Here is a 72,089-nt window from a genome sequence, read left to right as displayed (position 1 = left end):
TGAGCCTCAATTCTATCCTCAACTTCTTCCATAAAGTCCTCTAGAAATACCCCCCAAATTTAGTATCTCTATTGAAAACAATACCTAGTTTTGTCTACAATAATAGGTTCTTTGTAAGCCTTCCATGCTTTAGCAAAATCAGGATCCTTAGGGTACATATTCTTGAATTCATCAAACCCGACCACTTCAACTTGCATTTCTGTAAGCAACAACTATCTCATACTCAATGCATCTACAACCCTATTAGACCTTCCACTTCTATGTTTCAATACAAATGTATAGCTCTGTAAGAACTCTACCCACTTCATATGTCTTTGGTTCAATTTACCTTGGCTATTTAGGTACTACAATGCCGGATGATTCATATACAAGAAAAATTCTTTTGGTAATAAATAATGCCTCCATTTCTTTAAGGCCTGAACTATTGCATAGAACTCCTGATCATAAACATAATACTTCTTCTTTGCATCATTCAAATTTTCACTAAAATATGCAATAGGCTTACCTTCTTGGCTCAATATAGCCCCAATAGCACTGCCGCTAGCATCACAATCTACTTGGAACACTTTATTGAAATCAAGAAGTGCCAACACTAGTTGTTCTATCACCTTCTTCTTTAACAATTCAAAACTCCTTTCAGCTACTTCGGTCCACTTGAATTCTTTCCTATCCCTCTTTATTATTTCTGTTAGAGGTGCACATATGCCACTAAAATTCTTAATGAAATTTTTGTAAAAACCAACCAGACCATGAAATGATCTCACCTCAGTAGTAGACCTTGGAGTAGGCCATTCCAAGATGGCTTTTACCTTCTTTGGATTCATTTTGAGACCCTTAGATGATACAACAAACCCAAGTAGACTAACTCCTTTTTTTAAAAAGCTACACTTCTTCAAACTAATCAACATTTCCTCTTCCCTCAACCTTTCAAGGACTCTACGAGTGTGCAATAAATGTTCATCCAAAGTCTTGCTGAAAATTAAAATATCATCCAAATAGATAATTAAATTTTTTTCCAAGAACTTCTTTAGTACCTCATTCATAAGCTGCATGAAGGTGCTTGGTGCATTGGTTAGTCCAAAAGGCATGACTAACCACTCATATAGACCCTCCTTGGTCTTGAATGTAGTCTTCTACTCATCTCCCTCTCGTATTCATATTTGGTGATAGCCACTCTTGAGATCTATCTTTGTGAAGTATTGAGCTCCACTCAAGCAGTCCATAAGATCATCCATTCTTGGCAAAGGAAATTGATACTTGATGGTTATCCAGTTTATAACGTAGGAGTCTATGCACATTCTCCACTCTCCATCCTTCTTTGGTGCCAGTACTATAGGTACTACACATGGACTTAGGCTCTCTCAAATCAAACAGATCCTCAATAGCTCCTGAACTTGTCTATTTAGTTCCTTAGTTTTAGTGGGAGTCATCCTATGAGCAGGCTTGTTAGGAAAACTAGCTCTAGGGATTTAATCTATTTGATGACTGATCTACATTACTAGTGGAAACCCTTCTGGAACATTATCAGAGATGACATCTCCATACTCACTTAATAGGCCTGAAACTTTAGGTGGAATTTCACTACTACCTTCCTTATCTCTTCTAGGAATCAAAGCATAACACATACGCTAATGTTTCGTACCATCCAAAAATTTTCTTCCATCAACAAGACATATCCTAGCACTACTGCATACCTTTTCACCTTCCTTTATCATGGGTTTTAGTTTTTGGTGAACTCCATCCTTTTTCGGAGAGTATGTATTTGCATGACCATCATGCACAACATATCTATCAAATTGCCACGGTCTTCCCAACAATAAATGGTAGACATCCATTGGAATAATGTCACAGAGAACTTCATCATGGGAACTCTCGATCTTGAACTTCACCAAACACTGTTCACTAACTAGGACCTTATGATCATCCTTCACCCAAGCAATTTGATAGGGTTGGGGGTGTTTCTCCCCTTTGAGCTTTAGCTTAGAGACCATCTCCTTAGACACCAGGTTGTTAGTGGTGCCACCATCAATAATCACATCACAACACTTATCCTCACACTTGCACCTGGTACGAAACAAACTCCTCCTTTGTTAGGTTTAGTCTCACCACTTAGGAAGACACTTTCATTTACAAGAACCTCTCCTCTTTCTACATCCTCAGAATGTGATGACTATGCATCTTCGTCCACATGAGAAACCCTTACTTGACCATTAGCTCTCCTATCTATCCTTGTCATTGAGGGCATTCAAAGGTAGATGACCTTCTTCATTATAATGAAAATAGGTACCACAGAAGCCTCCTCTTCCTAATCCTTGTTCATGTCCTCTACCTCTTCCTCTCTGATCTCCAAAGTTTTGATCATGGGAGTGGTTGAAAAGCTCATTTCTTTGGTTTTTGCTAGTACCCACATCTTCATTTTTCTTTTGGGTCTCATTTTGGCCTCCAAATGACCTATTGCTGCACCTTCCTCCTGGACCATGCCCTCTTTTCCTTACTTCAAACCTTTTATTTAGCTTCTCTTTGAATCATAGGGAAAATTGGTATGCCTCTTCAATGCTAGTCATTGTAACCAGACTTAACTCCTCTCGAATGCTAGGTCGTAACCCACTGAGGTAACGGGAAAACTTCTCCTTATTTGCTTCTAGGTGCCCTACCCTAATAAGAAGTTGATAAAATTCCTCAGTATATTCCTGGACATATTTCCTTACTTTCTTTAACCCTTGCATTTTCTTGAACAAATTAAGCTCGTAATCAATAGGAATGAATTGCTTCTTTAGTTTGTCCACCATGCAATCCCATCTTGTCATTTTCTCCTTTCCTCTTCTATTTCTTTCTAGCTGAATCTCTTGCCACCAAATTTTGGCATGGCCTTTCATTTTGGCTTTCACAAACTTAACCCTATCTGGATCCCTAATATCCTCATACTCAAAATACTCCTTTAGTTCATTGATCTAGTTGATCAACTCATCTGGGTTTAGATTTCTTGAAAACATATCCACATCAATTTTAGGTCTTTTTCCAAGCTTAGAAATGGCCCTTAAAAGCCTCTCTTCTACCTAATTAAGGACTTCCCCTTCACCTTCCCCTTCTTGTCCAATTTCTTCTTCTTCATTTTCTTCCTCACTTTTGTCGCCTATGGCAACATTCAGTCCTCTATGGATCTCCTCCTGCAATGCTTGAACCTTCCTCTGGAGGGCTCTAACCTCCTTAGGATTAACAACTCTAGCCCTTCCACCATGCTCTCTTTGTGGAGGCATCTTCTTGACTCAAACCCACAACCACATAGTCTTGGTGCAAACTGCCTGACGTTCGATGATCTATCCACATGTTTGGGAGCTCCCGCTCTAATACCACTTGATGGAGACACAACCAAAGACTAGAATGAATACATAGGAAAAGGGAAATATTATTATCAATGAAAAATGCCCTCTGGGCTTACAATAGTATGATTCTAGAGAAAGAAATCCTGCACATAGTACCTTCTCTCTAACTCCACTAAGAACTACTTTACAATGCCAAAAATATTCTTAAATAAGCCCCAAATGGTTTAGGGTTAAGAATACATTCTAGAATATTCAAGTTGGCATCCACTACCAAAATAGAAGGTTCTAGAAATCATGTTAGAAGTCAGTGTAAAATTAGAAGAATCCAAAAATGGTAGTCCAAATTTTGGGAGGGATAACTTTTGAACCGTAACTCTGATTGGCAAACCGTTTATATTTCCAAAAAGCTCTCAAAGAGCTCTATAACCCAATGGAATAGCTTAACTTGTTCCACATTTTTTAGCCCTATAAAAGGCTGTTTAGTGCCCCATATCTAGCTTTGAAGCACTCTTAGGAGGTCTCCAGGAACCAAAAAATTACAATAACTTTCTAACCGTGAAGCCTTTTGACCCGATTCTTTTTCTAGAGTGTTTTAAATTACAAATATAACCATCCCTCCAATTTAGACCCTCTAAATCATGATAATTATTGCTCAATTACATATCCTACTTTTTTGACATTTACACATATCCCAAGGTGCTTAAAAACTCTAACCCAAAACACTAATAATGGAACTGTGAGAGTTGGAACCTTTATTTGACCCAAATGGGTATCTAAAACTGAAAATAGAAACTATCTCTAAGAATATTTTGGGTGATACACAATTGCCCTTACACCACTAGATGCTCCTACATCAAAAGCAAAAGTCCAAGTAGCTTTGCTTGGGGTCAATCTGGCATAAAGTTTGCATGCTGAAAATTTGGGTCTACAAGGGGCTTACCAAACCCTTGTGAACACCACACAAATTGGAAAAATGTACACGTGGAGAATAAAAAAAGTGGTGGATATCAAAAGGAGAAAACTAAGTGAATTTCAAGATTTCGCACATATACAACTAGGGGAATAGAATTGTTGACTCATTATCCAAGTTGGTAGCCAATGTGGAAGTGATATAATGGGAGGAGCATAGTGACATCATGGTGAATATTGTGTGGAGACTTGATGCGAGGTGATGAGTTGGTCAACACATCAATAGGCTATGAAGGACAAAATGAGTAATAAATATTTTGGGAAGGTGACACAACCAAATTCACTTGCACTACACTGCATATTCTCCTGTCCCCCGTAAACCCTTCCTTTGGCATATTGATGGGATTTATGTGGGCACAAGCTATCCTCCTCACAAAACACACCTAAAAATTAAAATTTTCAATTTTTTATTTTCTTTTCAGATCGACAAAAATGAAGCAATTTTATTTTATTTGTAGATTTTTTTTATTTTCTTCTATTTACTATTGACATCAAGCTGAATTGACACTAATTTTTTTAATATAAAAAAGTCATATTTTTATAATTTTGAAAAAAATCAAAATTACAATTTGTCAAGAGGATAGCCATGTCCATTTATGTAGTGATGAAATGATGAAGTATGGTGAAGCTGAGTTGTACGAAGAAAGAGGCAAACTTTTCTTTTGGTGCTGTGAAGTAACATACGACCTTTAAAGGGCTTGTGAGTGGATAATAGTTGATGAATATCTCCACCTTGACACATGTTTTTTTTCAATATCATTTAAGCTTTATTAGAATTTCAATATGTTGTTTCTGATTTCAAATGGTGGATAATTGCTAATATTGCCTCCATCTTCTATGGTTGGGGTCCTCATTTTGGCTCCAAGGAACATGTGAAGCATGTTATAGAGAGGTGTGCAAACTCAAAATAACATGTTTTTCTTGATGACATTCTTTATTTCTTGGTGGTGACCATTTTGAGGTTGTAAAAGCCTCTAGAGCTTCTCCTATTTGAGAAGAGCCATGGGTGATGGCTTTGAGAGTGATGAGTGATTAGGTGGCAATGGTGCTGGTACATTGGGTGGTTCATCACCTACTACTTTGAGAAATCTTCTTCCATGAAAATTGTATAGCATTTATCTAATCTTTGTGTAGCTATTGTAAGTGGCTAGGTGGTGGATTTTTTGATACGATTGACAATTCTATTTTTTTGATGCTAGCCAAGGGGTTTTTGATGGGATGAATCCATACCAATTTGGGTAGTTGGTCAGTGTGTTACATTTGAATTTTATATTTGGTATTACTATGATGTAAAGGTGAAACTCTTGGAAGATGGTCATGATATGCTCGATAATTTAAAGTCTTCTTATATTTGATAAATAATATCTTATACTAATAAAAAATATGTAGTCATTTAAATTAACATGTAAGTAATAAATTGAATTGAATGTAAAAAAAAAACTTTCATAGATGGACATTTATATTTTATTAAATGTTATTAATTATAAATAATTGTTCATTTCTAAATGATTGGTTCTGAGTTTTGGGTTATTGTAAGGATGAAAATTGCATGAATTGCAAGTTTCATGCTTACTTTGTACTCACATTGGTGTCTACTCTCCTAGAATTTTTTTGGATGCATCAAGCCCTTAACATTGACATTCTCTTCTTCTAGATTGTCATTTTTAGTATCACATGTTGATTATCTTGTTGGCTTTGAAGCCACTTGTCAAATTTTGATATTTTTCTCTATAAAACTAGTTTGATACACTAGAATCATGTGGGTTTTAAAATTTTGATCGGTTGTGTTTATTACACAATCATTACTTTTGTTTATTATAATGCTTTTATGCTCAAAGAAAATAATATCTTTACACTTGAATTTGATCCTTCAAATTCCCTAGAAATCTTTGAAAACTATATTTTATTCCCTCTCCAACAATAAGTCTTTATATGCCATCCTTATTGATTGCACACTATTGGAAATTACCCCATTTTTGAAGCTTATTCAAAGGTTGATATTCTTGATCAATTATTTATCTCACCAAAATATTATTGAACATTCTTGATCAATTATTGATCTCACCAAAATATTATTTCATTTATCACCATTTAGCTAATAATATTATTGTAGCAAATTTTGTTCTTGTTTTCATAGTGTTACAACCATATTCTTTATTGTTTGACAATTCTCTTGGTAAATATCCCATTCTCTCTTATTAGTCAAATTCATACACTAAGGTCTTATTTTCCATAGACTAGGGATCTAGTACATGTAGATTTTATTTTAGCATTGTTGTTCTTAGATCTACATGTACAATTAAGTGTACAGATACCTCAATCTATTTTTATATCTCGTAATTTATAGAAGACAAAAGAAAAACTAGGGGATTGAACATTCTTTGTGATCGAGCTCCTAGGTAGCCATCAACATTTTTCTTCTCACTAGGTATAGGTTTGGTATAGTCTTCTTCATCTTTGTCATTTTTATGCCTAACTTTAAATCAAATAAATTAATATTGATTGACGTATTTTTATATATGCAAGTATATGCTTTGTCTCCAATCCTTTTTGTTCTTGCTTCTTAACATGTAGGAAAAATATGTTTTTGTGATATTTTTGTTTCACAGTTTATCTAGATGAAAATATGACAAAGGGTTGACAACAAGACTTATTAGATTTATTTGATAGTGAGCTCCTCATCTTAGCACAAAGTTTTCCATTTTTTTTTCCTACTTCTAAACTATATTGTAAGATAAAATCTAACTGATAGCTTTAGCTTTGAGAAATATTATTTGTTAAGTTAAGACATGTCTAGTTAGTTATTGTTTCTTTTTTCTATAGAGAAGAAAAAATATACTTCATTTCAAAAATTGTTGTATTCTAGCATGAAAAAATGAAACTTCTCAATACTACAATTTTGTGAACATATAATGTTGGAATTCCTTGCTCAAATGTTTAATGACTTTGACATATTGATAAGAAATTAGTGGATCTTACTCTCGTTCTTCTTCAATCTCTTAAAATTTTTTAAACAACATCTTCTAGTTCTAAAAGTTCTAATGCTTCCTTCTATATGTCTCCAATTTTTTTCATGTTGCTAGTATTTCAAGATCAACTTCTCATGATGCATCTATGAATATTCCTTCATCTAATGATGATATATATGGAGAGTATGTCCTTTATGCATTTCATTATAGATTTATTTATGATTCTTTCTAATTGTACCTCTTTTTCTTTATATTTCTTCAATGACATTATTGACATGGATACACATGTTTCATATTCATGAACTGTTGCTGCCCATTGTCCTCTACATTTTAGCCCTTTGATGATATGCTCAATAATGAGAATACCGATAGTTATTTATTTTTTTCATAATGAGGTTGATGACTCTTTGATCTTCAAGATGAATAAATTTACAATGCACATTCTTTTAATATACTTATTATACAATCATTTAGTGGTAGTGAAGATGCATGTTTAAATATTAAATCCTTATTTCCATCTTATTCTACTTATATGTGTAGAATTGTGCTATTGATATGAGATTGTTTTGAAGTGAAGAAATTGTAATAGAACAATCATTGTTTTGTTATTGATGTCAAACTTGCTACTTGCTGGTAAGACAACTGCTTAGTTTATTTGAGTATTATCATTTGTTTTATTGATGAAGAGGTTTGATCAAATAAGATAGCAAGAGGAACTAGAGGAAAGGTTGAGTTATGGTATGAAAAACAAGTACAAAGACTAGTTAAAATAGTGATGATATAGTGTATTATTTATCTACTTAAGGTTGCAAAGGTTGGATACACTAATTAAGTCTAGAAGAATAGGTAAGAAGAATTGTGTCTATCAAGCTTGATCGAGTGCACATTAGGTGCCAAGAAAATTAGTGCAAGCTAAGCAAAAAATTAGTTGGAGCCAAGAAAAGTGAAGATTCAGTGTATGCTACTTGAATATAGTATAAGCCGAGTAAATTTTAGTTGATGCCAAACATTAGTAAACTTTAGTGTTTTCCAAGTTAACTAGTGTTGGCTAAGTGACAACATATTGATGTTGAGTGCCAATATTCATGTTAAATAATAGATTTGACAAATTTGAGCTGACTATTTTATTTTTTTGAATTGTGTGAAGCATGTGGAAGATAACTATGATGAGCTGGTGGGATTAAATTTTAGTTGATGCCAAGCATTAGTAAACTTTAGTTTTTTTCGAGTTAATTAGTGTTGGTGAGTGACAACATATTGATGTTGAGTGCCAATATTCATGCTAAATAATAGATTTGACAAATATGAGCTAACTATTTTATTTTCTTGAATTGTGTGAAGCATGTGGAAGATAACTATGATGAGCTGGTGGTACAAAATTCAAGGTAAACCATTTTGAGAGAAATTCAAGGAATATTGTAGAAGAAGTTTCAAGAGGAACCAAATGGAAAAGTGGGTAGATTCATTGTATTCTACCTAATCCTACCTAACCCTAAAATGGACGATTGTGGTTAAGTGGCAAAATATCTTAAATCTCTACTTATAGAGAAAGCTGGTAAGAAGCAATCAGTGTATGCTGCTTGAATATAGTATAAGCTGAGTAAATTTTAGTTGATGCTAAGCATTAGTAAACTTTAGTGTTTTTCGAGTTAACTAGTGTTGGCTAAGTGACAACATATTGATGTTGAGTGCCAATATTCATGTTAAATAATAGATTTGACAAATTTGAGCTGACTATTTTATTTTCTTGAATTGTGTGAAGCATGTGGAAGATAACTATGATGAGCTGGTGGTACAAAATTCAAGGTAAACCATTTTGAGAGAAATTCAAGGAATATTGTAGAAGAAGTTTCAAGAGGAACCAAATGAAAAAGCGGGTAGATTCATTGTATTCTACCTAATCCTACCTAACCCTAAAATGTACGATTGTGGTTAAGTGGCAAAATATCTTAAATCTCTACTTATAGAGAAAGCTGGTAAGAAGCAAAGGTTTTCATGTGCAAGAACTTAAGGAAGACACGAAGTCTAGGGTATTGCTTCATTCAGTGGCTGAACAGAAGAGACTGCTATTGGAAAGAAAAGCAAGAAGTTTTATGAGTATGAATGCTTGAAGGGTGACCAAGTTATCAGAGCTGAAGTATGCAAAAGGAAAGTAGAATGGAGGACTAAAACAAAGATCTATAATTTGCAAGTGAGTTGTAATTTTTTATTAGATCTTGAGCCTTATTGTTACTTTATAATCATTGTATCAGTCTAGGGTAAATCCTTTGGATTAAGGTTGACCTAACAACCAATTGTAAATCATTTAATCAGGTGACATTCCAAGTGAATGATCTAAAGTCCTCTAACAAGGCTCACTCCTAATAGGGTGATTGAAATCCTTTAACTAGGTCATATTTAATAGTGTGTATTGTAACTTTTAATAGGGTTGACCTTTCATAGGGCATCACTTCAAAAGAGTGAGAATTAGTAGCATGTTACTCGTGGTTTTTCCCAAATTGGGTTTCCACATAAAATCCTTGTGTCAAATGTGTTATTAATATGTTATGTTTCATGTTACATTTTTGAAAACTTGTTTTGACCTAGGACAATAACCTACAAAGTTTAAGTGTTGCATAATCTAATGGATGCATGCATAATAAAGTTCTATGGTTATGGGTTCACCAAGTTGTGAAAAGTTTTATTTTTACATCCAAACTTTGGATAATTGATTCACCACCCTTCTCTATTATTCTAAATAATTCTAACAATTGGTATTAGAGCCATAGTGCTTAAGAGGACTAGTTTAAAGGTACTAGAAGAAAAAGATCAAGATGTCAAAAAGAGAGGTACCCAAGCTTAATAAGGAGAACTTCCTTGCATGGAAATGTATGATGAAGCTACACCTAGGAAGTCTTGGATACCATGCACAATCTACTATCATCACTGAGCATGTCAATCTTGCTGGAGCCCTAATTGTCGATGATCTAAAAAATAAGAAAGAGCACAATAAGGCAATGTTGGAGATTGCCTCTGCCCTAAGTTATGCTAAGATTGATGACATCAAGGGTTGTGATTCTGCAAAGAAGATTTGAGATGCTCTTCACACCATTTATGGAGGAGATACAAATGTTTTGAGATCCAAATATGAAAGTCTTAGAGGTAAGTAAGTTCTATAATGCTCTGTTTGGAGATCTTTGGAACCAAGATAAATAGAAGCCAAGATAATTTAAAAAAAAAAACTATGGATGCACATAAAATACAACATACAAGGATAAAAAATATCATAATAGAAGACTAAACAAACATCCAAACACCAATAGATTTATGAACACCACTTTTGACCAAAAGGACTAACCACGAAAGGACACAAATGATTTCGAATCCAAAATATTCTGAAATCAAAATTAAATTCCAAGATATTCAAGAACACCAAGAGGGTAGCCAGAATACCTCCTAAAGACTTCTGGTCCAACTAAAAAGTGCCCTTGTCTGCTTGGATAGGTTTTTCCAAAGACCTAGGTGATACTTTATTTCAGTATTGTGCGATACTTTCCAGTATTGTATGACCTTTCAAAAGAAGGCGTGTGATACTTTTAGGGTCTAGGCAACACTTCTCTTGAAGCTGTGTGATACTTCATAAGTATTGTATGACCTTTCTTCAATGGGCATGCAATACTTTAAAGTATCACACGATATTTTTCCTACAAGTGTGTGATACTTTCCAGTATCACATGATTCTTCTTCTGTGGGCGTATGATACTTTAAAGTATCACCCAATGCTGACACATTGTTACCTAAGAAAGGAAAGAAACTCTCCAAGGACAAAAAAATGGATAAAAAAGAAGTCAAAACCTCCACACTAGGGAGTACAAGATCCATAGTCGAGGCATAGACACTCAAACAATAACTATGAGATGGAAACCACATCTAACCATCTAACACAGTAGTAAAGGGAAAGAACTAAAAGAAACATCACAATATACTAAAATAACAAGGTAAGTATGTGGTTCCTTCCAATTTTAATAACATCATGACCTCGAAGGCCCTAGCCATCCCTGCATGTAACATCCAAAACTGCCTCATAGATAGTTAGAGTTATTTTATGAGGATGTCACTACTAAAGCATAATAACATCATAAGAATAAGAAATCTAACATGCTAAACCAATAAGAAATAGATACTCCAACTAAATAGATAACATCATCAAATCATATGCTAAACATCATAATAAGGAAATGCGTCAATACCAACATCATCTAAATATGATATAAAAGCATTCCAATGAAAGCATAAATCACAAGAAAGAAAACTCTAGAACCCAAAGTATTAAGTGAAAACATCAAGCAATGGTCATACTAGAATAATAGACTATCTCTGTACACCAGTCCCCAGTAGCGGTGTAGGTAGCTACAGCTCCTAACTATGTGAAACCCATAGGTCCACTCTCACTGTGTTGATGGAGATAATGATCCAACCACAAACACACATAAAACAAATGTCCATGGCTAACACTCACCGTATCTAGTAATGATGAATAAAACAAAGATCATGAGACAATGCAAGTACTATAGGTCTTGGTCATACACTCAATGAGAAACTATGTAAGAGCTCACTGCATGGAGAGTCACTTAGCATTGGAAAGACCAAGCTCAGATAATGCAAATTCACTCCCTAATGGAAGGTTTTAACACTCACATTTTATTATCTTAAGTTTTATTACCACCTAGTGTTTTATTTAATTATCACTTAAAACTTCTGTGCACCAACTCTCAGGAATGGTCACTGGGCTGTGAAAAAAGAAGCCCCCTCCATGAAAAGCTACCCTACCCTACTCATGCTCATCTAATAATGAGTTTCCATAGGCATGCATATTCCCAACCCAACCCCAAATGATTATACTTCCAAAAAACCAAGGAAGATTTGGCCTTGCAAGTCACTCGACAAATGTACATGCACGTACTTGTGTGTGGTGCACCACCATCACATAGATCATAACATAAGGATTGAATGAAAACACAAGAAAAATATCACTCAATCAAAAACAAGCTTAGGAGGATGGATGTGGTACATATCCCAATGTAACATAAAAGAGAAATAATGGTTTGACTGACATCCAAATGGATGATCTAGGTCCATGACCAACATCATGCCAAGAAAACCTAAAAAAATAGGGCAACACGTAAAATGAGGTAAAAACCCAAAACTAGAAAACTTTGAAATAAAAACCCATTTGGTCTTTGGGCACAAAAGTCACAAAAATCTAATAAAATTTGGATTTAGACACTGTATGCAAAAATGATCAGCATAATGGTGCAAAACTCCAAACCCTCATCCCAAAAATTGGAAAAATGTTCATACTCAACCAACCGAGTAGAACCAACAAATAGAAATAGAGGGGAATGCTAGTTCTCAGCCTTTAAAGAAATAATTACTAGAAACAAAACTAGAAACGAAGCTGAAACATGAAAATGAGAGAGCCTTACCTGACAACCAAAAGGTCTAAAATGGAAAAAAACTAGGTAAAATAAATAATTTGCAGCTACAACTGAAAATGATGGCAAAGTAAGGTCTCCCCAAGTTGAATCAAACAAGTCCATCCTCGCAAAGATTTGATACCCATAGCTCTCACAACGAATAGAAAACCAATCCTTGAGAAAAGGATTTTAGATAAAGTTCTCAAATTTTCAAATTAAAAAAGTGAGAAATGAGGAATTAAATTCCTCTTTCAATACTTATTCACTTTTTGAGTGAATGATTGATTAGGGTAAATAGCCAGTTAGACTAGCTAGACTTAGAATCAACCCAAACAAAAATAGGCGATTCCTAGTAATAAGAATTCATCTATGAAAAAGCTACCATAAATTAAAAATCAATTAAATAAAGCTTGAAAACCCTAAAACCAAAATCAAAAAAGGACTTAACAACATTGTGACAACTAGAAACTCTAAATCCATAAACACGCTCATTGGTCTAATCACATAATGCAAATGGGTCCAGATTTAACAAATCACCAGAGGGTTTTAATTTAACATTAAAAAGATATGTCGACCATATAGGGATGACATTGGTAAATATGTATAGCTAAATTTCTAACTCCATGTGACACTACTAGGAATATAAATCCTACACACTAAAATGCATGATGAAGTTCATTCACATATAATATAATAGCCAAAGCAATAAATGCCTTAAATACCTAATTTAACCATTTACTCAATTTTACTAATATAATCCACTTACATCACTCAGGTTCACATAAAAAATAATGAAGCAAAAATGAAGTAAATATCCATAGCATAAAATCCATCACATAACAGAATTAGAGATATGTCCAAATACTAGATAACTAGATATCATCATAGACCTACTATCATCTCAAAATGGCATCAACATGCAAATATGATAAACTAAACAACATAACAATATAAAATCTATGATACTAAAATCAAAGTATAACATACGACACTTAGGTCATCTTAGATGAAACATAACAAGAGTATCAAGTATCTCTGAAATCAAAATATTGTTGGCATTAAGTTATTATTTCCATTAGTGACAAGACTTACTCAATTCTAAATGATTACCGAGTGCATCACTCAGTCTATAATGTATACCGAATATTCAGTGGTTACCTTGAAGGTTCATCACTTAAGTAGTTCATATCAAGCATTCATGAAGCTACCAAGTGGGTGTGTAGCCCAACAGTATCCTGAGCTTCACACTTTACATCGAGCATCTCAGTATCTACTGAGTAGTCTGACTATGTCATGGGAAACTAGTGTTTACCGAGTGATGGAAGTGTAACATTTACCGAGTGATGGAAGTGTAACATTTATCGAGTGATGGAAGTGTAACATTTATTGAGTGATGGAAGTGTAACATTTACCGAGTGATGGAAGTGTAACATTTATTGAGTGATGGAAGTGTAACATTTACCGAGTGATGGAAGTGTAGTGTTTACCAAGTAATGAAAGTTTAGTGTTTACCAAGTAAAAGAAAGGTAAACAAAGGATTTAGTTTTTACCGAGTGACACTACATCTACCGAGTCACCTGTGGTTATCGAGTTCAGAACTACATCGAGTGATTAGTATGGACCGAGCCTTCACTTCTACTGAGTGCAGATGATGTTGAGTAATGTGGTGGATACCGGGTATCAAAAGGTCACTGAGTTAGTTCAGTGAATCCAAGTTATTTACTATTGGGTTGACTCAGTAATGTTTTGTTTACTTGTGTTATGGTTGACCTTGCAATTGTAATTATTGGAATGGTATATATGTAATGTATTATATCATTTGCAAGTTGTATGGTATATGTAAGAGAGTATCAAGAGAGACATGTAATGTTTTGAGAAGTGTAAATGTGAATCAACAGAAGAGCAGAATATTCAACAAGGTCTACAAGGAGCAGTAAAGTTTCATCAGTCATAAGAGGTGATCTATACTTCAAGGATCTAATCAAAAAATAAAGTTTTTAAGTAGATCCACTGATTCATCCTAATAGGTGAATCAATTTTGTAAATCTTTTAATAGGGTAGACTTAACAGTCTTTGTATAAATCTCCTAATAGAGTGCATACTTTAGTGTATGTTAGTAAATCCTCTAACAAGGTGGATCTAGTAGTCCTTTGTGCCTTAACAGGCCAACTTCATACTGAAATAATAAATTTTTGTGGGTATCATCCCCACCCCAGCTTTACTTTCTATTTGGAAGGTTTTTGGGTCACCAAATCACTGTGTACACGTGTTATAAATGTTTGTTCTCTCATATATGCAGTAGATTAAATGAATGAATTGAGAATAGTATATCTGGTTAAAGTGCTGATTTTTTAAAAAAGTTTTGATGTTACTGATTGACCCCTCCCCTCTCAGTAACATATCATATCTTGAATATTTCCAAAAATTGGTATCAAAGCATTTTGGTTCTCAAGACAAAGCTTGACAACTTGAGCAAAGATCAAGGACAATGGAGATATTCAGACTTGACAAAGCTATTGAAAATGAAAAGCTAAATATGGAAATGGCCATGGCTCAACTCAAAGAAGAAAAGGAGAATCTTTCTCAATCCTTGGAGAGAAAGAAGGAACTTGCAAGACAAATGAATGATCATCAGTATGTTGAAGAAAAGATAGAAGACCTTTTACCATCAAGTAGTTCAGATGAAGCTAATGAGGCTATCAAGGAACTCCTAGCAAAGAATGGTTCTCTGCAGGAAGAAGAAAGAAAGCTTAAAAGAGAACAAGAAATCCAATCAATCAGGCTATGTGAAGTTTTGGAACAGAGAGACAAGGAAAATGAAGACTTAGAGGAAAGAAATAATCAATCCCGTCAGCATGAAGATCCTGTAGATCAACTATCTAATACAAATGAAAAAAATATGAATCTAAGATCTAAGAATGAAAGCTTGAGGAATGATTTAATCACTAAAAGAAAAATCAATGAAAGCTTAAAAAGAGACTTGAGATCTAAAAGACAAGTCAATGAAAGTTTGGAAAATGACTTGATCACTAAAAAGCAAAGCAATGAGAGAATGATGAAATCTCAAATAGACATGACTCAATTAAATCAACAAAGTGGGCAGAATCTTCATAGACAAAAAGGTAAAGCTAGACTTGGTTACAAGGAAGAAGGTGAAACCTCCAAACAACATGCCCAAAGGAATCAAAGACCTACTTGCAATCACTATGGTAAGCTAGGTCACACATCAAACAAGTGTTGGAGCAATGGAACAGGTAAACTCAATGGTAAATGTTACAATTGCAGTCAGCATGGTCATAAAGCTAATGAATGCAAGGATAAACCAAAATTTGAAGGCAATTGTCACAAATGCAAGAAGCATGGTCACAAGGCATTCTAATGTAGATCCAAATCATTCAATCCAGTTGAACAACTTGTTAAGGAAATCTTTGGATGGGACTATAATACTTGGTGTAGATGTCATTATTGTGGAGAATATGGACACATTGGAAAAGATTGCTCAAGGCATCACTTGAGAAAAAGAGATACAATAGTAAGATGTTATACATGTACAAAACTCGGTCATATAGCTAAAAACTGCATAAATATAGGAAGAGTTGAAGATAAAAAGAAAGCTAAAGCTGAAAACATTCAGAAGCAAATGAGGCAACAATAGATTCCAAAATCTACCAAGAAAGATAGTTCAAATGATGGCAATGTCACTCAAGAAGTAGGTGACTCCATCAATTCCAATTAGATTCATAAAGGAGGATATGGAACTACATCTTCTAGTGATATCTCAAGCAGTTCCAAAATAAAAGAAAGAAAAATAATCAAATTAGTATTCCAGATACATAAAGATCAAAGAAAGTGTATCTTTTACCGAGTTGCATCTACTGAGGAAAGTCAGTTGAAGACCTTACTGAGCTAGGTCGGGAATAACTAAAAGTTTTGTTCAATCACCAAGTTGTAAGCTTCTACCGAGCAAGTCAATGATAGCCTATCAAACACTATGTCATCTCATCTACCTTCATACCAAGTATTAATGAAAAAATTTTCATCAAAAGGGTAGAATTTGATTTCATTCTTCATCATGATTTCAGAGCTAAGAAATTTTTAGATGCAATTCAAGCAATTCTGAGCGATTCCAAGTAATTTTCTAGCGACAAATTTGTTTGAAAAATTTCTATCTTTTATCGAGCATCAATGGCATCTAGGAGCAGCAGTGGGACCAAGGCAAAATGAGGTTCAGAGATGCTGGTAAAGGATACAGAATGGAAAGTGCCCAACTTCAAAATTGTTCCAGCTGTTGCAGAATCACTTGACCCTAATGGTGCTCAATCTCAAATTCTACCAAAGGTACTCCTTATAAATGATATTTGCACACATTTTAAATGTTTTTTTTAAGAGATTGGAAACCTAGAGATGGATAATGCCCTAGGAGAAATGAGTGTTGATGGCTCTCTGAAACTCGAGCATAAGCATCTTGAAACCAAAGGCTTGAATCATATCTCGCATATGCCAAGAAGCTTCCAAACCAAGTGGATTAGGTATATTTTAAGTCTAGTGCACAATGGGAAACTATGGTTAGAATAGCCAGTGTTAATCATAAAGAAGATGATTCACAAAATCATGGGTCTCCCTATGCTCAACAAAGTGAAGGTTACCAAAACCTTAGGATGGGATGAGTTGCAGAAGATAACCCTAGTTGAGTGGGATGGTAGAGGTTTGAAGGTTAGCATTTTATCTGATGTCAAATTAAGATTTGGCACTCATGTCATTGCCCATAAAATCTATAGCTTTAGTCGACTAAATAGTGTACCTTATGAGGCTGTGGTTTTGGCCTTCAAAATTGTAAAGAAGAACCTTGAATTTGACCTGTCAAAATTACTATTGAAATAATTAAACAAGAACATGGATGGTATAAGGACTTCCAAGAACAATCCTTGTAAATTTGGTTCTTTGTTCAATTGTTTATTCTTCTATATTCAAAAATTCTTTCCATCTAAAGGAATTGTAGTATGGAGAAAAGATATTCCCATTCTTTATCAGATAAATGAGTTTGTAGAAGAAATGGGTGAAAATTTTGATAGCATCATGGATAATTATTTTGAAGATTTCAAGGAAAGGATGAATAATAGGTTCTAAATTCCACCAAAATTGGTTGAAGACTACAAAGATGATGTATGCTTTATGGTTGATTGTGATAAAGTATACATTTAGGTAGTCAGACCCCGAGTTGCATGGGTGAAACCTCTTCCTTATGAGGTTAATATTGATGAGGCCAGGGACATTATTGAAGCACTAGTGAATGAGCTAGTAGACCCAAAGCAACCAATCTTTGGAACATATGATGAGGCAAAGGCCATAATTGAGCTTGAAATCAAGCTACCCCAGGCCATAAGTAAAGGCAAGAGGAAGATAGCTAAATTGAAAACTGCTACCAGCCCTCTTATGCTTACAGAAGGAAAATTTGAGGATGAAGAAGATAATGAAGAAGAAGAAGGAGAATAAGAAAAAGAAGAACATGAATATGAAGAGGAACTGCCAAAGAAGAAAGGTAAGGCAATTATTAGCAAACCTAAGAAGAAGCCTATTGCAGTATTCTCTAGAAGAACCAGAAAAGGAAAGCAAGAACCTAGACTGGTTAGGCCTCCACTCACATTCAAGGAAAGGCTTGAACAATTGGAAGAGGGAGCTAGCATCACAAATTTCAAGGCATTGAAATTTGAAACAAGAACTGATGCTGAGAAAATGCAAATTGAGGAACTGGTACTCAATAAGATGGGTAAATGGAAATACTCCCTGGACCAGCTCGCCTCTCAAATATCCAAAGAACTATTGGAGAGATTGCAACCGAGATGGGAGTCATTCACCCAAATGGCTAAAGACATATATGAGAAATCTCTAAGGAATCTTCTACTGAGTCTCACTGGACCAAACATTAAGGCAGCTATGAAGAAACAAGAAGGTAAAATGATGATTAGATTTCACACATGTTTGATTTTAATTAAAGACATTGAGCATGTTGTAAAAGATGCAACAAACATGTGGAAGAATATCTATCATCTGCAAAAGCCCAGTGAAGATATAGTTGAAATCAAGGATGATGATAGCAGTGATAGTGGTGATTTTGATAGCACTCCATCCATCACAGTTAATCCAAGAGAGTTGCATGAACTAATGGAAGAAAAAGAGGAAGAAGACAAGGAGGAAGAAGCACACGAGGAAGGAAAAGATGAAGAGGATCTAGTTAAAATTGTAGTAGAAGTGATTGCATCCCTTCCTCATTCTCCACCAAATATTGTTACATCCACTATGGAGATAGCTTTTGCAAGCAAGATTGTGAGCACAATAGTTACATCAATTGCTCAATCTTTACCAACCTCCTCCCAGCTCTAGGTATCCTAAATAGAGGTGCCAAGCACTTCATCTACTAAGCTGTCTATCACTTCTTCAGCCATCGAGTCAACCTCCTCCGCTCCTTCATCATCAGTAAGTGTAACAGTGAGTTCCATAATTTTGTTTTCATCAGTTCTAGCAAGTTCTATAGTTTTGTTTCCATTAGCATCATCTGTATCCACTTCCACTCTGATTAGTTCAGATACTACTATGGGTACTCTACCGAGTATGATACCATTTTTGGGAAGTGTTTTTGATCCGATTAATACCTCTATTGGCATTCAATCCTCAAGTCCTATCCTAGTTTTCATTGCTACTATCTCCACTATTGTGTCTATTCCTAAGGTCAAACTAGTCATCACAGAAGTAAAAAAAGCATCCATTAAAACTTCTGATCACTGGAAAGGAAATTGCAGAAGATATTGACTTAGACATAGAGATAGTGATTCCAAAGATTGACTATGACAATGCTACCATTGAAGAGATGAGGTTAGCTAGTCAACTAATAGAGATGAAAGCTATGCAAAAATAGTTAAGATCAGAAAGGGATAAGGAATATAGAAAATGCCAAGAATATAATTATAGATGCCATAGGTGTTGAAGTAGATTCTACTCAACACATTTTGATTCAGTTAGAAGAGGCTGTACAGAAATTTAATGAGGATTCTTCTCGACAAGAGAAACTTATTGAGAAAGCTGAAAAGAAATTTGATAATAAGGTGCTAGAGCATATTGCTCAAAAGATAGCAATAAAGCAAGTTGAATTGTCAACATTTTTGGGAAATTTTGAAAATTCTTTCAATAATACAACATCACTTTTTGCTAAACTTTGTGATGTTTCTAGTTTTACCAAAGAAATAAAGGATAATTTAAATAAGATTGACATTGATATGCAATCAAGTGCATCCAAGCTAAAGATGGACTCCTCCTCCACAACCTCCCATCACACCAAGATTAGATGTTTGGCAGATGTATAGGCAAAACTATTGAGAGAGGAAGCTAGGATCCGGTCTACACTCATAGACATCTAGAACATGATCCTTCCTATCATGGACATAATGTAGAAACATCTTGCTCATTGCAAAACATTGGTCCAAGATTAGAATTTCTCAGTGGCTGATCACTTGATCCAATTATCAGCAGAAGTTCAAATTGCTCTCTCCACCTATCAAATTTTGTAGTAGATTTGGGATAGTACTTTTGTAACCATCCTTAAAGTACATCAAGAATTTATATCTCACTTTGGTGTAGCCATATAAATTGTATATATGTAGTCCTTTGGCATTATTGTCAAAAAGGGGCAGAGATTCAGAGATTCAACATAATAAATGAGGAGAGTTATCACTATAAGTGGTAGGGGGAGTATCTAAGTACATAAATATCTTTGTATATAGAAATGTATATGCAGTAGTTCTACAAAGATCAATTTTGAAAAACCAAATTCAGTGAAGTCAGGTTATGTACATATATTTTGGCTCGTAAGTGTTTTGTCACTAATGCCAAAGGGGAAATTGTTGTCATTAAGTTATTATTTCCATTAGTGACAACACTTACTCAATTTTAAATGATTACCAAGTGCATCACTTAGTCTACAGTGTATACCAAGCATTCAATGGTTACCTTGAAGGTTCATCACTTAAGTAGTTCATACCGAGCATTCATGAAGCTACCGAGTGGGTGTACAACCTAGTAGTATCTATCGAGCTTCACAATTTACACTGAGCATATCAGTATCTACCGAGCAGTCTGACTATGTCATGGGAAACTAGTGTTTACCAAGTTATGGAAGTGTAACGTTTATTGAGTGATGGAAGTGTAACATTTACCAAGTGATGGAAGTGTAACATTTATCGAGTGATGGAAGTGTAATATTTACTGAGTGATGGAAGTGTAACATTTATCGAGTGATGGAAGTGTAGTGTTTATCGAGTAATGAAAGTGTAGTGTTTATCAAATGAAAGAAAGGTAAACAAAGGATTCAATTTTTATTGAGTGACACTACATCTACTGAGTCACCTGTGGTTACCGAGTTCAAAACTATGTCGAGTGATTAGTATGGACCGAGCCTTCACTTCTACCGAGTGCATGATGATGCCGAGTAATGCAGTGGATGCCAAGTATCAAAAGGTCACTGAGTCAATTCAGTAAACTTGAGTTATTTACTATTGGGCTAACTTAGTAATGTTTTGTTCACTTGTGTTATGGCTAACCTTGCAATTGTAATTATTGGAATGGTATATATGTAATGTATTATATCATTTGCAAGTTGTATGGTATATGGAAGAGAGTATCAAGAGAGACATGTAATGTTTTGAGAAGTGTAAATGCAAATCAGCAGAAGAGCATAATATTCAGCAAGGTCTACAAGGAGTAGTAAAGTTTCATCAGTCACAAGAGGTGATCTATACTTCAAGGATCTAATCAGAAAATCAAGTTTGTAAGTAGATCCACTATTTCATCCTAATAGGTGAATCAGTTTTGTAAATCTTTTAACAGGGTAGACTTAACAGTCTTTGTATAAATCTCCTAATAGAGTGCATACTTCAGTGTGTGTTTGTAAATCCTCTAACAAGGTGGACCTAGCAGTCCTTTGTGCTCCTAATAGGGAAAATCGCCAGAAGTGGTCAATGTAAGCCTTAACAGGCCAACTTCATACTGCAGTAATAAAGTTTTGTGGGTATCATCCCCACCCCAATTTTACTTTCTATTTGGAAGGCTTTTGGGTCACCAAATCACTTTGTACATGTGTTATAAGTGTTTGTTCTCTCATATATGTAGTAGATTAAATGAATTAATTGAGAATAGTATATATGGTTAAAGTGCTAAATTGTTTTAAAAGTTTTGATGTTACTGATTCACCCCTCCCCTCTCAGTAACATATCATATTTTGAATATTTCCAACAAATATAGCAAGGTTTAAACTGCAAACACAAGAGGCACTACACATTTGAGGATATGAGAATGAAAGAAGGTGAGAATGTTGCTCAATATTTCTCTAGAATAAAAGATGTTGTTAATGCTATAAAGGGAGCTACTGGTAAGATAGATGATGATTCTGTAGTAAGAAAAGTACTAAGAACATTGTTGCCCATCTATGCTATTAGAGTTTTTTCCATACAAGAATTAAGATGTATACCAGGTTCTAATTTAACTCTAGAAGGTTTGGTAGGTAGACTTACTTCCTTTGAGCTCTCTAATTTTGATAACTTCAAATCTTTCAATGTTGAATTTTCTTTCAAAGCTAAGTTGTCACTAAAAAAACCTAAAGAGAAGAAGAAAAAGGTAAAATATGTTTTTATTAATAGTGACACAGATGAGGAGGTTGTAGAACAACTTGAAGCACTACTAGGAAGGAGATTTCAGATAGGCAAAGACAAATTCAATGACAAGTTACCTATCATGTGACTTAATTGCAATGAGGTTGTTCATATTGCTACTAGATGTCTAGAAAAGAAGAACTATAAAAGTGGAGACAAATACATAAGTAAAAGAGATGAGGACAATAAAGATTACAAAGAAAAAGGAAATAAGTCTTGCTACATTACAAAAGATGAAACCAAATATGGGTCTGATGACCATGATGATGAAGTGGTGTATGCTGCAATGAAGGATTATTCTGATGAGGATGAAGCAACTGTATTTGTGTCTTATGTGAACATGAGTGACAAATGGATCATTGATAGTGGGTGTTCACATCACATGACTTGAGATAAAAGTAAGTTCATTACCCTAAATTATTATGATGGAAATAATGTAAGTTTTGGTAATGATGCACCCTGTCTGATAAAAGGAAAAGGATATATCAAACTAACATAAAATATTTTGTGTGATAATGCTTATTATGTTGAAGGATTTAACTATAATTTTTTGAGTGTCTCACAACTGAATAGTCCAAGTTGAAAATTTGAGTTTGAGAACAAGATATCTAAGTTCTATGATACTAACAAGAAACTAATTGGGAAAGGTGATCAAACTAGATGTAATTTGTTTTATCTTGATATGAATGATGCTACTTGTCTTGTTGTAGAAATTGATGATGTTTAGTTATGGAGAAGAGGTTATGTCATGCTAACTTTGATAATTTAGTGAGAATCTATAACATGAAAAGAGTTAGAGGTTTTCCTATGTTAAAGAAACTTGACAATATGGTTTACAAATAATGTCAGTTAGGCAAGATGACAAAATCTAGTTTTAAAAGTGAGACACACCTTTAAAGAAATTATAGAGATTGTTCATACTGAATTCTGTGGACTAATTAATGTCAAAAGCTACAAGGGTGATAAGTGAATTATACTATTTGTTGATGATTATTCTAGGATGATGACATTTATGTTTCTAAAACATAAATATGATGCTTTTCAAATGTTTAAGTGGTACTTAGCAAGAGTTGAGAAGGAGATAGGAAAAAGGCTAAGATATCTGAGATCTAACAAAGGAGGATAATTTACATCAAATGAGTTTGAGATGTTATATAATACTAGAGGAATCAAAAGAAAATAATTTGCACCTAGGACCCATCCACAAAATGGAATTGCTGAAAGGAGGAACAAATCTATAATGGACTTTGCTAGGAAACTCGTTATGGAGAAGAATGTTGCTTTTAAATACTAGAGAGAGGCTATAAGTATAACTATCCATACCTTGAACTGTGTGCAAGTTAAGAAAGGTACTCATTCAATACCTTTTGAATTATGATTTGGATACTCACCCAATGTAAAATATTTTAAGGTATTTGGAAGCAAGTGATACGTTCTTAAGGATTTTAGGAATGGTAAATTAGATGCTAAAAGTGAAGAAAGTATATTCCTTGGGTATTTTGCAAGAAGTTAAGCATATAAGTGTTTAAATATTAACAATAAAAAAGTTGTGGAAACTACAAATGTTAAATTTGATGAATATACAGAGGTACATGAGGCTGAACCTATGAAAGAACTAGAGGAATACAAATATTTTTTATAATTTTATGAAGGTATTCCTATTGATGAAGATGTTGTAAACTAAGTTACAAATCAATGTCAAGTTTCATTGATTGCTAAGTCACATACAATGCATGACAAGTTACATTTAGAAACTAAGCTACAATCAGGAACAATGTTGCACATTAAAGTTGAGGCACATTATAATTCTAAGATTAGTGTACATGAAAGAGGTGTTGAATTACCTAAAAGAGAAGTGCACAGTGATTCAGAAGTTGACAAACCTAATGAGAAGGTAGAGAAAAACTAAGATTGTCAAAGTATGTCAAAAGATATCACCCGCTGAACAAATTATTGGAGACAAAGATGCTAAACCAATGAAAGGAATAAGATGAGAAGTGATACATGTTTTATAAGCATGAATGTACCTAAGATAGTGAAAGATGCCTTAAAAAATGAGGACTAGAGTAAAGACATGAAAGAAGAGATTGAAAAGATTGAGAAGAATAAGACACAGACTCTAGTTCCTAGACCAAAGGATAAGAATGTGATTGGAATAAGGTGGGGGTATAGAAACAAGTTAGATGAAAATGGTGAAGTCACAAGGAATAAGGAAAGATTAGTTTGCAAGGGGTATGCACAAGAAGAAGGGATAGACTATGGAGAAACATTTTCCCCTATTGCAAGATTGGAAGGAGTAAGAACATTTCTTTTTTACTCTACATACAAAGGTTCAAAAGTTTATCAAATGGATGTGAAGTCAACATTTTTGAATGGTATATTACAAGAAGAGGTCTATGTAGAACAAACATAAGGATTTTTTGATGCTAAAAAAAAGAACATGGTATGTAGACTACACAAAGCTTTAATTGGTTTAAAGCAAGCCCCAAGAGCATGGTATGAGAGACTTCATACTTATCTTGTGAAGATTGGATTTGAGAGGATTGATGATAACAACAGTCTATAATTGAAGATAAAAGGAGGTAAAAGTATTTTACAAGATGAAATTTTTGTTGATGATATCATAGTTGGAGGTCAAGATGGATTAAGTAAGGCATTTGCAAATGAGATGAATAAAAAATTTGAGATGTATATGCTTGAAGAGATCATGCCATTTTTTGGTTTGCAAGTATATCAGATGAAATATGGTATATACATCACTCAATCTAAGTATGTAAGGAAATATTGAAAACTTTTGGATTAGAAGATTTAAAAATAGTTAGCACACCTATGATGATAGGACACAAGTTGTCAAAGAATGATGATTCCACCAATGTGAAACAAACATTATATAGGTCCATGATTGGAAAATTGCAATATGTAGTGCATAATAGACCTGCCATTGCATTATCCATTGGGATAGTTGCAAGATTCCCTGCTAACCCTAAGGAAAATTATTTAATGTCTATTAAGAGAATTATGAGATATCCAAAAGGAATAGAAGACTATGGTCTATGCTAAAAGAAAAATGAAAAAAATTGAGTTGAGAGCCTAAACTGATGTTGATTGGGCTAGAAACATTGATGACAAAAAGAGCATTAGTGGAGGAGCATTTTTCTTAGGAAAGAGGTTGGTCACCTCGACCAAAAAGAAACAAAATTGCATATTTCAATCTATTGCTGAAGCTGAATGTGTTGCTATTGTAGTAAATTGTACAAACATTGTATGAATCAAATAACTACTCAAAGGTATGAAGGAGGAAATCACTAAACCTATGGTACTTGATTGTGATAATACAAGTGCTATAAATATATCTAAGAACCCTATGATGCACACAAAGACTAAGCACATTTCATTCAAGTATCATTACTTGAGACAATTAGTTCAAGACAAAGAAGTGAGGCTAGAATATGTGAATACAAAAGAAAAGATAGTTGATATTTTCACAAAATCTTTACCTAAGGATGATCATGAGTATCTAAGAGATAAACTAGGGGTGATACCCCTATCCAAAACTACTTAAGAAGCATGAGTAATACCCTGCATCAACTAAAGATGAATGTTGTATCTTACAACTTGATGCAATGGATATTACATTAGGAGCTACCTAAAGTAATGAAGGAATTGAATTAGAAGATTTATAGTCACATGCAAGGTGACAGAGGGAGAAACTAAATTGTTAACATCTACATGTTGACAAGATAATTCTTTGACATTGTTGTTAAAAAGGGAGAAATAGTAAAGAGGGAGAAATTAAGAATACCAAACACAGTGAGAAAGAATACTTTAGAAGGAGAAAGAAATATATATGAAATATCTACTCAGAGGGAGATAGTGTACTTGATGTTTGCTACTAAGGGAGAAATGAATAAATGAAATACATCTACCTAGTAAGAGGAGAAAGTATCATGGGAGATATAAGTGAGAAGGAGAAGCCCTACAAGATGACAGATGAAGAGAGTCATAAGAAAGAGTTGATTTTCTATTGATCAAAATAGAATTTTGTAGCCTATACAAAAGATGAAAGTTGTTTATAGAGGGAGAGATTTAAACACAAGGAAATATTTTGTTTTTTGTATTATTTTTGGTATTAGTTTGCCATCAATGCCAAAGAGGGAGATTGTTGACATGAGATTGTTTTGAAGTGAATAAATTGTAATGGAACAATCATTGTTTTGTCACTAATGTCAAACCTGCTACTTGCTAGTAAGACAACTACTTAGTTTATTTGAGTACTATCATTTTTTTGGTTGATGAAGAGGATTTGATCAAATAAGATAACAAGAGAACCTAGAGGAAAGGTTGAGTTATGGTATAAAAAAGGAGTACAAATATTTGTTAAGGCAATTATGATATAATGTATTGTTTGTCTACTTAAGGCTACAAAGGTTGGATACACTGATTAAGTCTAGAAGAATAGGTAAGAAGAATTGTGTCTATCAAGCTTGACTGAGTGCATAGTAGGTGTTGAGAAATTTTAGTCCAAACCAATTAGAGCCAAGCAAAGTGAAGATTTAGTGTATGCCGAGTGAACATAGTGTAAGCTAAGTAAAGTTTAGTTGATTCCAAGAATTAATAAGCTTTAGTATTTTCTGAGTTAACTAGTGTTGGCTGAGTGAAAGAATAGTATGGAAGCTGAGTGACATCATATTGATGTCGAGTGCTAGTATTCATGTTAAATCACAGATTTGACAAATCTGAGCTGATTATTTTGTTTTCTTGAATTGTGTGAAGTGTGTGGAAGATAACTATGATGAGATGGTGGTACATAATTCAAGGTAAATTATTCTGAGGTGAATTCAAGGAAAATTGTAGAAGAATTTTCAAGAGGAATCAAATGGAAAAGTGGGTAGTTTCACTGTATCCTACCCAATCCTACCTAAACCTAAAATGGATGATTGTGGTTAAATGAAAAATATCTTAAATCTCTATTTATAGAGAGAGCTAGTCATAAGCAAAGGTTTTCATGTGTGAGAACCTAAGGAAGATAAGGAGTCTAGGGTATTGCCTCATTTAGTGTCTGAACAAAAGAGGCTGCTATTGGAAATCAAAGAAAGAAGGCTTAAGAGTATGAATGCTTGAAGGGTGAACAATCTATCAGAGTTGAAGTGTGTGAAAGGAAAGTAGAGTGGAAGGCTGAAACATAGATTTTTAATCTACAAGTGAGTTGTAATTTGTTATTAGATCAAACCTTACTATTAATTTCTAATCATTATATCATTCTAGGGTAAATCCTTTGGATTAAGGTTGACCTAGTAGTCATTTGTAATCATTTAACTAGGTGACATTCCAAGTGGATGATCTAAAGTCCTTTAACAAGGCTCACTCCTAACAAGGTGATTGAAATCCTCTAACAAGGTTACATTTAATAGTGTGTATTGTAACCTTTAATAGGGTTTGCCTTTCACACGACATCACTACAAAAGAGCGAGAATTAGTAGCATGTTACTGGAGGTTTTTCCCAATTTGGGTTTCCATGTAATATCCTTGTGTCAAATGTGTTATTGAATCTATTACGTTTCATGTTTATATTTCTACAAAGTTGTTTTAACCTAGGACAATAACCTACAAAGTTTAAATGTTGCACGATCTAATGGATGCATTTATAATAATTTTTTATGGACATGGGTTCACTAAGTTCTAAATTTTTTTATTTGTACATCTGGACCTTGGAAAACTAATTCACCCCCCTCTCAGTTATTCTAAATAATTCCAATGGGTTCTATATTGTTGAATGCATTTAATAATACCTTGGTTGATAGAACTAAATAATGTTTTAATCCATGCCACTTTTTACGCATCCTTCCAAATGATTGAACTCATATTTTTATTGAATGCTTCACTTTTCATTCTAAAAATTGTGTTAAGATTTTGTCTTCCCCTTTTGGTGATCATTTATGGTTCTCACAAGCTTTAATGTGCATCTTAATTTTTTCCCACTTTTGGATGACTATGAAGATTCACATTTAGGTCTTTTGAATGTGCTATATAATTTAATGTATATATGAGTTGTGATAGAGTACTCTCTCACCTTTTATTAACCAAAGACATAAGTTAGACATCCATGATGATAAATAATATGAGAATCTTTAAAAATTTGTAGTATGAGATTAAAGCATAACTAGTGGATGATATACATTTCCTATCCTCTTCCACTATTACACATGAAGTATATATAAATATAGATAAGGGAAATGTTAAAGATTCCATTCCACCTTAATCTAGATCCCATATTTTGAACTCTTTATGCCTTCTCATGATGTATCTTTAATTATTTGTGGACTACATTATATACATATTTGTTAACTATTCATATAACTTGGGCATGTTTAAGGATGAAGAAGGTAAGGGTATTCTAAAATTTCTACTTGGAATATGTGAGGACAATATATATTTTCCATCTTCCTTTACTAATACACATGTCATGCATGTACATAAAGATAGGGGATAGGTTGAGAATGCTATTTCACCTTATCTTATTTCATCATTAATAATATTACTAATTGATACAATTATCTTTGATGTTAATGAGAAAATATTTAAGAATAAGGATGATCTTGGCAAGGTATTACATTATTTTATGGCATATGAAATTATGACTTTGTTTTGACCAAATAGGTATGTAGTGCCTTATTTAAAAAATTATGATATTGATAGTGGTCCAAAATTTCATCTAAGAAATTTGAAAACTACGCACTTCACTTAAATTCATGATGATACGTTGCTAAATTATTTTTCAGCAAGTTTGAGTGGTTAGGCATTTACTCGATTCTATTCATTACCTCTCACTTCTATCACTTTCTTCAAGGATTTGGGATACTTTCAAGTAACACTTTCATTATAGTATTAATCCTAATACATCTATGGGTAAAATCATGAACACAAGCCAATTATTGATCATATTTTAGATTAGAATTTTTATTACTAATATGCATTTTACATAATAGAACGACAATTTTCAAAATATATTAAACTCACTAACAATTTACTTACATTACTAAAAGGATGACTATCACACAATCTTTATCATGTATTTTTATATTTATGCACTATTATATTTAAATACGAGTATGATATATTATATATATTTTTTCTATAAATTTCCCTTATTTTTCACACAATACACCATTCTTATATTTCAAAATGGGAAAATTGAAGATATACTTGATATAAATTAGGGACATGAATGAGGAGTCTGCAAAGAACTACCTAATATTTTCCCTCTTTTTTTTGTGTGTAGGTTTGTTGGAAGGAGAGGTGGAGAACATTATTGGTTTCCTCAATTGGCCTTATTGTGAACACATTCTTTTTCATGATCTCTTATTTTTTATTGTTTCTATAGTATAAATCATATTTATTGTTATCCATTTTACACATTACTTTACTTATTATCAATTTAATTTTTTCTACTTTTTGCTTCATCCTCTATACTTTCATTATTTTTCTTGATTTACACGTCTTGGATAGTGAGCTATCAAATCTTGGATTTCAAAGGATTTTCTTAGCTATTTTGTTTTTAGTAATTAATTTTTTTGTTAGTTAATATAACTAGTTTATATTAGTTATTTCATCTTTGCATTTCATATTATCTTAGAATCTCTTCTTCATCACTTAAGTTTTCATGATCCCCTTACTTAGTAGAGTGTAAGTTGAAGTGAGGTGGCATAAGGGTTGGTTTATCACTTGATATTTTAACTTGTTTCAAGGTCATTAAATTTCTCCTTCTCTACATTTTGGAAAACCTAATGTGAACTAGTGTCCTATTTATCATTTCCTTCATTAAGTCATAGTCCTTTTGTTAACATGGTAATGATCACTCCCATATCACTACCTATTTAGAGGGTTTGATACTTGAATATAATAACCACCCCTCTCGATGAACCATATAGTGGAGAGACTTACCCTCTTTATATCCAAACACTAGTCAATATGGCTTCTTCTATAGGTGTTATGAATGACCCTACATGTCATATAGATATCATAATTTAAGAGGTGCTCTTTGTTAATAGGCTTAACCATGTTTGGCATGATAGTGCTAAAAAACCATCCAAATACATGACAATATATCGATTCCCCCTTATGGGATGACTACCTTGATGATCCAAGTAGGACCAAGGCAATTTTCACAACTTCATTTGTTGTTTTAGAATTGAACAACTTCATATTCAACTAGGACATTCCTTGGCTAGTCTCTATAGGAATTGTCCCTTTTTCCATTCATAAGTTTCTTGAGTTCATGCTTGAAGCATGCTAAAAAAGTTGTCAAATGTTTCCTAATAGCTACCAATTCAAATTTTAAAAATTTATAATATACATAATCATCATAGGTTATTTTGAGTAGGGGATCTTTCTAATCAATAGGGGCCAATAATAATTAACATAAGAATATCCTTTTAGAAGTTGTATTTGTTGACATGGACATGCCACCTATTCTCAAATGAGATTAAAAATAAGAGATTTTACTTTGGGATTGAGAAAGGTTAGTAAATTTACCATATTTTCACTATTCCCCACTGTAACTTTCAATGTGTGTGTGTGTGTGAGAGAGAGAGAGAGAGAGAGAGAGAGAGAGAGAGAGAGAGAGAGAGAGAGAGAGAGAGAGAGAGAGAGAGAGAGAGAGAGAGAGAGAGAGAGAGAGAGATGATTGTTAATAATATGGTAAGTGTAATATTCAAAATATGTAAAAAAGAAGAAGGTGACATCATGATTTTTAATAGGTACATAATAGTCATATTCTATCCTCTCCACAATGATGATGAGGTTCATGGCATCATTGACAAGTGAATACATAAATAAGTGATAGGGACCTATAGAGAAAGATACGTTGCAATTAGGTTGAAATGATCAATGTAAATGTTCAATGTACATCACTGATACTTTGATCCATTTGTACATAAATAATTGTTTTATAATAGAAAAGTAAACATAAACACATAAACGAAAAATAATAGACTTAATATGTGGTAGTTTTTGTTTTAATAAAAAACAAATTGCAAATCGTGACTTGTGAAATACACCCAAATGGATAAGTTTTCCATAATGATGGAAACATGTTAGATATATGGTTTGAGGAAATAAAAATACAAGGAATGATCAAGCACATATAAATTATTCTAACTTCTAAGAGAAACCTCAAATTATATGATATAGGAGAAAGAAAAATAAAAATGTCAACAATTAACAATCATGAAGCTTGAACAAATAATCTTATATGCCTTATGTTTTGAAATTGAGTTTGCTCAAGTTTTAGAGAGTAGAAACAAAAAATAATTACATACTTGAAAATATTAGCCACATAGATGAAGAAATGTTAAAAACAATTGTAAAACGATTTATGTTGGAAGATTAATTATTATTTTAGAATATTCTAAAAGGATTTAGCCTCATAGTTGAAAAAATGTTAAAAATAACTATGAACCCAATGTGAACTACAAGACATAAAAGGGGTAAACTACTTGTGATACAAATAAACACTCAACCGTAAAACTTGTCAATGTGGCATTGTTACTTGTACCATGTATTTTTCAAGTACACAAAAAATTATGGTTGATCATTAAAGAAATCCAAGAAAGAACACAATTAGTCAATGCTGCTCCTTTCCTCTATCTCCATCATGATCATCTATAACTAAAAAGCTAAATCCATAGTTCTTTCCTTTGTCACATACTTGTAAAATTTCTTGAGCCATGCCTAACACACATGAGAAATAGAAAAAAAGATACAACATTTAAAAAAATCCCAGGTATGTAATCGATGATGAGTTTCAAACATCTTAGCAAAACATCAAACACAAATGAACACATCATATAAATTATTTTGAAAATTTAAAACTATTGAAACATGTGTGTACCATAAGGATTTTGATATTTTCACTAGAATTTTCAATCATAAATGCATTGATCAACCAATTAGACCTTGGAACATTCCCTCATCTATGAGACTTGACCAACCACACTTGGATTTCCTCAATCTTATTTTGAGATATCACAATCCGTGTTATGAGAACTGTAAGGAAACTCAGGTGCAAAAACAGCTTCCTACACTAATCTCATAAGGAAAGTATGATGCAAATCCTATTAAAATCTTCTACACTTACAGATTCAATATCATGTAAACAACAATATTGCAGCCAACCACGTATAGAGAAAATAGACAGAGAAAGGAACACATAACACAAGGATTTTTTGGTGGGGAAAAACCTTTCGGTAAAACAACCCCACCCCTTCTGAACCTGCACAATGAATTATCTTCAACACAAGGTTACAATACACTTGCAATGCAAGTTTAACATCGACAACAAAAGACTCCAGTAGCTACTCGTAGTACCAACAATACACATTTTTTGCATCGCATCTCTTCGTAACCCTAAAAATGCTTATAACATGTGCTTCACTTTAGGGTTACTCCCAAAAGGTAAACCATATTAGGGTTTTACCATTCTCCGAGAAAATAGGAACCCCAAAAAATTTTTCGGGGTGATGCCCCAAACCCCACTATTGGGGTAGAGTGTACAGTACTCAAATATCTTAATTGCCACATGTCTTCACCTATCATTGAATCTTCCTAACATAGCTCTTACGTGTCATAGGAATCTGTCATAACCATTTTAGTCATGATCTCCTTACACACAATTCAAGATGTCGACACATCAACATTATTTGCAAGAAATACATTTTACAAAACAAATAATAAGAATAGGAATTATACAAGGTTGAGACACCTTATTCCTAACAAGAACCTCCAACTACTACATATCCAAAAATAGTGAGTTCAATATAAACCAAAATAATTTAACAATGACAACAAACATTTACATGAGCACATATTAGAAGCATGCTAAAAAAGTTGCAAAATATTTCCTGATAGCTACCAATTCAATTTTTTATTATAAAAGTTCAAAAAACCTATATTCAATATTTCCATTTACTACATTTCCCACAATCATGGATTTCCATGACATGAAATCTCTTTAAAGTAACATGTATAAGAATAGTTAAAACTTGCAGAGCTATAGAGAAAGAAAGACAATGTCATGATTATTTAATTAATAGTCTATAGAGAAAGGAGCACAACCTATTAGTGAGATGTTTCTATATTTGTAATCAAAATCATATATCAATTATCTTAGTGGGAAAGCCTTCATCATGGAGAGGGAGACATCTAACATTAACCATTACCCAGGGAGGATGTTGACCCAAACAATCTCATGTTTCAAAGAAAACTAAATCAATGTTGACACCTAAATAAAAAATGGCTATTAATCTAATGTAACATTGTTAAGATTGATCTCCCATTCTTCCTTCAGTAAGAAAATAAACCCTTGATAAAAAAATTGAAATCATTTGAGGAATTCACTCACCTCAATTCACATCATATTTATACTTGTAATTGAATAATTTCAATATTATAACATTATTTGTGGAATTCATGGTCTACCCTCACTTGCATTTTATGCATGACCTCATGTATAACCAAAAAATAAATCATTGATACACTCAAGAATAGGAATGGTTAAAATAAAATCGTAATAATATTCGAAGAAGAAGAATGACCTTCTGCTAAAAGAGTTTGTGAAATGCTCATTGTAGGTCTTAGAGAAAGTTGGAATCCAAATTTGAGATGTAAGATGTATGTCTCATGCATTATTTTTTGGGTAATGAAATTATTTTTAACATTTTATTGCAACATACATTAGTGTTAGACAACTCATTTGCAATGCTAAAGAGAAAAATAGAATAATTGAAGAGTCCATTCAATCTTTACATAATATCCTTGTTCCTAATTGTTGTCACTAAAATTCAAAATCTAAGGCGATTTTAGGAATATAACTTGGCTATTTTATTTCTCTTAGTTTTTGAGCTTACAAGTAATGAAAATCCACCAGGGACACACAAGTTGACTGGTTTGGTCTTGAAAAATTAATTGGATGCAAAAAGAAGCTATCAAAAAGGAAGAACTAATTTAGTGTTTAGTTTCCCTTAACCCCATTGTGAAAGCTTAAATAAATAATGCACTCTTGTAGATAATATTATATTAAGAAATATAAAGAAATCTAAAATAAGAAGTGGCCACATATAATACATCTTAGCTTGGGAAATATGAATAGACCATTAGGGAAAAAACAAGCCACATTAAAGTAAAAAACACTTGAAATTCTTGGGCATATTTTTTAAGAGATATCATTTGATGTACTTGTACAAGATCAAGTGAACTCAATTCTTATAGTTGTTGTCTAGGGAATGAATATAACTTATGGAAATAATGATATATGCCTTGAAGCAATAAAAGATTTCTATACTACCCTTTATTCACACACAACAATTATGAGAATAAAATGGAGAGGAGCTATATTATGCATGTTGTTTGTGATACAACATTGTTAGAAAATGTTCGCATACGACATGTTGCGTTGAATGTCTTGTTTTAATTTATTTGATATACTATGAGAGCCTTTCCCCTTACATGTAAGAAACCATTAGAATCAAAACTAAATAAGTTAAAAGTTATGAAGAGCCTTTTTCTCTTCTAGCTATAGATTTTTGGAGTTCAACTTGTGATGAAGAGATTAAAATCTAGAGGAAAATGGAGGGAAATTTACTAGAGATTTTAATACTTCTCATTTCTATTTCATAATACAAGAATTTCCTACCCTTGTGTATTTTTTTTGCAAACTTTAACAAAAGAAGGAAGAAGACTAGGACCTAGAAGAAGGTTCATGGAATCTAACTATGGCAAGAAGAACTTACTTAGGTTTAGTTGCTAGGATTTAAGAGGTTTTCATGGACATACAGTCCAAGAACCAATTATTACAACAATTAATCTTCAACCTATTATTGGAATATCTCTAGAAAGTATTAAAGATTCACTAAATATTGCAGAAAAGGCTAGTGGTGCTCTATATTTTTTGGTTGAGGGATATGAGCAGGCTAGTTCAAGCTCTCCTATTTCTCCCTTTCTTTCTTAGTTGATTGGTTCTCTTCTTGCAATGAAAGAAATAAACTATTCTTCTAACTCTTGTCTCAGGACTTATGCATATGAGACCTTGAATGAAATTATGAGGTGTTCTACCCTAGAAACTGCTAACAATATAATACAATTGCTAACATTTTAGGTACATTTATGACCCTAGATAATGAACATCCTTACTGAGCTTCATTTTTTTAGAGAATTGTTTAATATTCTCTACTAAAAAGGGCCAACCACGTGAAGGTGGAAGCTCATTTTCCCCCTCTCCCCAATCCCCATTCTCAATTCCCTGTTAATATCTAACATTCATCTATTCTCTTATCTATTAATAAAATGTAACATTCATTAATTGTTACATGATAAAATTTAGTAACACATAATATTCATTAACACACAACTGTCATAAATATTCATTAACACATTATATCATTCATGAACATTTATTACTACATTATTAAATTGATTGAGACATAAAAAAAATCTTATCAATTAAGTCACATAAATGACAATCATTTTTTTCCCTTCCTTTTCTTGAATTTAAGAAATATTTGATGAACATCCACATCATAATGATCATTTCCCCCCTCAATAGTTCTTCTTCCTCTTCTCATGATCTCAATGACACATGCCTAGTCCTTTTCTCATGATGCATAGGGGGGTCCTTTGCAATAACTAATAAAAGGATTAAACTAAAAACATTTTATTATAGTTGTTACAAGTATTTTAGTACTTTAAAGAGCATAACTGTACTGCTCTTTACCTGATCTAGACACATCATCTTCTTGATCATCATTGTTTTTAGAGGTCTCAACCTCAATGTGCTCATCATGAACATTGACCTCTACATCCTCTGCAATTGCAATACAAAATGTTACATCAATCCAAAAACCTGTTGCAATTAAATCTGTATTACTACACAAATTTTAATTTAAGATGTTTAATTGTATTAATAATTACATATAAAAATTTGACTAATAATGTATATCGTTAGAATATGTAGTCCACCAATATAATTAAGATGGAGGGGGGGTGAATCAGCTATACAAATAATATTACAATTATCAACCTTATTAAACTCTAACTATATGAGAAATATAATCAAAAACCATAAAAAGATACTCATACACAACAACACTAGATATGTTAACTAGGGAAACCCTTGACCAGAGGGAAAAACTCCAATGGGGATGGTACCCACAAGATGATGTACTAATATAAATATTACTTGTTAGAAGATGGACCTTGTTAGTGTTGGAAGCATGAATGCTAATGATATTCCTATGGGGGAGTATTGTAGAAACATGATTAGATCATTTTTGTGATGATATGTTACATTCATGACTATGTTTATCATTGATGTCAACATAACAGTTTTCTGTGGTATTTGATAGAAGAACAACGGTAAAGATCAAGTTGGTATAGAGAAATCATTGAATATTTTCACTAGCAAAGTTAAAGGGAGATAATACAAAGTGTCTAGTATATGCAACTAACCTCGGGTGCATAAGATATTAAGTGTGGAAGAAGTTATGCAAGTTTTGGTGAAGATTATTTAGAGATAGAGTTTACAGAAGCATGTTCTAGTAAACTTGTTAGATCTCTTACAAAAGTTGTTATTCTGAGAAGCACGGTTAAAGGCATGTAGAAGACATGTTGGAGATGGCATGGCTAGGCTCACTCATCATAACATTACACATGTATAAAGTTAGTCAAGTTACAAGGTGACAGATGGATGTTATCGCTAAGTAAAACATGTTCTTAATGATGTCCTATAATAATTAATTGAGAAGGTGTAATAGATGACTCAAGGGAATTATTTTATGGACATAGTATAAAGGAAGGACATTTTCCTTTTTTATGTGGGGAAGAATGTAGTAAGCAAGAAGAGCAAAAAGGAGAAGAAAAATATATAATTGTGAAGATAAGTAGAGAAAAGTGAAGTTGGAGAAAACTTCATTGCCGAGGTTTTATTTTGAGATCCAAGGTTTGATATTTGGATTTGAGGTTCATGACCTAGTCTACAAGGTCTGATAGTGATTGGTCTGGTTGATAGGATAGAGGAAAGAGGATAAATCATAGTATGATCAATTATTTTGCAAGGAATAGTTGAGATATTAGTTGACAATGAAGTTCAGTGGTCTTGCCCCAAAAGCTATTTGGATAGTGGGTCCTTCTTCCTTCTACAACTCCTAATATGGTTGGAATCTCCTAACAAGGATTCAAAGTCTCCCAATAGGGACTCTTATGTACTGAATGTGTTTATAGACTCCTAATAGGGTTCATCCTCTAACAAGGAATATATATTAGTATATCTTTGTGGGCATCATACGCACAGGGGTTTCCCTAGTTAACAAATCTTGTCTAATTGTGTATGTGTATCTTGTTATGGTTATTGTTTACTTTGGTTACATGGTCAAGATTAATCAAGGTTGATAAATGTTTTAATTAGATAATTGATTCACCCCCCCTCTTAGTTATCTTGGTCGACTATTATTTCTAACAATTGGTATCAAAGCATCAGGTCCTTGAAGATAGATTTAAACAACTTTGGGAGAAACCATGTCGAACATATTCAGAAAGGATAATCTAAAGTTTGATGGAAACAATTATGATAGCTAGAAGGAAAAGATGAAGACACATATACTATGTATGGGTCTAGGATATTAGATCTTGACAAAATTAGAAAAGACAATTATTGTTGAAAGTGATCTAGAAACTTGTACTGAGGATGAGAGAGAACTTTTTATGTACAACATGAGAGCTAGAGAAGCACTATTGTCTACACTTCCTAAAGAAGACTACAACTAGGTAAAAACAGTTGATGCTTCTCATAAGATTTTGAAAGCTTTGGAAACTAATGTTGAAGGTGATGACCATTCTAAGAATATGAGGCTACAAAATTGGATTTGTGCATTTCAAGATGCTAACATGATGGAAGATTAATCGATAAGAACATATTTCAGTAGAATATTATAAATTGTTGTAGGTGTCATATCTAAAGGAGGAACCATGGAAGATGATGAAGTGATCTAGAAGATATTGAAGAGTTTGACACCACCATTTAAGTAGGGAACTCAAATGATACAATTTTTGATCCCTTGTGACAAAGATTTCACCAAGAAAACATTACTTGGTAGACTTGAAGTAGTTGAGAATGAGCTTAGATAGTCCAAAGAATTGTCTAGAATAGAGACAACTTTTAGTGCCCTAAACATTTGATCTAATCTGTCAAGAAGCATAAGTGCTAGAGGATATTTTGTTAGCAGTAGTCGATCTGATGAGGACATGAAGATAAGAGAAGGAGTAGCCCTTCTTGTAAGAAGAGAGAAAGATTGTAAGAAAATCTTTATATGTTGGACTTGTAATGAGTTTGGTCATTATTCATCTAAGTGTCCTAAAAGAGAGAAAAAGTATAAAGGAAAGTTTAAACCTAAAAGAGATAGAGATTGTTTGTATGCCAATGAAGAAGCTGATTATGATGAACAAGTTGTAAGTGCAAGTAATGATAAAATATGATTTGTGGCTACTAAAGAAGAAAGTCTAGAGAAAATGGATTTGATATCATAAATTGAAAAGAAATCTAATTGGATAATTGATAGTTTTTGTTCCCATTATATGACTGGTGATATGAACAAGTTTGTTGATTTCAAAAGTTATGATGGAGGCATTGTCAAAGTTGGAAATAATGCAACTTTCCATGTTATAGGTACTGGATCTATAACTCTTGATGGTAAGACTAACATTGAGGATGTATACTTTGTTGATGGTTTGAAACAAAATCTTTTGAGTGTTGGACAACTAGTGGATAAAGGTTATCAGTTGCAGTTCATAGAAAAGACATGCATGATCAAAGAAAAAGATGGAAAGGTAATTGGAATAGGAATTAGATCTAGAGGTAATGTATTTTAGTTGAATCCCACTGAAATGACATTTTTTTGCAAAGATAGATGATAGTTGGTTATGGAATAATAGATTTTGTTATACCAACTTTGATGGCATTGTGAAAACCAACAGTATGTTTGCAGTTAGAGATTTCCCTAAGATTATAAAGCCTACTAACATAATTTTCAAGGAGTGTGTATTGGTAAAACATAACAGAGCTTCTTTTCTTAACAAGAAGTTTACTACTATAGAAAACTTGGAGATTGTACACATAGATCTTAGTGTTCCTCCAAAGACTAAAGGATTCTATGGTAAAAGGTACTTTATTATTATTGTTGATGAATTTTTAGAATGATGTGGGTTGCATTTCTTAAACAAAAATCTTAGGAATTTGAAAAGTTCAAGAAATTCAAGAATAAAGTTTAGAACAAATTAGGTATGAAGATTAAATTTTTAAGATAGGATAGAGGAGGAGAATTTACTTCAAATGAGTTTAACATAATTTTTGAATCTAATGGAATCAAAAGATAACTTTCAACTCCTAGAACCCCTGAACAAAATGGCATTGTAGAGAGAAGAAATAGGTTAGTAATTAAAGCAACAAGAGCTATGTTAGCTGAGAATGATGTATCCAAGATATTTTGGAGAGAAGCTATGAATACAATAGTTTACACTATAAATAGAGTGTAGATTAGGAAAGAGACAAACAAGGCCCCTTGTGAACTATGGTTTGGTCACTCACCTACAATTCAATATTTTAGAATTTTTGGCAGCAAATTTTATATCAAAAGAGATGATGATGTTGGTAAATTTGATGCTATAAGTGATGAAGGTATGTTTCTTGGTTATTCATTGAAAAGTAGAGCTTATAGACATTATAATTTGAGAACTGAGACTATTGTTGAAAGTGCAAGTGTAAGAGTTGATGAGAAATTCAAGATACAAGGAAGAATAGTTGACTACAATTTTTATGATGAGAATGTTGTTAGTAAAAGGAATGATGTACTATTCTTTGATACTAACAATGATTTTTAGAATGTAGGAGAGCTAAGGTAGGAACAAAGTTCTAAACCTAGAAAAGAGCTAAGAGTTGAGATAATAACTCCTACTTCTGGTAAGAATATGACAAAGAATCATCCACTAGAGTAGATCATAAGCAATAGAGATAAAAATTTGATGACAAGAAGAAGAATCAATGAAGAACTATGTTTGATATCTAAAGTAGAACCAAAGACTGTAGATGAGGTATGCAAAGATGACTATTATAAGCAAGCTATGAAAGAATAATTGAATCAAATAGTGAAGAATGAGACATGGGAATTGGTCCCCAAACTAGCAAACAAAAACATGATAGGAACAAAATGAGTATTCAGGAACAATATGAATGAACAAGGTGAAGTTGTAAGAAAAAAAGCAAGATTGGTATGTAAAGGTTACTCATAGTAAGAATGAATAGACTATGATGAAACCTATGCTCTTGTGGAAAGAATTGAAGCAGTAAGGTTATTCTTAGCCTATGCAACACATTAAAAATTCAAAGTATATCAAATGGATGTCAAGTCAACATTTGTGAATGGAGAACTTGAAGAAGAGGTATACATATAATAGCCTGAAGGTTTTCCTTTAACTAATGACAAGGACATAGTATGAAAATTGAAGAAAACATTGTATGAATTAAAACAAGCACTTGGAACCTAGTATACAAGGTTGGACAAGCATTTGAGAAAACTTTGGATTTAGCAAAGGTATGGCAGAAAATAATCTATACTTGAAAAAAATAGATGATGGATTGATGATTTTGGTAATATCTATTGATGATATCATATTTAGAGGAGATGATAGTGAAAGTGAAAAATTTGTAGAAGAAATGTAAAATGAATTTGAAATAAGCATGGTAGGGGAAATAAAATATTTCCTAGGATTACAAATTGTACAGGGTAAAGAAGGAATGTTTATTTCTTGGACTAAGTATTTGAAAGATCTATTGAAAATTTTTGGTTTGGAAATATGTAATCTAGTTGGAACACCTTAATAACTAGACACAAGTCATCTACAAAGGATGAGACACCTATTTTTGAGAAAAATAAGTATAGATATATGATTAGAGAATTGCAATATCATACTCAAACAAGGCCAAATATAGCAAATGCTTATACTGATGCTGATTGTGTAGGTACTGTGGATGATAGAAAGAGCACTAGTGGTAGAGCATTCTTTCTGGGAGGAAGATTGGTTTCTTGGTTAAGCAAGAAGCATGCTTATTTCTCATAGAGTACAACAAAGGTAGAATATGTTGCAACAATAAACAATTGTAATCAAGTTATTTGGATGAAGTAGATGCTAAAGGATATAAGGATAGAATCTAGTGAACCTGTTGTCATATATTGTGATAAAATAAGCACAATAAATATATCTAAGAATCCTATGTTATATTCTAAGACTAAACATATTTGTATCAAATATCACATGTTGAGAGAGAAAGTTATAGAAAAGGAAATCAGATTAGAGTATGTAAGCACCAAAGAGAAGATTGAAAATATTTTTACTAAGCCTCTTCCCAAATAGACTTTTGAGTATTTGTGAGGTATTCTAGGGGTTATGCCCCTACCTAAATTAGAGTAGATGATGCAAGAGTGCATCAATCAAGTTGTATAGGGCACTATTGTTTGCTTGGACTTAATGTTGATGCTTCCTATATGGGGGAGTATCTGTGATGGATAAAGTCATCTAGGAATCTTGATAGATATTGTTTTAAATAGTTTCTTTGGACACTTGAGCAAGTCAGAGATAGTTGTTGCAGAGATTTATAGGATACAATGATAGATGGTGGCTAAAACCTTTGACATTGATGTTAATGGGGGAGAGATTACAACATAAAAAATATTTTTATATAGAACACATTGAGGTATATCAATGGGGGAGAAGAGTGTGAACATAGAAGCTAGTATGATTGATGAAGAGGATTTCAAAAGAAAAGATAACAATCTTTAACAATTACTATTTTTGAAACTAGATGTTTTTCATCTATGTTTCCATCAATGCCAACGGTTGAGATTGTTGGAAGTATAAATGCTAATGATATTCCTATGGGGGATTATTGTAAAAATATGATTAGATCATTATTGTGATGATACATTACATTCATGACTATGCTTGTCATTGATGTCAACATAGACATTTTTTGTGGTATCTAACAGAAGAACATCAGTAAAGATCAAGTTAGTATGGATAGATCGTTGAGTATTTTCACTAGAAAGGTTAAAGGGAGATACTACTAAGTGTTTAGTATATGTAGCTCATATTGGGTGTATAAGATATTAAGTCTAGAAGAAGTTATGTGAGTTTTGGTGAAGATTGTTCATAGATAGAGTTTACAAAAGCATGTTGTGGTAAACTTGTTATATCTCTTAGTAGAGTTGTTATTATAAGAAGAAAGGTTGAAGGCATGTTGAAGAAATGTTGGAGATGGAATGGATAATATCACTCATCAAAACATTACACTTGTGGAAATTTATTCAAGTTACAAGGCGATATATTGATGTTATCACTAAGTAAAACATGTTCTTAATGAGGTCCTATAATAATTAATTGAGAAGGTGTAATAGCCAAATCAAGGGAATTATTTTATGGAATTGGTATAAAAGAAGGATATTTTCATTTGTTATGTGGGGAAGAATGTAGTAAGCAAGAAGAGTGAAAAGGAGAAGAAAAGATATAATTGTGAAGATAAGAAGATCAGAGTGAAGTTGGAGAAAATTTTGTTGTTGAGGTTTTATTTTGAGATTCAAGGTTTGATATTTGGATCCAAGGTTTGTGACCTAGTCTACAAGGTCTAATAGTGATTGGTCTAATTGACAAGATAGAGGAAAGAGGATAAAGCAGAGTACAATCAATTATTCTACAAGGAATAGTTGAGAGATTAGTTGACAATAAAGTTCAATGATCTTAATTCCCTAGAAGCTATTTGGACAGTGGATCCTTCTTTCGTCTACAACTCCTAATAGGGCTAGCACAACTCCTAATAGGGCTAGCACAACTCCTAATAGGGTTAGAATCTCCTAATATGGATTCAAAGTCTCTTAATAGGGACTCTTATGTACTAAATGTGTTTATAGACTCCTAACAAGGTCTATCCTCTAACAAGGAATATATATATCAGTATATCTTTGTGGGCTTCATTCCAAAAGGGGTTTTCCCTCTGGTCAAGGGTTTTCCTAGTTAACATATTTGGTGTAATTGTGTATGTGCATCTTGTTATGGTGGTTGTTTACTATGGTTACATGGTTAAGATTAATTCAAGTTGATAAATGTTTTAGTTGGATAATTGATTCACCCTCCCTCTTAGTTATCTTGAGGGACTATTATTTCTAATAGTTAGGAATCTATAAAAAACATTCAATACATATTAGTCCTTTTTAGGAGACTTTGAATCCCTTTTAGGAGATTCCAACCTTGCTAGGAGTTGTGCCAACCTTGTTAGGAGTTGTAGAAGATCGATGGACCCATTGTCCAAATAGCTTTAGGGAAAGACCAATGAAACCACTATCCAAATAGCTTCAGGGCAAGACCAATGAACTCACTATCCAAATGATCTCTATATTATTCTATGCAGAATAATAGAAATGAATAGTATTGCTCCTTCATCTTTCTCTATCTTGTCAACCAGAATTTTTCTCCTTATGATCTTATAACTAGATCACAAATCTCACATCCAATAATCCCTTTTATCACTTACTTGAATTCACCAAACACTCTTCTCCTTTTCACACTTCTCACTCAATACAATGATCACAACACATTTCTTACAAACAAGCAAAAAATCTTTCCTTTATATCGTATCTCCAAAATAATCACATGAGTCTTCCTTGTAGCTTTCAAAATTAATTATAATAAGATAATAATTAATTCATAATTACAATAGCACCATCAACTCATAGTCTATGCAACTTCTCACATGTGCGACACTAGAGCTTACACATTCTTTAACATCATCACTAGACTACCTTATGTCACTAGTAGAGCACACATCTCTAGATAATATCTCTGTTAAATGATATAATGCAAACATCATATAAAACTTCTTAGATACTCTATCTCTGTACTACTCTTTGCAAATCAGACATATCTTTGATACATCTTTGACTTAGGTACTATACATTGAACCTTAACATTAGGACACAGTATCAAAAGTGTCCATGAACATGCATCATCATTCAATCAAAACATCATCCATACAACTAAGATCTCTATCTGCTACTTTTCTAGTCTTCAAAAACTTACTACTATGTTGACATCAATGATAAACATAGTAATGAATGTAACATGTGAATACTCTCCAATGCTTAGGATACTCCCCCAATGTAGTATCATTAGAATTCATGCTAACAATCTCCCCCTTTGGTATTGATGGAAACATAGATGAAAAATATCTAAGTTACAAGAATATCAAAATAGTATTCTGTTGCTGTTGCTACTATTCTCATCTTTTCAAATCCTCTTCATCAATCAAATCTAAAAACCTCTAGAACACTACTCTATTCTTTATCTTCTTAGGATTAGAAATAGTTGTTCACATTAAACAACTCACCATACATAAGAAATCATCATGCTACATACCTCCCCCATAGAGATATTCCTGATTTTCTACATGAATCTTTCTAAATCTCCCTAATAAAGTAGAGATTTTCATGCACTCTTCTCCCCATACATACTTAGGAGATGTTATGTTTTTCATGCACTCTTCACCCCAATTGACATCAATTACAACAACCTCATTATGTCAATTTTCTACTCCAAGTCTTCAACTAGCTCAAGTGTCCAAAGACACTATTCGAGACCAAATACCAAGAGTCCTCAATCACTCAGCTCATCGCAAAAACTCCCCCATATAGGAAGCATCAACAAGTAGTTCAGTCTAATAGTAGTGCTCTATACCACTAGATTGATGCAATCCCTACATCATCTACTCAAAAGTAGGCATGGGCATAACCCCAATCATACCTCTCAAGTACTCAAATGTATCTTTAGGTAAGGGCTTCATAAATATATCTGCAATATGATCTTTAGTACTCACATATTCCAATCTAATCTCTTTTCCTGCTGCCTTCTCTCTTAAGACATGATAATTAATAGATATATTCTTAGTCTTAGAATGCAACATAGGATTCTTAGACATAATTACTATACTTATGTTATCGTAGTATATGATAACAAGTTCTATAAACTCAATCCTGATATCCTTCAACATGAATTGCATCAACAAACTTGATTACAATTGTTTGCTGCTACAACATAGAGGCCTCATCCATACTTTGTGAAATACAATCTTGTTTCTTTCTTAGCCAAGAAACCAATCTTCCTTCAAGAAAGAATGCTATACCACTAGTGCTCTTTCTATCATCCATACTACCTACCCAATCCATATTAGTATATGAAGATAAAGTGAAATCAATCGATCTACCATACCATATTCCATAATTAGATGTTCCTTTCAAATGTTTGATTATCCTCTTTACTGATATATAATGATACTACTTAGGATCAGCTTGAAATATAGCTACAATACCAACTTTATTTTCTATATCTAGTCTGGTGTGAGTCAAATATTGCAAACCTCCAACCATAGATTTGTACTTCTTCTACTTAACTGTAGTTGTTTCATCTTTGCCAGATAACTTGTGACTAGTTATCATAGGTGTACCAAAAGGCTTACAACTTTCCAATCCAAACCTTTCCAAAAAATCCTTCAATTACTTAGCTTGTGAAATAAAAATACCATCACTATTCTACACAATCTACAATCCTAGGAAAAACTTCAATTCTCCTATCATGCTCATCTCAAACTCATTCTTCATTTCTTCACCAAACTCATCACTTGCTTCATCATTATCTCCAAATATTATGTCATCAACAAATATTATTATTATGAAAAAACAATTCTCAATTTATTTCAAATACAAGTTGCCATTTTCCATACCTTTAGTAAATCCAAGTATTTCCAAATAGCTGTCCAACCTTGCATACCGGGTTCTAGTTGCTTGCTTTAGTCCACATAGAGATTTCTTTAGTTTGCATACCATATTCATGTCTTCTATCAAAGGGAAATGATCAAGCTACTCAATGTAAACCTCCTTTTTAAGTTCTCCATCTAGGAAGGCTGATTTAACATCCACCTAATATACTTTGAACTTCTCATTCGCTAAATAAGTGAAGAACATTCTTATTGCTTCCATTTTTGCTATAAGGGCATATGTCTCCTCATAATCTATTCCTTTTTTCTATGAATATCCTTTGCACACAAGTCTAGCCTTGTCTCTTACCACTTCACCTTGCTCATTCATCTTGTTTCTAAATACCCATTTGGTTCCTATAACATTCTTATCTTTAGGTCTAGGAACTAATTCCCATGTTTCATTCTTCACAATCTAATCTAGTTCTTCCTTCATTGCTTGAACTGAATGATCATCTCTACATGATTCATCTACACTCTTAGGTTCAACTTGAGAAATAAGATATAATTCCTCATTAACTCTATTTCTTGTCATCACACCCTTGTCTTTGCTTCCAATTAACTACTTTGGAGGCTAATTCTTTGTCATGTTTATGTTAGAGTTAGGAGTTTCCAACTCAACTCTTATGTCATCTCTTGGTTCAATTCTATGTTCTTCTCTTTGCTCAATAGTTTGTACATTATTCTACAGATCATTTAAGTCTCAAAGAAAATTTCTAGATTCTTTCTAACAACTTTAGTATTATCTTCATCAATAATATTTACTAGAGCTAGCCCTTCTTTTACTTCCTCTTCCTTTATCATTTTAGGTTCATTATCTTCATCAGAAAGTGAAACCTTTCTAGATATTCTTGCTCTCATAGGACATCTTGATGAAAAGTGATCAAGCTCTTTACATGTCCAACAAATGAAAATTTTCATACCTTCTAGCTCTCTTTTCCTAAGTAGATTAATTCCTTCTTGGATCTTCATGTCTTCTTTGAATAAGGATTTTCTTGCACTTTTATTCTTTTGTATGCAACAAAAGGATTTTGGATTAGGAAACTCGATGCTCAAATATTTTTACATAAATGACAAATCACCAAGAAGTTCTATCTTCTATGAGACAAAATTTCCTCTATCTAACTTTGGACTATCTCTTCTTGCCATGATCTCCCAAACTATTAAACTTTTCCTTCAAGGATTTGATGCTCTAATAGAAATTGTTAAAATATATAGTCCACCAATATAACTGAGGGTAGGGGGGTGTGAATTAGTTATCCAGCTAATATCACAATTGTCAATCTTATTAAACTTTAAACATATGAAAAATATAATTAAAAACCACAACAAGATACTCATACACAATAATACTAGATATGTTAACTAGGGAAACCATTGATCAGAGGGAAAAACCATTGTGGGGATGGTACCCACAAGGTGATGTACTAATATAAATATTCCTTGTTAGAGGATGGACCATGTTAGGAGTCTATAACAAATTCAATACATATTAGTCCCAATTAGGTGACTTTGAATCCCTATTAGGAGATTCCAACCCTATTAGGAGTTGTAGAATACAGATAGACCTACTATCTAAATAGCTTCAGGGAAAGACCAATGAACACACTGTCCAAATGATCTTTGTATTATTCCTTGTGGAATAATAGAAATGGATAGTACTACTCCTTCCTCTTTCTTTGTCCTGTCAATCAGAATCTTGCTGCTTACGATCTTGTAACTAGATCACAAGTCTCACTTCTAATAATCCCTTGGATTGCTTACTCCCATTCACCAAACACTCTACTCCTTTTCACACTTCTCACTCAATGCAATGATCATAACAAAGTTCTTACAAATAAGGAAAACATCTTTCCTTTATAATGTATCTTCAAAATAATTCCTTGACTTAGCCATGAGGCTTTCCCAGTTAATTATAATAAGATAATTAATTAATTTATAATTATAATAGCATTTCCAACTCATAGTCTATGAAATTTATTAGATGTGTGATATTAGGGCTTTCCCACTCAATGAAATCATCATTAGACTATCTTATGTTGCTAGCTAATCATGCATCTCTAGATTATATCTCTGTCAAATGATATAATACAAACATTAGAAACTGCTTCTTAGTTTCTCTATCTCTCTACTTCTCTCTACAAATCAAGTATATCTTTCATACATCTTTGACTCAGGTACTATAAATTGAACCTTAGCATCAAGACATAGTATCAAACATATCCATGAATGCACATCACTAGAAAATCAAAACATTATTCGTACAACTAAGATCTCTATCTACTACTTTGCTAGTCTTCATAGACTTACTACTATGTTGACATCAATGAGGAAAATAGTCATGATGCAACATGTCAATTCTCTCTAATGCTTAGGATACTCCCCCAATGTAGTATCATCAAAATTCATGCTAACATATACCTTGATAGTTGTGATGCACATTTGAACCAACAAATTCATCATGCTTGGTTGGTGTATGAAGATTGGCAGGAGGCATTCCAATGTCATGCAAATTGTTATCATTGTTTTCTTACTTAAAAAAAATATACTCACTTTATTTTGGGAGTTAACATCAAATACACTAATTGATAAAGTATTTAATTTGAAGTAAAAATCATTTTTCTTATTTACCACAATAGATCCATCAGTATAATCTTGCACACTCATTCTTGTAACCATTTAACCACGGCTTGATATTCTTGCTTGAAGGCCATTTTCTTGTCCTCTTTTGAGAGTTTTCTTTTGAAATTGGAGCCTTTTTTCTTGGTGTCATGAAGTTTTGTTGCAATGTTTCATAAAACTAAATTGATGACAATTTATAAATATTTTTATATGGTTTTTTATTTACTAATACTTACAACTTGTGCAACAAGTCTCAAATAACTACTAGAGTTGAGCTTGTGTTTCTCGTTCTTTTGAAGTCTTGCTGTTATTGCATTTGATGTGTCAAGAAATTAATAATTTTTTAAAAATATGTTAGTTCATATATATTTGAAGAGTAATTACTATACAATTACATTCTTAATAGTATCAGTTACCTTCTTTGGTCATCTTGTGTATCTGATTTATGTCTTTGGCTTCTCTCCTTAACATCCAACATAATATTCTCCTACTCTAAAGTAGGAATACTAGGGGTTGCTCATATTTATGGTTATTTTCTAATGTATACTTGTAGTCATCCCTAATACACCTTAAACATAACCCTTCTTTCTAAAGGATCCCAATTTTCCAAAATGCACGAGGTCCAAAATAAATTTTCATACTCTTAATGAAAGCATCCTTTGAATTTTATACTTGTAGATCCCATATTTTAAGAAAAAATATTGTTAGATTCATAAATGAAGTGAAGCTACCTTTAATATAAATGAAGAAATGGGTCAAAGGAAAACTATTTTAGCAATAATATGGAATAAAAATAGTGGGTTTTAATTTAGGTATATTTTTTCACCTTGCATGCATGGTGGGCCCAAATATATGCAATCACTCATCACTAAGTTTTTAATAAGAAAACATTGTTCATATTGATCTCTAAGCCTTGTTTCCTATTAGTGTCAAACACTTAGTCATTTTCTAGGCAACACTATTCAGTCATCACTGCAATCAAGCCATCTAAAGAAGGCCAAGCTACATGGAATTGTTTATATTTCACTAAATGCCAAGAAAGTCAAAGGTTGCCAAGAACCCCAATAGATACTAAAGTACAATACATGCTGAGAAAATATTATGAAGAACAAGTGATGAACATATAACTTATGCTTTCCAACCCTATAGAATCTAAGAGACAACATGAATGTTAATTACAAACAAGTGTCAAAATATTCAATTATTGGGTAAACTAGTTTTTGCATATGTGTTTGTAATGACACAAACACTTATGTAATTCATTTTAGCCGACTTATATGTGACATTTATGGATTTTAGAGACAACTAAGGATAAAATTACACACTTTTTAAGATGACATTAATCCATAGGAAGGTAGATTAACCAATTATAAAATTAGAAGGGTAAAACAACAACAGAATGCATTGTGGATCATTGATTATGATCTAGAACCTTCTACGATTATCTATTTAAGAAGGGATCTAAACCTAAATCATTATGGGAGTGTAATGGAAGCATGAAGGAGCATGATGACTATTGAAGAAAGATTGTGAATGTGTGAACAAGCTAAGGACAAAGCAAGGAAGGCTAAGTTTGATAAGGAGATCAAATAGAGAAACCTACTAGTAAAGGGTAGAATAGAACAAATCAGATAATGAGATAAGATTTAGACACTAAAGAGAGAAGATCCATAGTTGATATTTGAGAGAGGAAACCAAAGGATCAGGTACTGAGACATTCTAATTAGTGAATTAGGGAAAATCTCTTAACAAAGTGGTTTTAACAGACCTTGTTAAATCTCCTAACATAGTACTTAATTCATTTTAAGTTTAAATCCTTTAATCAGGGTAGACTTAATAGTTTTGTAATGATTTTAACTAAGGAGACCCCTCATAGGGTAGATCAGAAGAAGTGATCAAATAATAACCCTAATAGGTGAAATTTGTGTTGGAAATATAAGAGGAGTAATTAAGACGGGAGGGGTGAACAGTTACCACTAAAAGAATTCCAAATCCCTTAGATGTCAACACAAACTTCTTATTAACTCAAATCCTTGCAAAACTTAGTTAGAACTAGATATTCATTGTAACTTGGTCAACAAAGAAATATTGAGATTTAATGTGTATTAACCTTTAGTAACTTAGCTGTAGAAAGATAAGTCAATAAGAAAATAACATGAACACATGAGACACCAAGATTTAAAGTAGAAACCCAATTTGGGAAAAAAACACCAATTTAACTAGTTACAAGTTTTCACTCTTCTGAAGTGAGCCCTATTAGGAGTCAACCCTATTAAAGGTTACAAAGCACACTATTAGGTGTGACTCTATTAAAGGATTTGATTCACCCTATTAGAAGTGGCCTAGTTATAGGTCTTGAGACACTTCAATCTAGAAATGACACCTTGTTAGAGGATTTACAAAATGAGTGTTAAGTCAACTCTATTAAGAGATTTCTTCGCTACTACAATTGTTATAGAGTGACAATGATTGACTTGATTAATGAAGCAACTAATTTGTAGATTTAGATCATTGTTCTAGTTTATCCTCTTGATCCTCCCCGATAAGAATATTCTTTATAGCTCTTTGGATGTTTTGCACTTAATTAGATATCCTTCTTTATTCACATCTTATCTTCTTCCACTACATCCTTTATTTCAATCCACAACTTGAACTTCATATATATGAAACCCAATGTCAATTCAGCTTGAACACCTTTACAAATAAATGATTAACACCCACTAAGCTAGATTACACAAAAATAATAATAAATAAAACTATTCTATTTTAGGTTAGATGATACTAAAACTAGATCACTCGGTTACCACTGAGTTCCTTGGTAATGGACTTGAATTGGTTTACATTGAACCCCTTTGGTAATGTACTCGACTTGGTTAACACTTGAATCCCTAAATGACCAAGCTAGCTCAATTTTCACTTGATCATTGATATTGCCTTCTTCTAAACTTTTGCTCAGCTGACACTAGAGTCTTCTGAGCTTGATTACTACTAGCAGTGCTTGGTTAGAGTGTAAAATTTGTGTAACATCAATGAATATATACAATTGAATTGTTTTTTTCAACAATCTCCCTCTTTGGTATTGATGGAAACACAAAATTTCATAAGAAAATGAAACTTAGAGAAATAAAAATAACTTATAAGATTTTATAATATCCTTAGTTTCATTCTGATTATTCATCCATGAGAGCTACCTCTAAGATTCTCCCTATGACATCTTAACTTCAGATTCCATCTAATCAAGTTCTCCCTCTTTTCTTTTGATATGGACATGATATATTCAATATCTCCCTCTTTGAAATCAAATGCCAAAGACTTGAAATGATGAGTTTATAATGTACCTTATTTATTGATTCATATACAATGAGTTCTAACTTCTTTGCATCAACTTGATAGATCTTCAATGTAGTTTGGTTGATGCATCAGTAATCTATACTCTAGTGAGAATTTGATAGGGGAATAACCCCTAGCTTTCCTCTAAGATCTAAAGATGCATCCTTAGGTAATATTTTTGTAAATATATCAAAAACCTACTTCTTTGTGTTCACATATTCCAATCTAACTTCTTTATCTTGAAATAATCCTCTCAAAAAATGAAACTTGATTGCCACATGTTTTGTCTTAGAGTGCATCACTAGATCTTTGGATATGTTTATTACACTTGTGTAATCATAATAGATAACAACTCAGTCCTTGATTTCTTCCTTTATTCCTGATAATAGTTGCTTGATCTAGACTATGTTGGAACAATTAACTGTTGTAACATCATATTCTTCCTTTGTTGTAGACCAAGAGATGCAATTCTGCTTCTTACTGGTCCATGAAACTAGCATCTTTCTAAGAAATAATACTCCTCCACTAGTTCTTTTTCTATCATCAATACTTCTAGCACAATCTACATCAATAAAGACTTTCAACTCAAGGTTTCCTCCTTTCTTGTACTATAAACCATAGTCTATACCTTCTTTAGGATATCCTTTGTACACTAGCCTTGCCTTATTCCTTGATACTTCACCATTTTCATTCAATTTTTTTCTAAATACCCACTTTGTTCCAATTACATTTTTGTCCTTGGATCTAGGATCAAGAGTCCAAGTATTTTTTCTTTCAATTTTCTCAATCTCTTCATTCATTGCCTCTATCCAAATTTCAGTCTTCAATGCATCTTTAATAGTTCTAGGCTCAAATTCAGTAAGTAGACATGCACCTTTTAGTTTGTTCCTTGTCATTGTACCTTCTATCTATTCTCCAATTATTTATTGAGGTGCATGATGCCTTTTGACATATCCACCAAGTACAGGTCTTTTGTGAACAATATACTAAAGTTTTCCAATCATAGATATGTAGGTAGTCTGATTTACCTCTTTTGAATAATCATTCTTGGATAGTTTTTGTCAAGTAGACATAGGTGTTCAAACTAGTTTGGAATCTTCCATTTTGAAGGTCTTTAGCATCTCCTTTTTCTACAAATTGACTTTCTCTATCTGAGACTTGATTCCCATAGTTTTTGACTTAGGTTCCTCTGTCTGAGACTCAGTTATAACTGTCTCCAACTCAAGTTGCACTAGCTGCAACTCAGGTTGAACTACATTCTCAATTTCCTCTATCTGAGATAGAAAACATGTAGATTTAGTGAAGTCTAGGTAAAAAATTTCTTTTGTCTGATTGCTAGTTCTAGATCTTGGCCTTCCCATTCATGAATTCTACCTTGTATCCAATGTTTTTCATCTATGCCTTACTTAGAAGATTGTGCCTTAGTCCTTCAACCCAGTAAGAATTATGACATTTGAGTCTTCTGAGCTTAGTTACTACTGGGAGTTCTTGATTAGAGTGTAACATTAATGCCAATATACAATTGAATAATTTTTTCAACACTTTATTGTTTCAATAGTATATATTTGTGGGCGCCATCCCCATTTCAATTTTACCTTTACCTTGGAGGGTTTTTGGGTTACCAAAATCTTTGTGTTATGAGTTTACATTTTCATGTTGATGGATGTTATGCTTAGATATATTTCATTTCAGCTTTATAGTTTATGAGTATATGATGTCTGATAAAATATATAAGATGGATTAGGAGTGAATGAAGTTGAACTATTATTTTGTTCAAAGAGTTAAAAGTTTTATAGATCCTAATTCACCTCCTATCTCAGTATCTTGTTTCCCAATAAGACTTGAAAAAATTTGTATAAAAGCTTAGTTCTCTTAAAAGAAGTCTAATAACTTGAGAATTCATATCATGGAGATGTAGGCTTACAAATTGGGAAGCTTACAAATTGGGAAATATTATTGATAATCAAATGATTGAGATCTAGATCATATGCAACAACTTGAAGCAACAAAAGAATGGTTAAGGAAATCCTTAAAAGAAAAGGAAAGACATAGCCATTCAAAAGAATGATACACTATACAAGGAAGTTTATACCAAAGGATTTTCTAGTAATGGGATTCTAGTGAAATGGATGCAACTATAGAAGACCTATTGGAGAAGAGCAATATTTTGAATGAAGAAGTCAGAAGATTGAAGAGAGAACATGGAATCCAATAAGTAGGCTATGTAAAGTGATTGATCAAAAGAAGAAAGTTGAAGAAGACAAAATTAATGAATAAACCAAGTGAATCTATTAGATACTTTGAAGAACTCATGAGATTACTAAGGTCATTTGGTGATACTTCTGATCTAGGACATATCAAGAATGCTTCATCTACTGAGGAAGGAGAGTCATCCAAGAGTGGAGAAAAAAGAAATGAAAAACCAAAAGGTAAACCTATATATCATCATTATGGAAAAGTAGGAGACATAAAAAATATTTTTAGAAGCAAGAATGATATGCAAAATCCTAAATCCAAGTTTATTGGGAATCATTTTAATTTCAAGAAACAAGGACATCAAGCACACGAATGCATGTCAAAGGAAAGTGATACACCTACTACACCTATATTTGAATTTCATTTCTATATCTATTAGAAATATAAACATAAAGCCCAAGAATGAAAATCCAAAGAAAAATCCAAGTGGACATATAAAAAGAAAGCACATGCACCTAAGCAAGGTAACTCTTATGATTGGGACTATAACACATGGTATAGTTTCCATTATTGTGGAGAGTACGAAAACATTCCATAAAATTGCATTAAGACACATTTCAAAGGAAATTATAAGAAATAGTTGAATGGAAGCCTAGTTTTCTTAAGGTTGGACATGTTAGTAAGAACTACAGGACCTGAGCACTAGCACAAAGCAATGAACACATCAAAGGAAATGAAAAAATTGACATGGAGAAAGAAAAGGAGACAAATTTATCTTGGAAAAAGTGAGTAGAAGATAGAGGTAATTGATCAATCAAAGGTGAGATCACCCAATCCAATGGACCAGGTGATCACACCACATTTAACAAAGTAGAGGAGGTATGTATGGAACTATACACTTGAATGATATATATTATAGACTAATTCCTAACAAGAAATGTGATTAAAATTCTATATCAACATGAATAAAGATGCAGTAGGATAGATCTAAGAGAAGAATTAGGAAATAAAATCAATTACATTATCAAGTGCTAAGTATCGTAATATAAACAAAAAGTTTACAATGACCAAAATGATGTATTGGCCAAACAAGATGATATTGACCAAGCCAAGTAATAGCAATTGAGTATTTGAAAGGATAAAAGTGTGAACACAACATGTGAAGGATGAGATAGATGTTATGCACCTACTTTAGTATAACACATTTATTGCATACCTAAAATGACAAATTGAGGGTATATATAAAAATTTGATGTTCATTTTCACTTACCTAGTGATTTTAGTGCACATAGGTGATTCAAAGGAGATTAAGGTGATTTTAGAAAAGTAATAAGAGAATCACAATGTGCCATTGACAAGATTTGAAGAATTGAGTAAGTAAGGTTTACAGTTTTGAGTTAAATTAATTTTGAAATCTTTTAAGTAGAGTTGTTTAAACCCTAGTTTTGAAAATGGCATCCACCGCATTTGTATCTAGGAAGGAAATGTTGATGGAGAGTAATGCACAAATTGTGAGGAATGATCAATGTTCTCCACCCAAATTCATAGTGAACCCTAATGTTGGAATGATTGGAGATGTATCTAGCACTACATCATCGATTCCATGAAGAGTATTAATGGTTCATGATGTTTGATCATGTTATATGTGTAAAATTAAAAAAATTAGAGATTACAAATTATGAGTAGCTTATGAAAAGCTATGCGATAATAGATTTATGAAGGATGAGAATAATATTATTGCTGAGAAAGGGCTTACTCATGCCCTAGAATTTCCAATGGTATTCAAAGTTGAGTGGATCAAGATTATACTTATCCAAGTACATGACATAAAAATATGGTTGGAAGGTGGACCGCTAAAGATAAATAAGGAAATTATTCACCAGCTATTGGTTATCCCACCCTAGATAGAGAAAAAAAATGAGATGTGCCAAGAAGAATGTTGTTGAAGAACAAATGAAGTCCAAGTAGAATGGCCAATGAATGTCCATAGATGAAATTGTTGATCTAGTTATTGAGTTTTCTATGCATGTAATTGCATATAAACTAAATCAGTCAAGCTGACTGAATAGTGTTATTTGCATTACAATTGACCTAGGTTATAATATTGTAAAGAAAGATCATAATTATGACCTAGCCAAGTTGCAGCTACAACGATTGTTAGAAAATCTTGGAGCAATTGGAAGGTGAAGAACACTTCTTGTATGTTTGGATCATTGTTAGTTTGTATATTTTTCTATGTACATAATTCATATCCTACCATCAACATAGTATCATGGGATGGGAATAGGCCAGTCACAAAATAGATAAATGTTCTTATTGAACATCTGGGAGAAACTTTTGAGGCCATTATGGATAGCTTTTTTGATGAGTTCAAGAAAACAAAGACCAAGATGAGGATTCCAAAATCAATGGTAGATCACTATTTTGATGATATATGATTTATGTTTGACACAGACTATACATATGAATAGGTAGTGTTACCAAGGGTTGTATGGATGAGGCCAATGAAATATGAAGTCAATGCAGATGAAGTCACTACATCAATCACTACATTGTTATTTGAGAAGATAGACAAGAATGCCAAGCCCTTCAATAATTATGAGTTAGCCAAAGTTAAAATGCTAATGCAAAAAAAAGTGCCCAAGATGGATAGAAAATGAAAGAAGATGATGCAAGATATTGAGGGAAAGCTTGGCACATGACAAATCTAGAAAATAGAGGGCAAAGGTGAGGATGAAGAATCTAGTGAAGAAGTACAAGATAAAGAAGGAAAAGAATTAGTTTTTTCCAATCCCAAGGCAATAGAACTAAAGAAAATAATAATTATTGATACTAAGGTGAAGGAGGACCTAAAGAGAAATGTGAATAAAGTAGTCACATCTCCTAAACTTAAGGTAAAGAGGAGGATAATTACTAGATTCAAATCATCTTAGTAACTGACTGCTAAGACAAAAAGACACTCATCAAAGAGGAAACATGCTAAAGGATCTGAGAAAAGCCTACCTAAGAGGCTGAGAAGAAAAATAGTTGTTACAACTAATGAGGAGGAGGAAGATGAAGAAGAAACTAAGTTTGATGATTTGAGAAAACTTTAAATTGTACCTAGACTACCTCCCATGAACATTGATGTGTTAGGATTAAACCACAGATAGAAATAACAATTACATGCAAATATAACCAATATCAAAAAATAATAGATCACACAAAAAAGAATGCAAGATACCAAGATTTAATGTGTTTCACCCAATCCCTGGGCTACATCCACCAAGAAACAAGTGCAATATTATTATGATCCAGTAATTACAACCTGATTACAATCTGTAATCCCTTATAGCTCAATACTACCACAAGAACCAATTTTTGCATCACAACAATATAACAATCCCTAACCCTGAGCCCTTTTATACAAGTATTTTTATCACTTTAGATTTACAATTAATAATTACATGTTGGCTCAAAATCTTGATAAAATAGGGACCAAAATTATTTTTGAAGGGCTCCGCTCCTAAACACCGAGACAACTGTGGCCTATCGACCCTAGTTGTATTGGGGTTTGCCACCCCCAAACCCCTACTTGAGGCCCAACCTAGCCCCAAACCCCAGTGAGGAATTATAAAGTATGTACAGTACTTCCCTAATCAATCACCACAATCTAACAATCTCTTACTTAGAGACTGATCGGGCTCCACACTAAACAACAATCTCCCACTTGGAGACTAATCTTGTAGTTATGCCGCTACTCCATGAGACTCCCACTAGATCAAACCACCATAGACCCTACTATTTAGTTATTCATGTTCAATCTAGAAGACCAACTGAAGCTAAAGATGAGTTTGAATTCTCTCTTGTTACTACCTTTGTCAACATATGTGCTAGATTCTCATCTATATTTATCTTATTCAGCTTTAAACATCCATCCTCCAAAACTAATCGAATGAAATGGTACTACAACTGTATGTGTTTGGTCTTTGAATATAGAGCTGAATTCTTGGCAAGATGAATGGAACTCTGACTATCTGTAAACAAATAATTATCCTTCTAAGGATGTCTAAATTCTTCTAAGAAGAACTGAGGCCATATCATTGTTTGAAACATATAGACTATGCTAGGTTACTAAGAGGGGAGGGGTGAATCAGTAACCTCTAAAACTTTATCAAATTTAGCACTTTATAGAAATATACCAATTATCATTTATTAGTCTAGTTGTGTGCATGAGAAACTAAAAACACAAAACATTCATAACACTTGAACACAATAATTTGGTGACCCAAACACCTTTCAAATAGAAAGTAAAACTAGGGTGGGGATGATACCCACAAAGCTTTAATAGTGTAGCATAAAGTTGGCCTGTTAAGGCTTACAATGATCACTTCTAATGATCTACCCTATTAGGAGAAATTAGGACTGCTAGGACCACCTTGTAGAAGGATTTACAAACACATTATAAAGTATGCACTCTGTTAAGAGATTTAAGAAAGATTGTTAAGTCTACCTTGTTAAAGGATTTAGACTGACTCAATTATTAGAATGAAAGAATAGATCTCTAACTTAAAAGTAAATTTTTGATAGAGATTCCTTGATTGTACTAATCACCTTTTGTGATGGATATGTCTCTGCTGCTCCTTTTCTAATATGGCCTTCAATGCATACTTTATCTACTATTTGATTACATTCACATTCTTACACACTTATTTTCATGAATTACATACTCTCACACACATTGGATATGATACAATACATTACATATATATACCAATCCAATTTACAAAATAACAAAGCCAATCAATATACAAGTTAACACCAATATTACAAAGTTGGCCCATATGAAGAGACTCAGGTTTTGAAGACTGACTTGGTGAAGTTCTGATACTCGATGTCCACTGTCATTACTCAACATCATCATGAATTTGGTAGAAGTAGAAGCTTGGTCCATACTAATCACCTTAAAGTAGTCTCAAACTTGGTCTACACTAGTTACACTATAGATATTTTGTCACTTGTCATAAAATGAATCACTCGATAAACACTAATCATCATACAAATCGGTTAACACTAGCTTTATATTCCATGAACTACTAGCTTAGTAGAAACTGCAAAGCTTGGTAACCACTGGAGTGCTTGGGTTGAACTACTAGACTTCACACTACTCGATTCTGCTCGGTTTGAATTGTTTCACTTCATACTAACTGAATTTCCTTGGTAACCACTGGAATGCTCGGTGGCCACTAGAATTAGTCCTGAAGACTTGGTAGCAACTATAGAGCTTGATGGCTACTAAATTACATGGAAAACACTATAGATTTTTCAATGAGCTCGACAACCATACAAAATCTGAATAAGTGTTGTCACTAATAACAAACTTGACTGATATTGTTGTGATTCCATAATGCACACCCCACTTCGATTAGGAAATGGGGACCCCCTATTTTTTTTGAAATTTGGGCCAATTCTGAGGCCCTAAGTCTGCATCTTGATGTCAAAGAGTCAGAAAAATAAAAAATCATAAAATCAAAAAATCAAAAAATTAAAAAAATTGAAAAAAAAAATTAAAAAAAAAAAAATTGCATTGTGCACCTGCGCAGCTTCCTTGCTGTGCAAATGTGCATCACCGAATGCACACCACTAGAGATGAGTGGGGGTTATATAAACCCCCACCCCCCTCCATTTTCTTCACCCAAGTCTCTTTGTTGCTATGCAATAACAGCTCCCCAACTTTGCACTCGCCAAGTTCACTACCTTCACTTCTATGTTCTGTGCTGCCGCACCCACTAAGGTGCACAAAACACTACTGCGAGCCCCCCAAACTCTACTCCATAAAATGAAAAAAAAAATGCCAAAAGTGGGGTTCATGGTGTGCACCCAATTTGGTGCGTAGCTACGTACTCCCTACATAAACAAGAAAAAAGGTAGTGTGCATTAGTGCACTCTTGCGCACCCCCATACACTAGAACCCTATGGAAAGGTGTGGACTTGCACACCTAGATAGGTGCGCTAGTGTGCACCTCCACTCATCAAAATTTTAAAAACTTAAAAATTTTGAAAACTTAAAAATGCTAAAAACTTAAAAATGTTAAAACTTAAAAATGTCAAAAATTGCAAAAATGAATCCCAACAATGAAATTTGTTGCACATTTATGCACCTAATTTGGTGTGCAAGTTTGCACCAAATTTTAAACACATGCAAATTAAAGGGGTGCATTGCAAAACACAAAAATTGAGGTGCACACCTATGCACCTAGTCTAGTGTGCACCTTATTTTTTATTTTTTCTTTGATAAATAACAAGGGGTAATTGAAAATTTTTGCATGTTTAATTTTTAGGATATTAATAAGCCTTATTATAAAATTATTCTAAACTAATAAACATCTCTTGTTTGTGAAGATATAATGACATCATCATCAGACAAGAAATAGGTACCAAAACTTGTGGTTTTCAAGTTCCAAGGGGTCCCATCCAAATCAAGGTTTTAGGATGACTACACAAAAATAAAGGACACTAATTTAGGACACACCAACTTGGGAGAATTTTTGAGAATCTACAAAAAGCCTATAGAGAGATCGGCTTTGTATCTACCTTGATCCAATTAGGATTAGTGAATGTAGCTTCACACCCAACGTCAGTACAATCATCGAAGTTAATCATGACACTAGCACAACACTTTGTTCCTGAGGAAAGGGTGGTGAAGAGCATGATGGTAGAAGTTCTGCTTAACCTATGATCCAACAACATCAAAAGGGTCTTTCATCTCCCTAAGGTAGATAAATTTATCAGACTCACTTATGAGGCAGCTGAAAGGTGGTACAGGGAACACCTACAAGAGGCAACATATATTATCCAAGCTTCATATCTTATTGAGAAGACTCCTCTAGGAAGGATAATAGGAAAGGTGGACATGACAAGGGGGTACATGAAGGAGGATATTGGCTACTCTATCATTCTTCTAAGCAAGATGATGTGTCTACCAGCTACTGGGCACCTCAATGTTTTCATGGTAAATTTCATTGAGACAATCAAGACAACAAGAATGCCACTTGACTAGGCCACCACATTGTGTGAGAACTTATGTGAACAATTGGGGGTAGTCAAGGATAAGAAGAAATCCTATATAACCTCATACATGGTATATTTTCTAGCAACAAGGGAAACAAATTATCTTGGGCTATAAAAGAGGGGAAACATGTAGGATCCTGATGCCTAGTCATACATTTTCTACCCTCAACTAGTGAGGAAGAAGCTCTCGGGATAGAGCAAAGACTACAAAATCATGAATGATGCATTCATATTTACAATCATCCAATTTTTAGAAGGAGACATTGCAAAAAGATTATCTAGTGATGCAATTGCATAGACAATAGCTCTCGAGGCCTACTATATGCAGTTGAAAACATTCACATATCTATGAGTAGCTAGTGCCACTGTTAACCTAAAAAAGCTCCCTAGATATCCTTGTGATAGACTGGTTTTATTGGAGATTGTATGATAGATTGAATCTACATATGACAGGGTTAGGAAGCAATGAAGACCATGTTGGACATGGCCTCTGGTCAGAGGACCATATCAAGTAAAGTAGAAATAGGATATTTTGTCTTTCAAATGGGAGTGGGAGAAATATCCACTTGAGAAGTACAATTCTCCCAGACCATGTTTTGATAATATTGGGAAAGTGGAGAGTCTGGTAGATAAAGAATTCCACCATGAAGAGGCCATTGAAGACAACTGGAAGAATGCAACAAATGACTACGATGTCCATGTTGGTGTTTGAAAATGCTGGAGGGTTTTCAATTATCCCAATGAGAATATGACATATCTAGGGGCAACTAACTCCCATTTTCAACATGCCATTTCAGATACCGGGCCAACTATAAGGCTTGACCCTTCTTCTACTTCAAGCTCTACAAAACCTAGGCGAGTGGACTTGAGATTCAATCGATACCATACCAGTGCAAAAACATATCACTGAATCTATTAAGTAGATGAAAACCCTTATATCTCCTAATGAATTAAGAAAAGACACATATCTACAATAGCTAAATGAAAATCTATGAATCTCAGAAGCTGAGTGAGGGCATTACATTTAGGTCCTTCAACATGAAAGGGAAAGATCATTTGATAAATAATGTTGAATTCAACAAAACCTTAGATATGCAGCAGTAAGACTTTAATGATCCTGTAGCTGACCAGTGCCTAATCCATTGGGAAAATCGATGAATCAAATGCATACATATGGATATCTTATACTTATTTATATATTCAGATATACGATCTATCTATTTACCTTGTAAATAAACATCTGTGCTCAATTCAAACCTCATTCTTACATGATATCCTTCTCAATAAACATGCAACCCTATCGATTCACTGAAGCATTGCATAACCCCTTGAGTTACAAGCAATAATAAGACAACATACAGCCTTAAGGGACTGCAACTATGATTTAGGCTCTTTTTTCAAAGATCGTAAAACATTGAAGTTCATTGAGATAGGAGAAAAGATTCAAGATGAAACTCAATGAAGTTCTTGCTCATTTGTATTCATTTCCTTGAAACATTACAACCAAATGCATGAAATTAACTCATAAAGAACCTAATAGATCTAAACTATCTATATTTATCATCTTACTACTATTCATACAAGAAGAATTATGCTAAAAGAATGGTGTCACAGTCAAGGAAACATGTCAAAAACTAGAACCAATGGTCTCACAGTGAAAAACTGGAACACTCAATGGTATCATAGCAATGAACTTTTTTTTCCCAAAAGCTGGAACCCTGCTAGTATTACCCAGAGAAAACTACCAACACCCAATCAAAGAAAGAAAGAAAGATATAGCAAAGAAAGATGAACTCCCTGATTTAATCTATGCCTAACCTGTGTTGACTTGGAATCCCATCTCCTGGAGTTGTAAAACCTCTCTCTACATTCTCCCCTCAATTGCTAATCATATCCTTTCTATTTTGCCTCTTGAAATGCAAAATATCTCAGCAAAAGACAAAATTTTGCTAACTGAATTTGGATATATGCCAATTTATCAAAATTTTAGCCAAAACACCACAAATATTAAAATAATCAGAGACAAAGGTCATTGAATGTGTTTTAGGTGTTTTTCCACTGAATTTTGCAACTAATGACTTGAAACACCTGATTAAACATGCAAACCAATCTCTGATAGAAAACCCCTGTAGCATGAACTAGTAGCATTCTGTGCAAAAACTAACTCCATATTTGGAAAATTTAGATTCTCACGATTCTGAAAAATATATAACATCGCATATTTTTCTTATCAGAAACCTCCAGAATCTTATTTTGAAAAATACTCCCTTGTTACAAAGCTCAAGTTTGCATATATTTAAATTTAAAATTTTCAAAAATTTAAATTCGTCTAAGGTTTGAACTTTAGGAAATATCATTTTGAAAATTTAAAAGTCTACACGTTTGAAAAAATAATTTTTAAAAGAAAATTTTTTAAATTATTTTTTCATTTTTTTGGCATCTCCCTTGAATTTTGGGGTCAACTAGGTTTGATCGAGTGCCACATGTCACTTTTTGATTGGCTACTTGAACATGCATCTGCCACATCATCACTGGGCGAGCCCGCTACCATGTGTTAGTCACCCGCTATCCCACTTTCCTTAACCACCTTGCATCTTCTTTTTGTGAGCGTGAGCCGTTCGTTAGATCTATCATGTGGGAGCATCCTATGTGTTGCATCTAAACTGCTCATTTGTGCCTCCTCATCGACAGCTAGGACCCACCACCATGTGTCATAATCCTACTTTCTCACAATCTTTAATCAGTGAGCAACTTGTTTTTGCGAGCATGCACGCACCACACAATTTAGACACTTGGCGACATCTAGTTGCATTTGCATCTTTGGTGCCACATCATAATTCTTATAGGTTTGTTTAAAATATCTTTCTAAGCGACCCGCCAACTATCCTCTAACATCCAAGCTGAGCCACGGGGGCCCCACATGCAAGTAGCCTTTCAAAAGTCTCTTCTCTTCAAGAAATGATGTTTATTGTGTTGACTTGTACTTAAACTACAAAAATCTTCCTCACCCACCCAATATGGGATTAAAACTCTGGAAGCACTCCTCTATAATAAGCATGGAGTTCCTGTTCTTCTTCTCAACATCTGCTTCAACTAGATTATTTGTAAAAATATGAAGCCATTAAAAAGGAAAATGTTTCCATCAAGCTAAACATCCCAAGAGCCACTTTCTACACTCAACTTGCAACTGTCGACATAATCTATCATCGCTTTAGAAATGATGTGTGGTTCTACAGTTTTTTGTGTTGGTAGTGGAGACATGGGACAAATGCGAATAGGATTCAAAAGATGTTTTCATTCAGAGTCTGGATGAAATGAGAATGCCCAATTTTTCATTGACATTTTTTTTTACCTTTGCAGACTTGAGCATAGCTCATTGCTGACAGGTTGCATCTTTAATTAGCAAGATATCAAATGCATTTGGGGCAAGCCTTCCACACTGCCATTTCCTTTAGTGAAATTTAATCCTATCTTAATGCCTCCTCTAGATCTAATGTAGCATGAAAGCTTATTTGAATAGGCATGGATCTCTCACCTCTACCACCTTTTGCATGATTTGGCTGCACTTTTGACAGGGCATGAGATGTTTTTTATTCACCTGCGGGTTGCCTTTGATGTCGGCTATGGATTCTTGTGTGGGCATCTTCTTCTTCAACATATGCTTATGACTTCCTAGTCATCTTTTGTTGTTTTCTCTCCTTCAATCACTGATCTCTATAACTTGGTTTATTTTCACGTGAGCTACTCCTTTTTGTTGCACAGGGTCTTGTTCCAATGTTTCCTTCCTTTTATCAAGCATGGATATTCTACTCTACTGTCGTGGGCATTCCTTATCTAGCTACATGTGGAGCTCTTCCTGTTATATTTGTGGATCTGCTCCTTTCCATTTTGAATGGCGTGCTTTGCTATCAAGAAACTTCCCTTCCTTTGCATGGTGTGAAGATCAAATTTCTCTATCTACAGCTACTCTCCTCTCATTTCCATGCATTGGCTCACTCTGCCTCCTATGCAATGTGCAGGTCATGCCTTCTCTCCTATCATTGTAGATTTAGGAAAAAAATTTGACACCTATAACTCATGGATTCTTGCATAGGTTATCACAAATTAAGACAATCAAACTTTAAAATGTCCCCTACTCCAAACAAAATAGGCATCTTTAGCAAGGATGTAAAAATTCTTGGATGCCTACTAAAATTTGTCTTTGGCCATGTAATCCTTCAAAATGTCACTGAGACTAATTTTTTTAAAACTGTGGATGTATCTATTGCATTGGAAAGCCTTGTCAATAGTCATCATCTAGTCCTGGCAATCAATTTGGGCAAGAGTAGACTATGTCCAATTTTAGCTACAAACAAGAATTGACAACTTCCTTCTTCCAATGTGATCCTCACTCCTCTACACACTTTTGAACATTACATTCCTTATTTAAAGTTGTTGAAAGAACATCCCCACATGCATCTTTCAAGCTTGCCAAAAGTCACATTCAAGTGTTAGTTATATCCATAAGCCTTTTTTTAAAGTTCTTACAATAGATTCCTCACACCCCAACCTTGCAAAAAGAAGTGAGTGTAATCCTTTATTCTCTCAATGCTTAAAACCCCCAAAAGTGTTATAACAATTTTAGAATCAGAAAGACTTTAACACTACATTTGCTAAATCCTTGTGGAGTGGCAAAACAATTGATAATAGCACATTCTCTAAATTCTTGCCCATTCATTTTCACATGGAGCTCCTTTTTATCCAACTCGTTTATCGAATTCTTGGCTCAATTCTTTAAAGTGATTTCACACATGTTGTATAGTTTCAAAAAATCTATTTGGCCTTACCATTAATAAGCATTATATGTCTTAGGACTACCACAAAACCTCTAAAGTTCATATAAAAATTCTTTGAGGATACTTCATTTTGACCATGTGCGAATTTTGTAAGTTGAGGTACATATTTCTTTATACAACTTTCTCTTGGTCAATCCATGCTCCAATGAAGTTTAGTTGGGCCGCAAAGTGGGTCCGACTAAATTTTGTTTTTTGTTTTCAGACACCTGACTTCTCAAACTAGCCTATTGAAACCATCAAACTAATTGGAACTAAGTTCAACCACTTATCAATCAATTGAAACTCTTTTTACAATTGATCTGTAAACTATCACTTTTGCATCAGGAGGTCCTTTGACTAGCCTTAAAAACTGATCCAAACACCTCATCGGGCCCTAAAATTTGACCTACTAAATCTTTTTTATGCACACTTGTACCATGTCAAATCTTGTCTCATTAAGAATTCAAGGTCAAAAGATATTAACTGTCAAAGTTGACCTCTCAAAATTACCTGCATGTAAACATGTCAGAAAGCAATAAATTGGGTTTTGAATTTGGCTTTGAAAACTAGACCAATGGACACTTGGGAAGACAAAAAATGGGGTGTTGGTTCTCTATCATGAGGAAATTACAAATCTATGATTTGGGCTCATGACAAATAACTGGGTGCAAATGGCAAGTGGTCAAAGTAGGCTACTTGGAATTAGGAGATTGGAAACACTGATAGAAAACATTTTTTGCAAATTGAATTGACCTAGGAAAGTATGCAAATGGATTTTTCATGACCTAGAAATTGACACACTTGGAGTATTTTCAGTGGACAACACGATGGTACAATCTATTCAATCTAGGAAATCATGGATCTCAAGTCATAACATCATGAATAGGGGTTTCAACAAATCTACAAATGCTGACACCAGTAACAAGATAATAATTGTATTTGGAATCATGTTTTACAACTGATCAAATGGATTTGTCATAAGCTAAAACTTGAAACATAATAAGTTTTTGATATCTATAATGCAACACAAAAGGAAATTTAGCATTTTGGTCAACTGGGTCAAAGATATAACTCCTCAAACAGGGCTTCCAAGAATTATGTGCAAAGTGCATCAACATGAAAACAATAACTTACCAGCTTTGAGGGATTCAAAACCTAGTCAAACGTACTCGAAACAACTCAAAATCTAAAACATAGGCTTTTAGGTATGGACACTAGACATTCCCAAAGTGGAAAATCACAAAATTTTTTGGTTCAAGATATTCAGATGCAAGCATGGGCTCCTGTCACTGTTTGACACTTAGGTGAAAAATGCAGATTTGATAAATGCTCAAAATAGGACTTCACGAAATTGCTTGGAATGTCAGTTTAACTTCATGGAACATGTGGACACACTGAATGGAAGGTGTTAGAAACATTAAACTCCTCATGGGTTTCAAAGGTATAGCCTAGTACATAGGCATCAAAAAGTGTTTATAGGGCTTAAATTTCTCAACGGTGCTCAAAATCAGGGCTACAATTTTGAGCGCCAACAATCCATATTAGGGACTATTGTAGGATGACTTTGTAGCTAGCTAAAAAGGATCTAAAGGTTTAGATTCCAGAGGATATACTAAAGTAACATTCTGGGGAGCTGTTGGACCCTCTATTCAACTCAGACAAAATTAGGGAAAGACCCATAATGAACATCAAGGTCGATAGGGAGGAGAGCAATGACATAAATCATTGGGTGAGGCATGCCATCAAGATGACAAAGGATTGGATCAAGAAACCCTTTCAACTTGATCCAGTACTTGATACTATGATATTTCATGCACAAGCTTGCCCAAAGAAAGGTAGAGGAAAGAAAGTTACCATTCCTACCTTTGCGGGCTAGTCTCCTATCAAGCCAGGAATAGTATACCAACTTGATGGCTTAGTTGGATACTATCACCCTCCAAAGAGGAAAGGAAAGGGAAAAAGAAAGAGGAGTTCTCCTCAGAGGGCTGAAACAAAAGAAGGTGAAGTGCACACACCTCCTTAGTAGCAAGAAACAAATGTGCAAGGGTCACAAGATATTGGGATTTCTCAAGTCCAACCAAATCTTCAATTGCCTCTAGTTGCCTCGAGCTAGACAGTGGAAGAAACCCAACAAGTCTCTATTCCCCCTCCACAAATAGAACTAGCATCCACTTCTACCTCCATGAAATAGAAAAAGATTAGAATCTACATGAAGAAAGGCAAAGGGTGATAAAGAGAATGGTTCCTTGCCCATCTATCCCCAAAACTATTCCTAAGGGAGAAGAAGAAGAAGAAGAGGAAGATGAGGAGAAAAATATTCATTTATAGAGAAGAACTCGGCTAGCTAGAGCCATAGAACAAGAGAAGAGGAGAAGTTCCACGAAAACACCATAATCTACCCTAGAGGAACCATTGGAAGTTTCTTCTTCAAAAGATGAAGTACAACAATGGGTGGATGAGAAGGATGTTGAGGGTGATGATGTGTTTAAAATGTCATATTTTGACTTCATGCCTATGGGAACAAAATTGGTTGGGGATAAGATCAGGGATACCCCTACAGGTGAACCCCAACAAGAAGACTAGATGCAAATGCCACTAGAGTCACAGGTTCTCGATATTACTCCTCCATCCCCGCCACAAGTGACAGAGGTAGATCAAGGCTTAGTTACTCCTCTGCCTCCAAGTTTTGAAGAAGAATACTTTCAAAAGGAGCCTTCACAAGAGGAGGAACCATAATAAATGGTGACTGATGAAGTGTCAAAGGAGGAAAAAATGGTAGAATATTTTCAACCAGCCTCCCAAGACACTAAGGTGCAAACTATAGGGTCTATAGAGATAGATACCATTGAAGAAGAGCCCTTACAAAGAGAAAGAACTTCGAGGAGGAGTGATAAGGGAAAGTAGGTAGCCGAACATACTCCTTCATTCTCAAGAGGTAGGTCTTTAGTTGAATGGGTGCCAATGTGGTTAAGAAAGGAAATAATAAGGAGCACGAAGCCACAATTCCATGTTGATGAGGTGGACCTCATTGAATTGGCTGAGGTCCTGAACAAACCCGAGTCTCCAACACATGAAGTAAGACCATTGGCATTCATCAACAGTACCTAGGATTAGGATTTTTTCACACAAGTGGCCATCCCTCCTACTGATACATATATATAAAGTGTCGGTCCACAAGATTATCAAATCAAAGAGGTCATGTTTGGGAGGCCCACATTAGATACGACCAGATTAATTGTGACTATGGGGATTAAGGAGGTTTTTAGGAACATGGAATAGGAAGAAGTAGAACTCTATACACTTCAAAGGTAAAAGAAAATCCTAAGAAAATATCTAGCCAAAGTTGTCAGTCCCCTAGATCATGAGCACCCCCAGGAGATGTTAAATGCTATACTTAGAGAAGGGGGAGGTGTGTACTTGGACCCATTTTTGAAAGCCTGTCAGTAGTGGCAGGAAATTTTTGAGGAGAAGGGTGTGTTGATCATCGAAGGGAACCTAAAATTACTACATGTTGCATAGGAGGATGTAAATAAAATGGTGGCAATTTTGAAGTAGGATTTTAGTATACTGGATGAAGTAAGGGCTTGGAGTAAGGACTTACAAGTTTTGCAAGCCATAAAGGGGCAAGGATACATGATTTTGGTAGATGTGTTTACAACATAAGAGTTAGATTTGATTGATGGTTGGATATAGAAAATTATAGATGATAATAAAGTAATGGAAATATTACATGTAGAGATTCACCAGCTCAAGGACCAAGCACAAAAGAAAATTTTGGAATCAGAGAGGCATTATAGCAATGCATGCTTAGAGATTTTTGAAAATGAGGAATGAGAGAAGTTATTGCCTATAGAGGTAGTAGTGGAGAGTTTCAAGAAGACATTTGAGGAAGCTTTCAATTATGAGGACATCTGACAGGCTTTCAGAATAGAGGAAGCCTTATTAGAGTTGGATACCAAACTCGAGGATTTTGCTGAGACTCGAATTAAGGTAGACAACTACAGACATAAAGTTAAAGAAAAGTATGATGCTTTAGATTTACTAGATATGGCCAAGATTACTAAGATTATAGAGAAATTCAAGGGCAAACATCTAGACATAGCTTTGGGATGTAGGGGATCAAAACCCAAAAGCTAGAATTTCAACTTTGACACTTAGTAAAATTTTGAGATTTTGGACCCTTTTGAGGTGTGCAGCTCCGCAGGTCCACTTTTCTAGAGGTGCGCTGATAGTTAATTGCTAGTTCTAAAAATAGAGCTTTCCATGCATCAAAAACACATTTTGATGACAATTTAACTTCGACAAATGCTAGTGAAGGATTAGCTTCCAAGTTTGGCACTTCTAGACACTTCCACTTCGACTGAAGGCTTTCTCATTCTTTCTTCTCTCATAACTTATTTGTTTTTGACATATAAAGACTCATGCATCCAATTAATGGATTAAAAATGGATTAAGTCCTACTAAGCACCAATTAAATTGTTGGTTTGTATATAATTAGTTTGTTTTATTAATTTAAAAGCATATTATTGCATGAAGATATCTCTCACTCTCAACACAAATTGAGGAGACAATTTCTTATAAATACTCCATTATAATATGTAATGAGGGCCTCCATTATTTTGCAATAATATTATGCTTTTGGTGCTTGCATTTGGAGTGTAGACATTCTTGGCTAAATGTGTCATTTTTTTGTGAATTTTGTTCATGGAATTGTGATTGAGCCAAAAGTTCATTGCTTTGTTTTTGGTTGTGTGATCTATTAATTCTGGTATTCACTATGGTTTTACAAATTCCACTAACGTATTTAGCTCTAGAAGAAATCCTTGAATTGTACCTGCATAACTTTTTGTCTTGCATGAGTGTACTTTTTGTGGCCTTGCAATTTGATGAGGAGTGAAATATGATATGATTACTAAGTTTCTCATCGATGATTGCATTAGTGGAATAGAGGAATCACTGCTCCTTTCATTGGTTACCCACCAATTTCTTTGAAAGCTTAACTCATAGATGTGTTGTTTTCCATAGCTTATGTTTGTTAGGATTTCAATTTCATGTTATTTGCTTTAAAGTTCTTGTTATTTTCTTTATTAACCCATTGTTAGGATAGGAATTCATACTAGTTGCATTATCAAATTGCATTCATTAAAAAAATAGAAAATACAAAAACATTGTTATTTTGTCTGCATATTTTGAAACAATGAACAAATTCTACATCTTATCCAAGATCAAAATGAACCAGCAAAGGCATCCTCATGAATAGTCACATTTATCTTCAACTAAGAAAATTTTAGTACGTCGTAAGACAACCCAAAACCTTGGAGTTGATTCAAAAGATTAGCATTTCAAGAGAGGTGTTCATAAGAATTCTTACCGTTTAGCATTGTGCATAATGACAACTCAACAATCAACAATCTCCCCCTTTGGCATTAGTGATAAAAAAAATTATTATTCAAAACTTTATATACATCACCATGTGATACTAGCTCAAAAGGGTATACTATTTTGAGATTTCTTTTTCAAAATTTACCTTTGTAAGTATATACAATATACTATACAACATATCTACAAGATTCTCCTTTGCTCTATACATTTTCTCATTTTGCATGATTCTCCCCCATACAATATACATAGCCTCTCACTATACATAGTCTCTCCCCCTTTTTGACAATAATCCCAAAGATTTATTCAAAACGTATTTACATGGAGACACCAAAATGAGACAAAAACTCATAATGTACCTTAAGAATAAGTGCTAGAGTTTTATGC

At 33.6% G+C, this 72,089-nt stretch overlaps 1 pseudogene; it reads left to right on the top strand.

Annotated features, from left to right (window-relative positions):
• The first annotated feature begins 15,962 nt into the window (after positions 1 to 15,962).
• On the top strand, positions 15,963 to 35,224 carry LOC149580358 (importin subunit beta-1 pseudogene; annotated as a pseudogene).
• The last annotated feature ends 36,865 nt before the right edge of the window (positions 35,225 to 72,089 follow it).

This window comes from Cupressus sempervirens, chromosome 1 (genome assembly GCF_028749045.1).
Source record: "Cupressus sempervirens isolate cs-2001-9-10 chromosome 1, ASM2874904v1, whole genome shotgun sequence".
NCBI classification, from domain to species: domain Eukaryota; kingdom Viridiplantae; phylum Streptophyta; class Pinopsida; order Cupressales; family Cupressaceae; genus Cupressus; species Cupressus sempervirens.
The sequence above is the reverse complement of the archived record's forward strand: the minus strand, read 5'-3'. Positions and strand labels throughout refer to the sequence as shown.